Source organism: Carcharodon carcharias, chromosome 34 (assembly GCF_017639515.1).
Source record: "Carcharodon carcharias isolate sCarCar2 chromosome 34, sCarCar2.pri, whole genome shotgun sequence".
Classification (NCBI taxonomy): domain Eukaryota; kingdom Metazoa; phylum Chordata; class Chondrichthyes; order Lamniformes; family Lamnidae; genus Carcharodon; species Carcharodon carcharias.
The window spans coordinates 19575460-19647548 of NC_054500.1; the positions used below are offsets into that span (position 1 = coordinate 19575460).

Genomic DNA, 72089 nt, shown 5'->3' on the forward strand with positions numbered 1-72089 from the left:
CCCAACCTGTTCTCTCTCTCTCTCCCACCCTCCTCCCCGCCTTCTCTCTCTCTCTCCCACCCTCCTCCCTGCCTCCTCTCTCTCCTACTCTACTCCCCCACCTCCTCTCTCTCCCACCCTCCTCCCCGCCTCCTCTCTCTCCTACTCTACTCCCCCACCTCCTCTCTCTCTCTCCCACCCTCCTCCCCCCACCTGTTCTCTCTCTCTCTCTCTCTCTATCCCACCCTCCTCCCCCTGCCTTGTCTCTACTCCTGACAAAGATTAAAGATGCCATCAGTCCAGGAAACAAAGACACCTCAGAAAGTTTTGCACAGAAGTTGTTTGAAGCCACATACTCCTTGTTGGTCTGTGTCTGAGTTCTTGCCAGTGTTCAAACAGAGGGTCTGTTCATGCACTGCCAGGGACTCCAAACCGAATTCCAAAATCCAGATATCTGACAATCAGAAGTGAAGCTCTGATAAATACTGTCTGTAAGTTCAGCGAGAGCCCAGTGTCTGCGGACCACAGATCATAATCGGGGCCAGGCCAGAGTCACTGAGTGAAGAGAGAAATTTATATAGCGCCTTTCACAGCCTCACAACACGCCTACAGCCAATGAAGCTCTTTTCATTTAAGTGTAGTCCCTGTTGTAATGTCAGAAACACGGCAGCCAATTTGCGCACAGCAAGATCCCACAAACAGCAAGGTGATATTGACCAGGTCATCTGGGGTTTTTTTTGTGATGTTGAATGAGGGATAAATATTAGCCGGGACATTGGGGAGAACTACCCCGCCCCCCCCTTCCCTCCGTCTATCTTCAAAACAATGGCACAGGATCTATTGTATCCACCTGAGAGGGTGGATAGGGCCTTGGTTTATGGCCTCATCGAAAAGGCGGCATCGCCAACTGCGTAGCATTCGCTCGCCGACAGTGCGCCATTCCCTCAGTACTGGCTGGAGCGTCTGCCTCGATTTTACCTGTGATGTGGGATTCAAACCCAAGACCTTCGGGCTCAAAGCCAAGGCTGCCACTGAGCCAAGGCCCAGCGCCTTAGTTATTTTGCCAACCAAGTTCCCAACCAGCCTTTGAAGGGCTCTCATTGGGCAGAAACTAGCTCAGGGATGAGGTAACACCACTGATATACGAGTTGTCTGCCTCCGTTTTCCCACCTTGTAAACAAATCACTTCCTCCCCAGTTATTTCCGTTGACTCACCGCTGCTCCCGGTTAAACCCTTTAACCCTCTCCTGGGTGAGAGGACGACCCAGCTTTCAAACCACGTCACGCTCTCTGCGGGCCGAAACGAGGACAAAGTGATCAAGGTTAAGTTGGCGTGAGTAACGTTGAAATCCTGGGGTTGGCGAATTGAAGGCACAGCGCGTGTGTGCCGCCGTTTGGATGCCTGACGTTGGTAATAATCATACTTGGGAAGGTCAGAGCTCCTTGGGCGGAATTTTCCGCTCCCGCCAGGAATGGTGATGGCCGGTGGCACCGAATGTGGTGGGATGGGTAAGTTTGCAACGCTGCTGTCCCAGCTTTGATGGCAGGTTGAAGATGGGCCCAATTTCCCGCTGATCTAATGCCGGGAACCCCATTTCCATTTGCTTGCATCTCACGCGTGCCAGGTAGCCGGGGTTACGTTCTCATTAGCAGCCCGCTGGAGAACATTCCGGACTGTTCTGTTTCCCGACTGTGTAGAAGTGACCATGCGGGCCCGGCGAGCTTCTCCTCACCCCCCCCCCAACCCCTGCACCTTTCCTAGGCACTATTCTCACCCTTCCCCCCACATAAGCCTGGCTCCCTTGTCCAGCCTCCACTCATAGTGAGTGCCCTTGGCAAATGCCATGCCAAGGCTGGGCAAGGGAGGCAGGTGAAGGCTGTTGGGGGAGGGTGGGGGGGGGGTTGTGGTAGGGTGGGGTGGAGGCTGGAATGGGGAGCCAGGCTTATGTGAGGGGGAAGGGTGAGAATAGCGCCTAGGAAAGGTGCGGGGGTGGGGGGGAGGGTAAAATGTCTGGGGAAAGGGGGTTTGAGTGTGTCCGGGTAAGAGGGGGGGAGTGTCTTAGAGGGTAGGGTTGATGGTATCGACTGTGGGGTCCTGGGGGGAGAACTCAGGGTACTAGTGATCGGAGGGAACAGTCACAGTTATGGGGGAGTGGGACGTGGTTGGGTGGCAGGTCTGGGGTAAGAGTCTGTTAGGTGAAGGTCTTATCGGGCAGATCACAGAGGGAGACAAGACGGGTGATAATGGGAGGGGCAGGGTCAGGGTGGGCATGGGGACAGTGACGGGTGTCAGCTCTGAGGGAAGAGGTGGATCGCGATAGGGTCCAGGGTAATGGGGGGAGGTTCGAGGGTGACAGAGGGGAGAGGAATGGGGATATTGGGTGGGTCTACAGTCATGGGGGTGGGTGGGGGGTGGGGGGGTGGGGGGTGATGTTGGTGGCTGACAGCGGAAAGGTAGAAGATGGTGGAGTGAGTTTGAAAGGTGATGCGCACCACTTTTCCAAACTGACCTTGACCACACGGTCAGTCAGTCAGTGAGACCCCCCGAGGTGGTAGGTGGGTCTTATTTGTGGGTGGAGTTCAAGGTCAGCACACGTGGCCGACTAAACATCATCGTAATAATTAAGAGGCAACTTGAGGATGTCAAAGATGCTCAATGTGTTCTCCTCTTTCTGCTAAAGTCCAGATTGCAGCAGGTTAGGTGAGGTGATGGTGTACTGGTATTGTCACTGGGCTAGTAATCCAGCAACCCCAGGTAATGCTCTGGGGACTTGGGTTCAAATCCCACCACAGGCAGATGGTGGAATTTAAATTCAATAAAAATCTGGAATTAAAAGTCTGATGATGACCATGAAACTATTGCCGATTGTCATAAAAACCCATCTGGTTCACTTATGTCCTTTAGGGAAGGAAATCTACTGGCCTACACGTGACTCCAGACCCACAGCATTGTGGTTGACTCTTTAATGCCCCGTGAACTAGGGACAGGTAATAAGTACTGGCCAGCGACAGCCACATCCTCGTAACATTGGGATCCCAGCAAAGAGTGAAGCTTTGTGGGTGTGCCACTTGCCAGAGGCAGGGATGGATGGAGAGAGGGAGGGAGGCAGTCTGAATGCCCCCAAGGGGCACGGCTAATGGAGGGCAGCCAACTCGTGACTCCAAAGCTCCATTCTCCCATGGCGACGGTGACAAGGGATCATGCAGTTAGGCTTTCGATGCTGTCAAGGCAATGGTCTGTCTACAGCGTCCCAAGGGGAGTGGGGACAAGCGGAAAAGTGTCTGCCTGGGATTTCTTGCACACGGCTCTCATCATCCTGGTCAAAGGGCAAATAGGGGAAGCTGGATAAGCACAGGAGGCAGAAAGGAATAGAATTAGAATAACACAATTATGTGCGTGGGGTTAGATGATGAAAGCTGGGAGGAGGCTCTTGTGGAGCATAACACCAGCACAGACCAGATGGGCCGAATGACCTGTTCCCTGCCATTAATACTGTGTAATATCAAACCCATTCTTAAATATTGGCACAGTCTCTGCTTAATCACAGACAGAGGCCAGGTGAAGGGCTAACTTGTCTGCTGGCTTTGAGATGGAGTGAAGGACACACTCACTTAGCGTATCACTTCAATTCATTCACACATCCAGTGAGGCGTTGACGATGCGGGCTGCAGACAACCCTGCCTTGGTAACAGCTCCAAGGTGAGGAGATGGAGAACACATCTCAGGTTGGCACAGGGCCATGGGGAGCAAGAGACAGCCGGGGCTCTAGAAGGTCAAGGGGCTGGTGAATATAGAACACTCAGCGGTGAGATTGGCCCAACCGTGGGTGTATCGCCAGCGGTGCTCTTATCTAGAGATGAGCAGAAGGCAATGCCCGAGGTGCCCTCGTACGTCCCAGGATGTGGTTGCTCACATCTGCCAGTTTCTCCAGTATGAGCTGTGGCTGCAAGGACTCTGGAGGAGTAGTGCGGATCTCCTGGTCTACACTGAGTGAATGTGCAAGGGTGCCCTTTAATTATGGTGCCAGGACCTTTGACCCCCATGAGGTGACAGCGGGAACTTCCTGCCCACACCCCACCCCCCCACCGCCGCCGCCACCCAATGGGAATCATGCCAACTTTCCCACCCACCAATGGACTTAGTCTCCAGAATGGAAAATTCCACCCTTTATCTTTAACTTGCCAAGCTGCCTTGTAGAAAGGAAGGACCAGTTTGAACTGGTTCTGCTACGCATCATATAAGCCTCTAGTGCAGCTGTGAAATGTGGTACCCTGGAACACTTACACATAACAATTAGTGTCTAGCTAATTAGTTCTTAGCTCTTTACAGATATTTGTAGACAATACAACAATATATAATGGGGGCCTTAGAATTCCTAGACTGGGAGATGGAGAGTGTGTCAACCTTCAAAGTTGCTCTTCCGGGAATTCTGTCCCCTTCAGTATTCATCTTTAAATCTTAGGGATCAGATTACCTAAGCAAAACAACAAATGCTCCAAACAAAAGGATACAAAATGGTTTACCATGCTATTATCCTGTAGAAAATTCCGCAGGCAAATGCTCCACTCAGTCCAACTTGTTGGTTCTTATCCTAATTCCAGTGGGCCTGCTGTTCCCAAGTCCCTTTGTTTCCCACTCCTTCACTCACTAATAAATCCCAATCGGGAATTCAGGAGAACATTCTTTACCCAGAGAGTGGAGCTACCACAGGGAGGGGCTGGGGCAAATAGAATAGATGCATTTAAGGGGGAGCTGGATAGATACAGGAGGGAGAAAGGAACAGAATTAAAATAACACAATTATGTTGATGGGGTTAGGAGAAGAAAGCTGGAAGGATGATTGTGTGGAGCATAAACACCAGCATTGGGCCAAATGGCCTGTTCCCTACCATTAATATTGTGTAATATCAAACCCATTCTGAAATGTTGGCGCAGCCTCTGCTTAATCACAGACACCAGCAGTGAATTCCTCGATCTCTCAACCCTCCTGTAAAAGGGTCTCTCGCACTCTTTGTCCTAATTATCTTAGATTTAATCTAATAATCTTTCTCCTTATATTCTAGGCCCCTTGATTCCTTGGGAACTCTTTACTTCCATCTATTCTCCCCCATTCCTTCATAATTTTGAAGACCTCTATCAAACCATTAATCCTTCCGGTCCTAATGCAAAAGAGCTGCAATGTAGGGAGGAGATGGCGTAGTGGTGATGGTGTAGCAGTATTATTGCTGGACTGATAATCCAGGGACCCAGCGTAATGCTCAAGGGACCTGGGTGTGAATCCCCAGGCAGATGGTGAAATTTAAATTCAATGAAAATCTGGAATTTAAAAGTCTAATGACGACCATGAAACCATTGCCAATTGTTATAAAAACCCAACTGGTTCACTAATGTCCTTCAGAGAAGGAAATCTGCTGTCCTTACCCAGTCTGGCCTACAATCAACTCCAGACCCACAGCAATGACCCTTAAATGCCCTCTGAACTAAGGATGGGTAATAAATGCTAGCCTGGTCAGTGATGCCCACATCCCATGAATGAATACATATTAAAAAAGATGTACATAGTATAGGAACAGGATTAGGGCATTCAGTCCCTCGAGTCTGTCCTGCTATTCAATCAGATCATGTCTGATCTGTGACCCAACTCCATATACCCACCTTTGCCCCATATCTCAATAACTTTTGGCTAACAAATATCTATCAATCTCAGTTTTCAAATTTACAATTGATCTAGCATTTGTGGAGGAGAGTTCCAAACTTCTCCCACCCTGTGTGTGTAGAAGTGTTTCCTAATTTCACTCCTGACATGTCTGACTCTAATTTTTGGACTCTGGCCCCCTAGTCCCAGACTCGCCGACCAGCAGGAATACTTTCTCTCTGTCTGCCCAATCTGTCCCCCGTAATATCTTGAAAACTTCAATCAAATCACCCCTTAATCTTCTAAATTCCAGGGAATACAATCCTAGTTTGTGTAATCTCTGTTTATCATTTAATCCAGGTCTCATTCTGGTGGATCGAAACTGCCTTCCCTCCAAAGTGTGGTACCCAGGATTATCTTTGTAATTTTATTGCCCTGCACCAGTCAGGATCCTAGTGGATCTGTACACTTCTCTCTCTCCCTCTGTCTATTGCTTCATCATCCTACCTATGTTGCAGAGCCCAGAACCTTTTTTAAAATTTATTTTTTCATGGATGCAGCATCAATGGCTAGGCCAGCATTTGTTGTCCATCCCTAATTGCCCTTGAACTGAGTGGCCTGTTTCAGAGGGCAGTTAAGAGAGCTGTGGGTCTTGGGTCACAGTGGGTGGTTAGGATCTGGAACACACTGCCTGAGAGTGTGGTGGAGGCAGGTTCAATCGAAGCACTCAAAAGGGAATTAGGCTGTATCTGAAAAGTTAGCAGACGCAGGGTTATGGGGAAATCAGAAAGCCAGTACAGATACAATGGGCCAAATGGCCTCCTTCTGCATCACAACAGTTTTGTGACATGTCAGCCAGACCAGATAAGGATGGCAGATTTCCTTCCCTAAAGGGACACTAGTAAACAGATGGGTTTTTATGACAATCGATGATAGTTCCACAGTCACTATCACTGAGACTAGATTTGTATTCCAGACTTAGTAATTGAGTTTAAACTCCACCAGCTGCCATGGTGGGATTTGAACCTGTGTCCGCCAGAGCATTGGCCTGGGCCTTTGGATTACAAAGATCAAGTGATATTACCACCATCTCCCTATAACCACACAGAGTCCTCCCACTGAGGTCACATTCAAATTTTCGAAAGGTTCACCATTGCCTCTCAATTTTTATTACTACACCACTGAACACTGAAACTATTTTAACTAGAGAACACCGATTTAAGTTAATTGACAAAAAAATCTGGGGGTGGGGGGGGCTGCCGAGTGGAGATGGGGAAATAGCTTTGACGCAGCGAGTTGTTGTGATCTGGAATATGCTGCCTGAAAGGGAGGTGGAAGCTGATTCAATAGGAAATTTCCAAAGGGGAATTGGGTAAATACTTGAAGGGGGAAATTTTGCACGACTTGTTGGGGAAAGTGGGGGGGAGGGTGGGATTAATTGGATAGCTCCTTCAAAGAGCCAGCACAGGCATGATGGGCTGAATGGGCCTCTGCCTGTGCTGTAGGATTCTATGGAGTCTCCAGTTTTCTTTTTGAAGAGTTTCACCGGAGCCTGACTGGAGGAGGCAGGATTCAGGAAGAACCGGTGTCCCTAATGTTAAGCTGCAGTGACTGAGCTGCATTGCTTTTCATTTGACTGTGTGTGAATCAGCACAATCAGTCTCTGCTGCTACACACCAATATGTACAATTATATAAACAAAGTCATTAAATGCAATTAAATTCATGATTTTGACTATTTGTTTTCTTGTCCTCTGACCCTTGAGGTTTCTCTTTTTGTGTTTTCCACCAGTTCTCCTCTTTTTTCCCTAACTCTCTCTCTCTTGGCTTGTTTGGTTTTGCCTAGCCATGATAACAAACCGCCGCCCCCCCCACCCCCCAACTACTCTCCCACTCTGCCTCTTTATCCTCTCTCCTTCTCACATCCTAAGCCCCTTTCACAACAGGAGTGCAGTCTCAGACTTGCTGGCTAGGCAACTTGGATCAGACTAAACTGAAGACATGTGTCGATAAAAGGAACAGCCCCTCCTTCCTGCACAAGATCGACACACACACAGCCCTGCAGGCATTGAGGAAAGAGAGACACAGAGAGAGAGGAGAGCAAGAGGAGAGAGAGACAAAGGGGAGAGAGACAGGGAGAAAGGAGAGAGAGACAAAGAGGAGGGAGAGAGAGAGAGAGAGAAAGGAGAGAGACAGAGAGGAGAGAGAGGGGTGGGAGACAGAGACAGGGAAACAGAGCAGAGAGAGACAGACAGGAGAGAGAAAGGGAGAAAAAGGAAAGACAGCAGAGAAGATGGAGAGACAGAGAGAGGAGTAAGAGAAAGAGGAGAGACAGAAAGAGAGAGAGACACAGAGAGAGAAACAGAGAGAGAGGCAGGTGAGGAGGGAGACAGGAGATAGAGAGAGATGGAGTGAGAGACAGAGGAAAGAGAGACAGAGAGAGCGGTGAGAGAGACACAGAGAGAAAGGAGAGAGAGACACACACAGAGAAAGAGATAGAGAGACGCAGAGAGAGGTGACAGGCACAAAGGAGAGAGAGAGGGAGAAAGATACACAGAAGAGAGAAAAGAAACAGGGCAGGGAGACCAAGGCACAGAGAAAAACATAAGGATAGAAAATAAAGTGAGAGAGAGAAAAGCAGACAGAAAGAGACATAGAAGCAAAGGAGAAAAAACATCAGGAGAGAAAGAGATAAAAGAGAGAGAGGGGTTCACTCTCCATACAGTTGAGGTTTAAATCCCAACCTTCCTGTTCATAATGACATTCCTTGACGGGATGAATCGTTCTGTCAAGGGTAGCCTGATCCTTCTAATCATTTCTGTTCGAATGCCATCAGTTGCTTCACACCCCCAGTGCCTGGATTTCAAGCCTCCATTCAAACCCTCTGAGACCCTGTCGTTCTGCACAATGTACTCCACCTTCGGCTGCTGTGACGCTCGTATGGATTCTAAGATCGCTCGAAGATACCAGCACATTCTCGGCTTTTTCCATCCGTCAGGAGCCTCCATTTGTGCAAAGTATATTCAAGAACTTCTGTGTCAGGTGAGGGGGCTTGAGCTAATATGGTGGTGGGTGGGTTGGTAGGGGGGCGGGGGGGAGTTGTGTTTCAGGGTTTGGGATTAGAATCTCTGACTGGGGGGAATTGAGATTTGGAGGGGTTTGATTGTGAATTTCGGATTAAGTTTGTGATTTCTGATTGGCCTTTGCAAATTGTTGGTGTCTGACTGGAGTTTGAATTGGAATTCAGATTTGGGATGGCGATTGAAGACTGGGATTGGAATCAAGGATTTTGCTTTGAGAATGGGATTTTGGATTAGGATTTGGGGATTCTAATTGAGAATGCGGATCTCAGATTGGGATTGGGGGCTTCTGATTGGGAATTGGAATTTTGGATTTTGAATTGAGATTCAAATTAGGAATTTCTGATTGGGTTTTGAGATTTTGGATTAAAGATCACTGGCTGGGATTGGAGACTTCCAATAGGGAATGAATATTTTGGAATTTCTCATTGGGAAGTATGGATTGAGATTGGGAATTTCTGATTGTGTTTCGAGATTTTGGATTAAAGATCATTGACCTGGATTGGAGAATTCCAATTGGGAATGGAGATTTGGGAATTTCTCATTGAGAAGTTTAGATTGAGATTGGGAATTTCTGGCTGGCGGTTGGGGATTTTGGATTGGGGAATGGGAGTTTCTTTACCATGTGGATCAGTCCTTTCAGCCGTTGCTTTACTGACCTACAATGGGTTCTCCTCCCTGACCAACTGCGTAAAGTGCGATTGGCCCGGATTTGGTGATTCATCCACTTTGAGGTGTGGATTAAGGGGGAGATGGAAGGTCAGCTTCTCCCTGGAGTCAATTACCGCCAGGATTTATCAACGCAAAGCTTGGAGTTCATTGGGAGGTCAATTGTGGCAATCCCTCTTTAATCCTGATAATGAGAACCTTTCCTTTACCCCCGCACTCCCCCCACACACACTCAAATAGTTTCTGTTCAAGGGTCATTAGTCTGTGGAATTCTCTCCCCCAGAGACCAGTGGAGGGTGGGTCATTGAATATATTCACGGCTGAGGTAGACAGATTGTTGATCGACAAGGGAGTCAAGTGGGGGGCATACAGCAAAGTGGAGTTGAAGCCACAATCAGATCAGCCATGATCTTATTGAATGGTGGAGCAGGCCCGATGGGCCGAATGGCCTATTCAGAATCACAGAATGCAGAAGAGGCCCTTTGCCCATCGAGTCTGGACCGACATGTGAGAAACACCTGACCTACCTACCTAATCCCATTTACCAGCACTTGGCCCATAGCCTTGAATGTTATGACGGTGCCAAGTGCTCATCCAGGTACTTTTTAAAGGATGTGAGGCAACCCGCCTCCACCACCCTCCCAGGCAGCGCATTCCAGACCCTCACCACTCTCTGGGTAAAAAAGTTTTTCCTCACATCCCCCCTAAACCTCCTGCCCCTCACCTTGAATTTATGTCCCCTTGTGACTGACCCTTCAACTAAGGGGAACAGCTGCTCCCTATCCACCCTGTCCATGCCCCTCATAATCTTGTACACCTCGATCAGGTCGCCCCTCAGTCTTCTCTGCTCCAACGAAAACAACCCAAGTCTATCCAACCTCTCTTCATAACTTAAATGTTTCATCCCAGGCAACATCCTGGTGAATCTCCTCTGCACCCCCGTCCAGTGCAATCACATCCTTCCTATAATGTGGCGACCAGAACTGCACACAGTACTCCAGCTGTGGCCTCACCAAGGTTCTGTACAACTCCGACATGACCCCCCTACTTTTGTAATCTATGCCTCGATCGATAAAGGCAAGTGTCCCATTTGCCTTTTTCACCAACCCACTAACATGCCCCTCCACCTGCTCCTAATTCTTGCACTCTTGTGATATTTCTACCCATGCCCCAGTCTTGAAGGCGTGAACTCTTCCTGACGATAGGTGAACAGGTGACCCCTGCCAGTCCCCTACCCAATTGGTCAGTTTAAATATGTGAGTCGAAATGATGAGTCAAAGGGATATTTGGGATTGAAATACACCCGCATCACTCGTGCTATTTTGTCCTCACCCGATGTACATACACACTCCCACTCACTTGCATGTTTCACCCAGCAAATACGCTGATCACTGATCACAACTTTTATCCTTATCCTATCCTTAGGGTGTGGAGCCCAATTGTAACAATTGCCCTCTCCCCTCACAGAGACCAGCTGTTATGTTATCACATTAATATTTGTATAGAGCGAGGAGCTCATTTTTATGTGTATATTTATCCTGGGGTGCCACATTTCACTGTCATACTGCAGTCATGTGCCGAGTAACAATATGCCAGTCTACCAGCCGCATTGACAGCAGCAAGAATTACACTCAAAGCTCCAGCCTTTTGAATCTAACGTGTGACTATTTCGAACTCTGGGAACCAGAAAACATAACACCAGCAAACTCTGTAGGGGCCAGAGGTGTAAACTGGAACCTCAGGGTTTAGCTGGTCAGTTTCCTGTGCTTGAACCTCTCCCTCTGGCCCAGCTGATAGTCACCTGTCCTCATCTTCAAATTTTACTTTATAACGTTTCCATGAAGCAACTTTTGACATTGCAAAGGTGCTATACAAATGCAAGTTGTTTTTGCTGGCAGTTTAGAACAGCTCCACACTTAGTTGATGAGGAGACGCTGAGGTCCATTCCCTTGCCAACCCCTCCCCCTTTCATGTCCAGGCGCCCATCCCCAGTTGCTAAGCGCCATTCCATTCCCCATCCCAAGTCTCATTCTGCCATTCCCATGCTCAACCTATTCCCTCAGACCCACCCTCCATACCCACCCTCCATACCCACCCTCCATACCCACCCCCATACCCACCCTCCATACCCACCCCCATACCCACCCCCATACCCACCCCCATACCCACCCTCCATACCCACCCTCCATACCCACCCCATACCTACCCTCCATGCCCACCCTCCATGCCCACCCTCCATACCCACCCTCCATGCCCACCCTCCATGCCCACCCTCCATGCCCACCCTCCATACCCACCCTCCATACCCACCCTCCATGCCCACCCTCCATACCCACCCTCCATACCCACCCTCCATGCCCACCCTCCATGCCCACCCTCCATGCCCACCCTCCATACCCACCCCCATACCCACCCTCCATGTCCACCCCCATGCCCCCCCATGCCCACTCCCCATGCCCACCCTCCATGCTCACGCTCCATGTCCACCTCCATGTCCACCCCCATACCCTCCCTCCATGCCCACCCTCCGTGCCCACCCACAACCATTTTATTGCTCACCCCTCCACCTGTCATACCAACCCCACCCCCCTCACCCCTCCATAACTCCCATTCCCTTGCCCACACAAGCACCTGCTCTGCCATAGTCACAAGGTTCCAGGTTCAAGTCACACTCCAGGACATAAAGACATTGACACTCCCAGTGTGGTACTGAGGGAGTGCTAAACCATTGGAGGTGCTATCTTTTGGATGAGACATTAAACCGAGGCCTCACCTGCTTGCTCGGGGGGGGGGATGTAAAAGATCCCGTGACACCATTTTGAAGAAGAGCATTGGGGTTCTCCTTGGTGTCCTGGCCAATATTTATCCCTCAATCAACGTCACAAAAAAACAGACGATCTGGTCATTATTACGTTGCTGTTTGTGGGATCTTGCTGTGCGCAAATCGGCTGCTGCATTCCCCAAATTGCAACAGTCACTACACTTCAAAAGTGCTTCTTTGCCCTAAAGTTTCGAGATGTCCAGTGGCCGTGAAAGGTGTTATATAAATGCAAATCTTACTTTTTTGTGTGTGAGATTGGTAGATATGTGTTAACCGCAGGTATTAAGGGATATGGGGAAAAGGTGGGGATATGGAGATGGGTTGCAGATCAGCCCTGATCTCATTGAATGGCGGAACATGCTTGAGGGGCTGAATGGCCTCCTCCTGCTCCTATGCCCACTTCCCCCACTGCCCATCTCTCACCTCCGCACCCCCTCACCAGGGTTCCTTTGGCACTTTTGTGCTGGTTCAGGATATTTTCTATATCGTCACGGTACTTCAGCTATAACAAAGGGATTCCTGCAGACGCTGACTCACCCTTCTCTCCAGTTAACTCACTACCCCCCACCCAGGCTAGCGTTAAATGATGTAATTAGGTTTTGCCACATACTAGTGAGGGAAGCAAAGATGCATTTTTGAGGGATGGAGGTGGGTTTAATTTAATCATTAGCCTATGCTTTGAAAATGAATCATTTCAACCGGAAAAAAAATTAACTCTTCAGAGACTGTTTCAAGCCGATAAAAATGGAGCAAAAACAGGGAGAACAACAGAAATCAAGAAACAGGAGGCACCACAAACTTCCGTCATAATCAAAAACATTGCGCACAGAGTCACTGTTTATTCAGCAGGGTAAGGATTATTCACTGTGTAACTGTACAGAGTCACTGTTTATTCAGCAGAGTAAGGATCACTCACTATGCAACTGTACAGAGTCACTGTTTATTCAGCAGGGTAAGGATTACTCACTGTGTGACTGTACAGAGTCACTGTTTATTCAGGGTAAGGATCACTCACTATGTAACTGTACAGAATCACTGTTTATTCAGCAGGGTAAGGATTATTCACTGTGTAACTGTACAGAGTCACTGTTTATTCAGCAGGGTAAGGATTACTCACTATGTGACTGTACAGAGTCACTGTTTATTCAGGGTAAGGATCACTCACTGTGTAACTGTACAGAGTCACTGTTTATTCAGCAGGGTAAGGATTATTCACTGTGTAACTGTACAGAGTCACTGTTTATTCAGCAGGGTAAGGATTATTCACTGTGTAACTGTACAGAGTCACTGTTTATTCAGCAGGGTAAGGATCACTCACTGTGTAACTGTACAGAGTCACTGTTTATTCAGCAGGGTAAGGATTACTCACTGTGTGACTGTACAGAGTCACTGTTTATTCAGGGTAAGGATCACTCACTATGTAACTGTACAGAGTCACTGTTTATTCAGCAGGGTAAGGATTAGTCACTGTGTAACTGTACAGAGTCACTGTTTATTCAGCAGGGTAAGGATTACTCACTGTGTGACTGTACAGAGTCACTGTTTATTCAGGGTAAGGATCACTCACTGTGTAACTGTACAGAGTCACTGTTTATTCAGCAGGGTAAGGATTACTCACTGTGTGACTGTACAGAGTCACTGTTTATTCAGGGTAAGGATCACTCACTGTGTAACTGTACAGAGTCACTGTTTATTCAGCAGGGTAAGGATTAATCACTGTGTAACTGTACAGAGTCACTGTTTATTCAGCAGGGTAAGAATTATTCACTGTGTAACAGTACAGAGTCTCTGTTTATTCAGGGTAAGGATTATTCACTGTGTAACTGTACAGAGTCACTGTTTATTCAGCAGGGTAAGGATTATTCACTGTGTAACTGTACAGAGTCACTGTTTATTCAGCAGGGTAAGGATTAATCACTGTATAACTGTACAGAGTCACTGTTTATTCAGCAGGGTAAGGATTATTCACTGTGTAACTGTACAGAGTCACTGCTTATTCAGCAGGGTAAGGATCACACACTGTGTAACTGTACAGAGTCACTGTTTATTCAGCAAGGTCAGGATCACTCACTGTTTAACTGTACAGAGTCACTGTTTATTCAGCAGGGTAAGGATTATTCACTCTGTAACTGTACAGAGTCACTGTTTATTCAGCAGGGCAAGGATTATTCACTGTGTAACTGTACAGAGTCACTGTTTATTCAGCAGGGTAAGGATTATTCACTGTGTAACTGTACAGAGTCACTGCTTATTCAGCAGGGTAAGGATCACACACTGTGTAACTGTACAGAGTCACTGTTTATTCAGCAAGGTCAGGATCACTCACTGTTTAACTGTACAGAGTCACTGCTTATTCAGCAGGGTAAGAATCACTCACTGTGTAACTGTACAGAGTCACTGTTTATTCAGCAGGGTAAGAATCACTCACTGTGTAACTGTACAGAGTCACTGTTTATTCAGCAGAGTAAGGATTAGTCACTGTGTAACTGTACAGAGTCACTGTTTATTCAGCAGGGTAAGGATTATTCACTGTGTAACAGTACAGAGTCTCTGTTTATTCAGGGTAAGGATTATTCACTGTGTAACTGTACAGAGTCACTGTTTATTCAGCAGGGTAAGGATTATTCACTGTGTAACTGTACAGAGTCACTGTTTATTCAGCAGGGTAAGGATTAATCACTGTGTAACTGTACAAAGTCACTGTTTATTCAGCAGGGTATGGATTATTCACTGTGTAACTGTACAGAGTCACTGTTTATTCAGCAGGGTAAGAATCACTCACTGTGTAACTGTACAGAGTCACTGTTTATTCAGCAGGGTAAGAATCACTCACTGTGTAACTGTACAGAGTCACTGTTTATTCAGCAGGGTAAGGATTATTTACTCTGTAACTGTACAGAGTCACTGTTTATTCAGCAGGGTAAAGGTTATCACTGTATAACTGTGGATATATCCCAGATCTTGTTGAACCTCCAGCTCCCTGACACAGTAATCTGTACTGGAATACAATGTACGGCCAGCTCCAAGTTGCCTGATTCTGTGCATGAACTGGGACAGTCAGCAACAACAGGCTATTTGGCTATGGCAGGCGTTGAAGTTGAGCTCAAACCCATTCTCACCAGATACACGCAGAACTGGACTTTACTGGGAACTCCCAACTGATTCATTCACTAAGGAAAGAGCTGCTAAGACCATTTGTAGAATGTTTTCCTTATCCTCGGGGATATTGTGGTCACATTGTGGCCTGGTTCAGTGCTCTTCACAGCCCTGGCTGCATGCTGATTCCCAGAGAGTTAATGAGTGCTAATTCAGTCCCCTTTCCCCTGTTAGACAGTTGAAGTTCAGTGAGGAGCTTCTGAGTCAGAAGGTTGTGGATTCAAGTCCCACTCCTGCAATTTGAGCACATGATTGGGGCTGATGCTCCCAGTGCAGTACTGAGGGAGAGCTGCTCCTTTGGAGATGAGGCATTAAACTGCGATCCAGCCTGCCCTCATCTTGCGAGGGGTGGGGGGGGGGGTGGTTAAACATTTATAGCTGGAGCAAGGGAGTTTTCCCTAGTGCCCTTACCAATATTTTTCCCTTAACAAATTTAAACAAACACCAAATATCTGGTCGTTATCACAGTGCTGTGTGTGGGAGCTTGCTGTGCGCAAATTCACTGCTGCTTTTTCAACATTACAGCAGTGACTTCAAAATTACTTTCATTGCTTTTTTTTTTATTACCCGTTCATGGGATGTGGGTGTCACTGGCTGAGCCAGCGTTTATTGCCCATCCCCAATTGCCCTGGTTCAGAGGGCATTTTAAGAGTTAACCGCATTGCTGTGGGTCTGGAGTCACATGTAGGCCAGACCGGGTGACGATGGCAGATTTCCCTCCCTAAAGGGGCATGAGTGAACCAGGTGGGTGTTTATGACAGTCGGCAATGGTTTCACTGTCATCATCCATCTTTTAATTCTGGGTTTTTATTGGATTCGGAGTCTGTGAAACGCTTTAGGGCGTCCTGAGGTTGGGAAAGGCGCTATGTAAATGCATTTTTTCTTTCTTTGCTTAGAAATGCTCCCCGTTTGCGGCTCATTTGTACGACGCTGAAGATGCCAACACGCCGGTTCGGTTGTTGCCAGGGCTCTGCGCCGGTTACTGCACCGACTTCTGGAAGCGCTGCCGCTCGACTCTCAGCCTCCTGACCGGGGACCAGCGGACGATGGAACTGGAGTCGGACCGGGAGAAGTTCTGTGGCTACTTGGAGCTCCGGGACCTCGAATACTGCTACCCCAACGTCCTGTCAAGCAACCGTCTCAACGCCAACCTGGGGGCAGTGCGGGCTGACCCCCAGGGCTGCCTCCAGCTCTGCCTGAAGGAGGTGGCCAACCAGCTCCGCAACCCAGTGGCCATGTTGCACGCCAACGACGGGACTCACCGCTTCTTCATAGCCGAGCAGGTGGGCCTGGTCTGGGTCTACTTAGTCAACGGGTCGAAGGTCAGTCGGCCCTTCCTCAACCTGACTGAGGCCGTGCTGACCTCGCCCTGGCTTGGGGACGAGAGGGGCTTCCTGGGCATGGCCTTTCACCCCAACTTCAAGAGGAGCGGCAAAGTCTACGTTTATTATTCCATCTTCTCCAGGAAGGCGGAGAGAATCCGCATCAGCGAGTTCCACCTGCTGCCTAGCAACATGAATGCTCTGGACCACACATCAGAAAGGTCAGAGGGCCAGTGCCTCTTAAAGGGACAACACACGTGTAACAGGCCCACAATTTAAAGGACACAACCTCCTGCCTAATTTAATAATTAATCCCTCTTTCCAAATGTTTGATATTTTTTCCTTTAAATTAGTCCCCCACACACACTGACTCTTACTGAGGTACGGGTCCCACACACACTGATTCTCACTGGGGTACAGGTTCCACACACACCGACTCTAAATGGGGTACGGGTCCCACACACACTGACTCTCACTGGGGTACAGGTTCCACACACACACTGATTCTCACTGGGGTACAGGTTCCACACACACTGACTCTCAATGGGGTACGGGTCCCACACACACTGACTCTCAATGGGGTATGGGTCCCACACACACTGATTCTCACTGGGGTACAGGTTCCACACACACCGACTCTCTATGGGGTACGGGTCCCACACACACTGACTCTCACTTGGGTACGGGTCCCACACACACTGACACTCACTGGGGAATGGGTTCCACACACACTGACTCTCAATGGGGAATGGGTTCCACACACACTGGCTCTCAATGGGGTACGGGTCCCACACACACTGATTCTCACTGGGGAATGGGATCCACACACACACTGGCTCTCAATGGGGTACAGGTTCCACGGGGATACCTGCACACACACGGATACCCGGGACACCAGGGATACCTGTACCCACAGGGACACCTGTCCACTGAGATACCTGCACACACAGGGTTCCTGGCTCATATTTGCGCCTCCCTAGCCCTGCAACATTGAGACTAATTTAGCAGCCCCTTCAATCACAGCTTGTCCAAGGATGACCATTCAAAACTTTGATGTTCCCCGGACGGATTGGCTCAGAGTGTTAGTACATTCCCAGCTAATCTCCTCTGGGCTGAGTTCACAGGAATTTAATCGAATCTTTCCCTGGGCAGGGTGATTCTGGAGGTACTGGAACCTGCTTCAAATCACAATGGGGGACAGCTGTTGTTTGGAAGCGATGGATATCTCTACATCTTCACCGGAGATGGGGGTCGAGCTGGAGATCCATTCGGGAAGTTTGGAAACGCACAGAACAAGTAGGTTTCACACTGTGTGTGTGCGAGAGCGAGTGAGAGAGGCGATTGTGCGGAACAAAGAGAGTGTGTGTGTGTGTGTATCTGAGAGTATGTGTGAGAGACAGTGTGTGTAAGAGAGAGAGAGATAGAATGTGAGAGAGAGAGAGAGTGTGTGAGTGTGAGGAAAAGAGAGAGTGCATGTGTGAGCGAGAGTGTGTGAGAGAAAGAGTGGGTGAGAGTGTCTGTGAGAGAGAGTGTGTGAGAGAGAGTGTGTGAGTGTGAGGAAAAGAGTGAGTGTGTGTGTGTAAGAGAAAGTGAGAGAGAGAGTGTGTGTGAGAAAGAGTGGGTGAGAGAAAAAGTGTCTGTGAGAGAGGGTGTGAGAGAGAGAGAGTGTCTGTGAGAGAGGGTGTAGGAGAGAGGGCGTGTGTGTGAGTGTCTGTGAATGTGAGTGTGCATGTGTGAGTGTGTGTGTGTGCGTGTGAGAGGGAGCGTCTGTGTGTGTGAATGTGAGTATGCATGTGTGAGAGTGTGTGTATGTGTGTGTGTGTGTGTGTGTGTGTGTGAGAGAGAGGGAGGGAGTGTCTGTGTGTGCATGTGTTAGTATGCTGTGCTGCCCTTTAACTGTGGGAAGCTCACTCTCTATCGCTCAGTGCAGTTTGGTGACAGTCTGTGTTTCTTTCTTCACTTTTATTAATTCTGGTGGATTTGTCATATTTGCTATTAGTTTTTCCCGTGTTTTGGTGTGTGTGTGTGCTCTTTTAGAATGCAGGGAAGTTTCACCATGTGATGCACAATGTAGCATTCTGCTGCTAAAGGATCTCACCTGAGAATATAGGAACAGGAGGAGTCCATTCAGCCCCTCAAACCCATCCTGCCATTCAATGGCTGAATTCTAACTTAACTGATAACCGTAACTCGCTAGCCAAACAAAACTCTATCAATCTCAATTTTGACATTTTGAATTGACCTCCCAGCCTCAGCTGCTTTTTCTGGCGGGAGATCAGGCAGTGGGGAGGTCGGGGGGAGAGAGTTCCAGATTTCCAATGCCTCATGTGTGAAGGAATGTCTCCTGACATTACCCCCAAGGCTCTAGTTTTAAAGATTTATCTATGGATCACTGGGCAGTCACTCTCTCTGTCTCTCTTTGTCTCTCTCCCTCTCTGTGTCTGTCTCTCTCTTTCCGCTAAAGTGTTTAATCATCGGAGGATACAGAATTTTAAACGACAAACTTAACTCCAATTTTCTTCTGATTAAAATTCTACCTAGGATGCCACTGGGAGTGGTGATTGGGTGAGGGTATGTTGGCTCTACTGGTCATTGGGACTGGGGGTGGGGAGCTATTAAAGTTAGTGATGGAACCTGGCATTAATTCATTTAAAACAAAAACAAAAGTACCTGGAAAAACTCAGCAGGTCTGACAGCATCTGCGGAGAGGGATACAGTTAACGTTTCGAGTCTGAATGACCCTTCATCAGAACTAAGACTAAGACATATAGAAATGAGATGAAATATATGCTGGTAGAAGGTAGAAGCTACCAGCTTATATTTCATCTCATTTCTATATGTCTTAGTTCTGATGAAGAGTCATACGGACTCGAAACGTTAACTGTATCCCTCTCCGCAGATGCTGTCAGACCTGCTGAGTTTATCCAGGTATTTTTGTTTTTGTTCTAGATTTCCAGCATCCGCAGTATTTCGCTTTTATCTTTAGTGATTAATTAATTTAATCTGGCTGTTCCAAGAGTCAGTGGGGAATCTGGATTCTGTGGGGGAGGGGAGGGGATTGAGTTAAACCGCACCAGAGAAAGAGAGAGTTCCCCCTGGTACCCTGCTCAAAATTCACCCCTTACCCAACACCTTAGCCAGGTGATCCGGTCCCATATCTCACAGCTTGCCAGGGTAGCTTCTGCAAGGCTGGAGCGTCTAGAACATGGTGGGGCCAGAGGGCTGTCGGTGGGGGGGCACAGTCTCAGGATAAGGGGTCGGCCATTTTAGGACTGACATGGAGAGAAATTTCTTCCCTCGGAGGGTTGTGAGTCTTTGGAATTCTCTACCCCGGAGAAGCTGTGGATGCTCAGTCATTGGGTATCTCCAAGACCGAGATCAACAGATTTTTGGATTCTAAGGGAATCGAGGGATATGAGAATGTGGAGTTGATATAGAAGATAAGCCATGATCGTATTGAATAATGGAGCAGGCTTGAGGGGCCGAATGCTCCTACTCCTTATGTTTGCCTGTTTTTTTTTGGATATCTGTGGGATCTTGCTGTGCGTAAATTGGTTGCTACGTTTCCTATATTTAAACAGTGACTACAGTTCAACAAGTACTTCATTGGCTGTAAAATGCTTTGGGACATCCTGAGGTTGTGAAAGACGCTTTCTAAATGCAAGTTCTTCCTTTCATTATACTCGAATCTGATTGGCTGGTTTTCAGTGGGATGCGGTGTGCAGGATACGGGGGAGTATTCTGGAGGATCAGATGGGGGAGTCAGCGACGAGGCGGAGAGAAGCATTATGGGAGACTCGGCAGATCCGGGGGTAAAACTCAACTTGGTTGGAGAAGGGGTCGGGGGGGTAGGCCTCTGGAGCAAAGACACTCACTTGAGGAAATGAGGGGGAGGGCACGAGGGTGGAAGTGGGGGATGGAAGCTGAGGGAATGAGGGAGGGAGGACAAGGGGAGAATGAGGGAGGTGGGGTAAGGAGGGAATAAGGGCAGGAGAGCACTCAAGGGGGATGGGAGAGGACAATTGATAGTGTAACGTTAATTGTAATTAAGATTAAGGATAAACAGGTAGAGGATACTGATTAAGTATCTTGAGCACATATAAAGAGAGACTGCCCCAGAAATGATATTTTAATCTAGTTTGTTAAGTTTCCTTTAAAGTTAAGATTTTTGTAACAGTGCCTCTTTAAGGAGCTGTTAATCAGTTAATTTGTTAGTAACGTATAAGATTCTGAGGGGTCTTGACAGGGTGGATGTGAAGAGGGCGTTTCCTCTTGTGGGAGAATTTAGAACTAGGGGTCACTGTTTAAAAATAAGGGGTCGCCCATTTAAAACAGAGATGAGGTGAAATTTTTTCTCCGAGGGTCATGAGTCTTTGGAACTCTCTTCCTGAAAAGGTGGTGGAAGCAAAGTCTTTGAATATTTTTAAGGCCGAGGTGGATAGATTCTCGGTAAGCGAGAGGTTATCGGGGGTAGGAAGGTTTAAGGTTGCTATCAGGTCAGCCACAATCTTATTAAATGGCGGAGCGTGTTCGAGGGGCCGAATAGCCTCCTCCTGCTCCTTGTTCGTATGTTCGTAATTTCATGATTAGTCCATTGGTTTATTTTATTGGTAAAGTCAAAAATGTATGAAGAGACAGTTGCTCCTTTAAGGGCCTGTTAATTATTTAATTAGTTAATTTGTTCATTTGTTCAATTGTTCTACTCGAAAGAGTATAAAGAGGCACACCCCAGAAACGATATTTTGTTCTAATTTGTTAAGTTTAATTTTGTTCCTGATTTTATGTTAGTGCCCCTTTAAGGGGCTGTTAATTAAGTAATTAGTTTACTTGTTATTTAATTAGTATACTCAAACAAGTAAAAAGAGAGATGGCTGGGACATGGTGTTAGTAGGAAGGAGGCGGACATATGTAATGCTGCGTTCTGTAAATAAACCAGTTATCAAGGAATAGATTTGCGTTTCAGTTTCATACTTTTGGTTTGGGATCTTTTTATCAGGAATGAGGGAGGGAGGAGGAGGGAGAGAATGAGGAAGGAAGTGGGTTAGGAGAACATGGGTTGGGGGGGATGAGCACTTGAGGAGGGATGGGAGAGAATAAGGGGGAGGAAGGATGAGGGGGAATGAGGAGAGGAGAGCAATAGATGGGGGAATGAGGGAGGAGGAACACTTGGCGAGAGAATTGAAGCAGAGCTGTTCAGGGAGGAGGGGAAGGGGTATGGGACAGTGAGCGAGGTGCACTTTAACACCTCACAATTTCGGCCACGGCTTGAGTTGTTGCCCTCAGAACTCAAAATCTTTCTCCTTTGGTTTTAACCTTTGATGGAGAGAGAGAGCTGCTGATATTTCCAGCTCTAACCAAAACCATATGAGGGAGAGAGAGAGCAATATTACTTGTCTAAAATAGAAAACAAAATCTTTCCTGTGTGCTGAAAATGGTAAATTAAATCCAGTTAAAGAGTGAAAATAGCAGCAAAAGAGAATTTCAGGGGCTAGGAGAACATGTAGGCACTGTCAGCAGCTTATTAACCAAAGGAGGCATCCCACAAAGGAGATGCTGGTTCAAGAATCTTAGTTCACCTTTAGCCATCCTGATAGTTGCTTAATATAATTGTTACCTTGTGCCCCCCTACCACCCCCGCTCTCGAATCTCTGTAACCTCCGCCAGCCCTACAACTCTCTGGGATCTCAGTGCCCCTCCCCCCAATTCTGACCTGTTATCCACCCGCATGTCTTAAAGCCTACCAGACCAAGATCTGGGCCATCTAATATCTCATAAGAGTTTTGCCTGTGGACACCTTGGGATGTTTACTATGTCAAAGACGATTTCATTACCGAGAGTAGCTTTTCTTAAATTATGAATTTAAATTGAATTGAATTTGAACTCCACCAGCTGCTGCAGTGAGATTTGAACCCTTGTCCCCAGAGCGCTAGCCTCTGGGATCACTAGTCCAGTGACATTCCCATTATGCTACCCTTTTCCCCCTGCTGTTCCTGTAGGTAAGCTCTTAATAGGCAATAGAACATCTAAGCTTTCTCACTGTGATACAAACCCCCTGTAAAAGACACCGCTCAATTCCTAAACATTTTCCCTCTCCCTGTCGGTTTTCCCTGTGGTGGGGGATACAGAGTGTGAGAGACGCCAAGGAAGGAGGTGGAGAATGTGCTGATGGAAGGGGTCAGGCTGCAGGTTTCAAATGGAATTCCTTTCCGCTGGGTGTTTGTGAGGCACTTGGCAATCACAGAGCAGAGAATAAAGCGAAAAGAAAAATAAATCGCTCCAGACCTTGCTGAGTCAGAGTCTGAAATCTCTTGGGAATCTGGCTCTGGGTGCATGTGGAAAGGGTAAATCTGGCATCCCCTTTCATCGTCCATCACTCCTCAAGGGCCAACTGCAAATAGTCGCCATGGTAACAAGGCCTTTCCTGAGTAGGCCTCAGGCTTACAGCCTGGATATGGAATGCGTAACAAGACATCCCTCTTGATGTATATTACTCAATGCAATCCCTCGCTCACCTTCACAGATCCCGGGCACCCCAACTCTCCCCGGCCTTTTTTTTCCCCACTTCTGACCAGAATTTGGCACATTGGCAGAAACTCTGCCACGTTTAATTTCCTTTCCATTTGCCTTTTAATCCAAACTGTTAGGCATCACTGTCACTAGAAGCAGTGAGACCTCTGCTGTTATACCTCCGCAGCCACTCATGACTGGCACAAGTTATTGTTTGAGGGGCACCAGGGCCTCTCTCTGTCCCTCACAGTCCTGGACTCTTCCAGCTTCCTGTGCCAGAGACCTGGGCCAAGTGCCACTGGGAAATGGTGCCAAGGCTAACACTGAACTTACCCACTATTTATCCAGCTTGCCCAGTGTGAAAGAACTTATATCTTTCATTATTTACATTCTCATGTTTATTCCAAGCTTTTCTCAAAAATTCCGAGCACTCTCTCCATTTCTAATGAGTTTTACATCTGTCAAGTTTGTTAGATACATCCATAGAATAAAATATTGTTCACCCCTCCCATCAAACACTCCCAGGACAGGTACAGCACAGGGTTAGATACAGAGTAAAGCTTCCTCTACACTGTCCCCGTCAAACACTCCCAGGGCAGGTACAGCACAGGGTTAGATACAGAGTAAAGCTCCCTCTACACTGTCCCCATCAAACACTCCCAGGACAAGTACAGCAAGGGGTTAGATACAGAGTAAAGCTCACTCTACACTGTCCCCATCAATCACTCCCAGGACAAGTACAGCAAGGGGTTAGATACAGAGTAAAGCTCCCTCTACACTGTCCCCATCAAACACTCCCAGGACAGGTACAGCACGGGGTTAGATACAGAGTAAAACTCCCTCTACACTGTCCCCATCAAACACTCCCAGGACAGGTACAGCACGGGGTTAGATACAGAGTAAGGCTCCCTCTACACTGTCCCCATCAAACACTCCCAGGACAGGTACAGCACGGGGTTAGATACAGAGTAAAACTCCCTCTACACTGTCCCCATCAAACACTCCCAGGACAGGTACAGCACGGGGTTAGATACAGAGTAAAGCTCACTCTACACTGTCCCCATCAAACACTCCCAGGACAGGTACAGCACGGGGTGAGATACAGAGTAAAGCTCACTCTACACTGTCCCCATCAAACACTCCCAGGGCAGGTACAGCACGGGGTTAGATACAGAGTAAAGCTCCCTCTACACTGTCCCCATCAAACACTCCCAGGGCAGGTACAGCACTGACCAAGCGACAATGAAGGGTGCTGAAGCCAAATGCAGAGGCCAAGTCACCACCAATGTTGGGAATGGAATGTGGGATCCTCATGATCTCCATCTTCATGACAGCACCTTCCAAACCCACGACTTCTACCACGTGGAAGGACAAGGGCAGCAGACACCACCACCTGGAGGTTCCCATCCAAGTCACTCACCATCCTGACTTGGAAATATATCAGCTGTTCCTTCAATGTCGCTGGGTCAAAATCCTGGAACTCCCTCCCTAACAGCGCTGTAGGTGTACCTACACCACATGGACTGCAGCGGCTCAAGAAGGCAGCTCACCACCACCTTCTCAAGGGGCAACTAGGGATGGGCAATAAATGCTGGCCCAATCAGTGCCACCTAAATTTCCAAAATGAATGATAAGAGAAAGAACTCGCATTTATATAGCATCTTTCATGACCTCAGGATGTCTCAAAGAGCTTTACAGCCAATGAATTACTTTTTGAAGTGTAGCCACTGTTGTGTTGTAGGAAATACGGCAGCCAACTTGCACACAGCAAGATCCCATCAACAGCAATGTGAGAATGGTCAGATAATCTTTTTTACTGCTGTTAGCTCAGGGTAAATATTGGTCAGGACACCAGGGAGAACTCCCCTACCCTTTTTCAAAATAGCGAACGTGGAACCTTTTCTTTAGAGGGCAGTTGAGGTCCCAGTTATTCATCTGATCTAAAAGATGGCACCTCAGACAGTGTCGCATTCTTGCATGACTGTAGTGGGTGTGTCAGCCTAGAGTGGGATTTGAACCCATGATCCACTGACTCAGAGATGAGAGTGCAACCCACTGAGTCATGTTCAACGCATGCTCGTGAGTCATAATAGTATAGAGTCATTACAACACAGGAGGCCATTCGGCACCATTGAATCCATGCTGACTCTCGACAGAACAATCCGGTCAGTCCCATTCCCACTGCTCTATCCCCGTATCCCTGCAAGTTTATTTCCCTCCAGTGCACGTCCGATTTCCTTTTGAAATCATTCATCGTCTCCACTTCCACCGCCCCTCGTGGGCAGCGAGTTCCAGGTCATCACGACTCACTCTGTAAAAACAGTTCTTCCTCACATCTTGCCCAAAACCTTAAATCTATGTAACCCCCCACCCCCACCCCCACCCCAGTCCTTGTATCAACAACTCGTGGCAGCAGCTTCTCTTTGTCTACCTTATCCAAACCTCCCATCATCTTGTCCACCTCCATCGAATCTACCCTCAGTCTCCTTCGCTCCAAGGAGAACAACCCCAGCTTCTCCAACCTAACCCATTAATGAAAATCCCTCACCCCTGGGGCCATTCTGGTAAATCTCCTCCGCACCCTCTCAAGGACCCTCACATTCCTTCCCAAAGTGCGGTGGCCAGAATTGGACACAATGCCCCAAGCTGGGCCCTGACCCAGAGCTTGGGAAAGATGCAGTGTAACTTTCCTGATTTGTACTCAATTTTCTATTTATGAAGTCCAAGATCTCACATGCTCTCATTATGTCCGGCCACCTTCAAAGATCGATGCCCTGGCAGCCCCCTTGCCCGGTTCCTTCTGTCCTCACTGGTCTAATGTGTTTCTCCACCCCACCCCGCCACAGGTCATCCCTGCTGGGGAAGGTGCTGCGCATTGACGTCAACCACAACGACCACGGACCCCCCTATCGGATTCCAGCGGACAACCCGTTTGTGGGGGAGAGGGGCGCGCGCCCCGAGGTCTACGCCTATGGAGTGCGGAACATGTGGCGGTGCTCGGTGGACCGCGGTGACCCGGCGACCGGCGTCGGGAGGGGGCGCCTGTTCTGCGGCGATGTGGGCCAGAACAAGTTCGAGGAGGTGGACATCATCCAGAAAGGGGGCAACTACGGCTGGAGGGCCAAGGAGGGTTTCTCCTGCTATGACAAGAAGCTCTGCGCCAACTCGTCTCTGAGTGAGTCACACTTCCATTGGAGTTTGGTGTTTTCTTCCCCTCCCAAAGTGGATATTGACCCCACTCAGTCAACCGATGATCTGGAAGTCGAGGTGGGGGCTTGGGGAAAACTGATGGCCAATGAGTCGGTGGGGGGGGGGCCTCGGGCATCATTGGCAGCATGGTCAGCCAATGAGTTGAAGTGGAGGGCAGTGTTTGTGGAATAGTGACAGCACTGTCAGCCAATGAAATGAGCTGGAGGGTGGGACCTGTGGAACAGTGACAGCACTGTCAGCCAATGAAATGAGCTGGAGGGTGGGACCTGTGGAACAGTGACAGCACTGTCAGCCAATGAAATGAGCTGGAGGGTGGGACCTGTGGAACAGTGACAGCACTGTCAGCCAATGAAATGAGCTGGAGGGTGGGCCCTATAGAATAGTGACAGCACTGTCAGCCAATGAAATGAGCTGGAGGGTGGGACCTGTGGAACAGTGACAGCACTGTCAGCCAATGAAATGAGCTGGAGGGTGGGCCCTATAGAATAGTGACAGCACTGTCAGCCAATGAAATGAGCTGGAGGGTGGGCCCTATAGAATAGTGACAGCACTGTCAGCCAATGAAATGAGCTGGAGGGTGGGCCCTATAGAATAGTGACAGCACTGTCAGTCATACAGACTCGAAACGTTAACTCTGTTTCTCTCTCCACAGCTGCTGCCCGACCTGAGTTTTTCCAGCGTTTTCTGTTTTTGTTGCAAATTTCCAGCATCTGCAGTATTTTGCTTTTATCTGCCAGCCAATGAGTTTTGACAGAGGTGGGACTTGGGCAATATTGACAGCATGTTTGGCCAATGAGTCGAGGTGAAGGCGGGACTTGGGGAATTCTCATGTCATGGTCGTCCAATGAGTTGGAAGCTGGGGCAGGTCAAGAGACTCCCTGAGCCGATGATCCAAACTCCAGTGTCTGGTTCTGGATGATTATTCCCTCTGATTGGTGGGGGAATCACCCCATCATCTGTTGTGTGACTGCGTCAATACTGGTCTGGACTAATGATTCTGAGACATGAGTTCAAATCTCACCAGGGCAACTGAGGAAATTTAAATTTAATTAATAAGTTATTCTGGGATATGAAGCTAGTCTCAGTAACGGTCACCATGAAACTATCATCGATTGTCGTAAAAACCCATCTGGTTCACTAATGTCCATTAGGGGAAGGAAATCTGCCATCCTTACCCAGTCTGGCCTACATGTGACTCCAGGCCCACAGCAATGGGGTTGACTCTTAACCGCCCCCTGAAATGGCCGAGCAAGACACTCAGTTCAAGGGCAATTAGGAATGGGCAATAAATGCTGGCGTTACCAGCTGAGCTTTGGTGACATGCGCCAGTGTGCTTCGACACACACACACAAACACACCCACATCAACGCACACACCCTGACACACACACACACAAACACACCCACATCAACGCACACACCCTGACACACACACACACAAATACACCCACATCAACGCACACACACACACACACACACATCCACATCAACGCATACACACACACACACACAAACACACACACACAGAGACAGACAGGCACACACACACCCCGACACACACACACACAAACACACCCACATCAACGCACACACCCTGACACACACACACACAAACACACCCACATCAACGCACACACCCTGACACACACACACACAGACAGAGACAGACAGGCACACACACACACCCCGACACACACACACACACCCCCACACATGAACACGCCCTGACACACACACACACACGTACACACACACAGAGACATACCAACACACACACGCATGCACACCGACACACACACCAACACACGTACACACACACCAACACACGTACACACACAGAGACACACCAACACACACACACACACACACGCATGCACACCGACACACACACCAACACGCATGCACACCAACACACACACCAACACACATACACACACAGAGACACACCGACACACACACACACACACACACACGCACCCCAACACACACATCAACACACGTACACACACAGAGACACACCGACACACACACACACACAAGCACCCCGACACACACACCAACACACGTACACACACACACAGAGACACACCGACACACACACACACATACGCATGCACACCGACACACACACCAACACACATACACACACAGAGACACACCGACACACGTACACACACACAGAGACACACTGACACACACACTCAAACACAACCACATCAACGCACACACCCTGACACACATGCACACAGACGCACACACACCCAGACATACACACGCACAGACAGACACGCACACACACACATTGACACACGTACACACATCAACACAGACACACAAACACTCACACGCACACCAACAGCAACTGCATAGCAATCAGGAGAGGAACACAAGAATTCCCACCAGCCCTCACTGTATCCTTGACTGAGAACAACTGCTCAGACATAGACCAGAGGCTGAAGCTGGCAACACCCTTGTCTGGATGGTGTTTTTACCAACCGAGCCACTGCAGGGAGGACGAGAGGGAGAAGAGGAAGGTTAGCCATTCTCTTTCCGATGCTCAACGAGCTTGAGGTCAGCAGGGAATGTGTTGGCAAACAGCCTGCAGCGACGCTGTTCCTAAACAAATTCACTCCCCCACAAATATCCTGACTGGAAATTCTCTCCCAGCCCAGAGCTGCAGGCAGTACTCACATCTGTGGGTAATTTAGTGATTGGAAACATTTGCGGCTAACCTGCAAACAGGCAGTGGCCCACAGTGCTCACTATAAACACAGACACGCCCCACAAGCTGATTTACGACCATCTTGGGCCTTCCCAACAATCCTCAGGATATTTTCTCCCTCCTGCTCATACCTCCCACATCTGCTGCTTTTTCCAGTTTAAGCAATCCTTTGGCTTTAGTCGAATGTCCTGCCGTTAACTGGTTAGTATCACACCGCCTACACCTCTCTCGACGACCCCAGTTTGCATTCTGCTGTCAGACCCGCATTCCTTTTACACTGCCAGCTCGCTCACCTCACGGCCAATTCACTAATGAGCCAAGGTAACACCGACGTGAGCATTCAGCTCGATAGGAGGGTATTTAGGGGAAACTTTTCCTGTTCCTTTCACAGGACATGGGCATTGTTGGCAACACCAGCGTTTCTTGCCCATTCCTAATTGCCCTTGAACTGAGTGGCTTGCTAGTCCAGTTCAGAGGGTAGTTCAGAGTCAACCCCATGGCTGTGGGGTCTGGAGCTACATGTAGGCCAGACCAGGTAAGGACAGCAGATTCCCTTCCTCTAAAGGGGTATCAGTGAACCGATGGGGCTTTTATGATAACTGATGATAGTTGTCACTGTCGCCACTACCCAGACATTCAATTCCAGATTTTATTAATTGAATTTAAATTCCACCGGCTGCTGTGGTGGGATTTGAACCCATGGCCCTCCTCCCACCCCCACCCCCACTCCCACCGACGTTGGCCTGGATTACTAGTCCACTGTCATTACCACAACACCCTCTCCCCATAATTAATTAAATACAAATCAAACCTATAGAAACAGGCCATTCGGCCCCTCTGCTCCATGCTGATGTTTCTGCTCCCCATGAGCCTCCTCCCAGCCCTCTTCATCCCATCAGCCTATCCCTCTATTCCTTTCTCCTTCATGTTTATCCAGCCTCCCCTTAAACGCACCCACGCTATTTGCTTCAAACTCTCCATGTGGTAGCAAGTTCCACATTCCCACTAATTTTTCTCCTGAGTCCCCCATCGGATTTACCCGTGACTGTTAATACTTAAGGCCCCTGGTTCTGGTCTCTCTAACGTGTGGAAACACCCTCTCCGCTTCTACCCTATCGCACCCCTTCGTAAATTGAAAGGCCTCTATCAGGTCACCCCTCAGTCTTCTCTTTGCGAGAGAGGGGAGCCCCAGCCTGGTTCAGGCCTTCGAGTCAAGTGTAGCACTGGGGATACATGTAGATGGTCATGGACGGCAGCTTTTGCGCCCCCCCCCCCCCCCCCCGGTGAATTGGTTGGGTATTTAACAACGATCTTAGAGCTTTAATCATCTGTTTTGTAGTCTGGTGCCGACTCAGAATCGCTGGTACCAATTTCACAACTTGGCAGGCCGAGGTTCGAACCCACGGCCTCCGGAGTTGCTATGGCAGTACTGTTACCCGCTGCTGGACAGTTGAGCAGGTTGGACCATTGGAGGTTAGAAGAATGAGAGGTGATCTTATTGAAACGTATGAGATCCTGAGGGGGTTTGACAGGGTGGATACTGAGAGGCTGTTTCCCCTTGTGGGGGAATCTAGAACCAGGGGGCAAAGATTCAAATTATTTAAGTTGGTGACGAGGAGGAATTTCTTCTCTCAGAGTGTCGTTAGTCTGTGGAATTCTCTTCCCCAGAGAGCAGTGGAGGCTGGGTCATCGAATATATCCTAGGCTGAGTCAAAGGTTATAGGGGGTAAGGCAGGAAAGTGGAGTTAAGGCCACAATCAGATCAGCCATGATATTATTGAATGGTGGAACCAGGCTTGACGGGCCAAATGGCCTACTCCTGCTCCTAGTTCTTCAGTTCTTGTGACTGTCGGTATCCGGGACACATGCCCAGTCGGGTATGCAACAGGCTGCGAGATCGCCAGAGACTGCCCGCTGTGCTGCTAACACAACTCCCAGGCATTCTGCACTTCTGCAGGAACACCGCCAACAACAACCTCCAAGATCCAGGAGTCCAGAAACCATGGCAACAGACGTTAAAAGTCCTGTGTCTCGCTGGTACTCTGCTTTGTCTCTTCCCCGACGGCCATCTTGAAATTCAAATCGCAAGTTCAATATTGGGAATAAAAATACAGACAATGCTGGGAAATGCCCAGAGGGTCAGACAGCATCTATGAGGAGAGGGAGGGAGGGAGGGAGGTACAGAGAGAGAGAGAAAGAGACAGAGAGAGAAAAAATCAGCATGTGGGGTAGAATGAGAGTGTTGAGTTTAAATGAGGTTCAAGGGACATCTGAATGAATGTCTGGACAGAGATGGGATTGAAGGATTATAGTGGGCAGGAAGGCTTCATCGATGAAGTTCAAGCTTCTTGGGCCTGTAAGAACATAAGAAATAGGAGCAGGAGTAGGCCATTTGGCCCATCGAGCCTGCTCCGCCACTCAATGCAATCATGGCTGATCCTTGGCTTCAACTCCATTTTCCCGCCTGCTCCTCATATCCCTTCATTCCCCAAAAGATCAGAAATCTGTCTCTCTCAGCCTTAAATATATTCAACGATGGCACAACCACAACCCTCTGGGGTAGAGAATTCTAAAGATTCACAACTCTGAGTGAACAAATTTCTCCTCATCTCAGTCCTAAATGATTGGCCCCTTATTTAGATCCTAACGTCCTAGATTTCCCAGCCAAAGGAAAACAACCTCTCAGTGTCTACCCTGTCCAGCCCCTTCAGAATTGTGTATGTTTCAACGAGATCTCCTCTCATTCCTCTAAACTCCAGAGAACTCGCCAAGATTCTTTCGACAGCACCTTCCAAACCCGCAACCATCTAGAAGGACCAGCAGATAGATGGGAACACCACCACCTGGAAGTTCCCCTCCAAGCCACTCACCATCCTGACTCAGAAATATATCGGCCGTTCCTTCACTGTCGCTGGGTCAAAATCCTGGAACTCCCTCCCTAACAGCACTGTGGGTGTACCTACACCACATGGACTGCAGCGGCTCAAGAAGGCAGCTCACCACCACCTTCTCAAGGGGAAATTAGGGATGGGCAATAAATGCTGGCCCAGCCAGTGATGCCCACACCCCACAAATGCATATATAAAAAAGAATATAAACACAATTTACTCAGCCTCTCATCATAGGACAACCCCCTCATCCCAGGGACCAAACTAATGAACCTTCGCTGTACCACCTCCAGTGCAAGTACATCCTTCCTTAAATATGGAGGCACAAACAGGGCCCTTTGCTGAATGTTCTTCCTTATTTATGCCTTTGCCTGTGTTTCAGATGACATCTTGCCAATATTTGCATATCCCCACAGACTAGGCAGGTCTGTGACAGGCGGCTACATCTACAGAGGCTGCGAGATGCCCAATCTGAACGGACTCTACATCTTTGGCGATTTCATGAGCGGGTAGGTTCTTGCTCCGTCGCATGTTTCACCCGCAGGGCAACTCAACAACAGTGTTGTGATGTGCATGTACCTTTAAGGGTACGTATCTTAAACTGCTGTCCATCGCTGTCCACCACGAGACAGGGTGCGATGTATCATCCCATAGATTCTGCAGACGCAGCGGCATTCCGACAGGTCAGACATGTCGACATTGGCTCCCAGTTACCATTATCTGTACATAGTCAAATAAAGATCGCACGTTATTGTATTACCAATCCTTGCTGTATAATAACTGCGCTAGGCAGAAGAGCACAACAAACAGCAAGCACCTGCATTTATATAGCACCTTTAATGCAGTGAAATGTCCCAAGATACTTCACGGGGGCATTAGCAAACATAAGTACCACACTGAGCCACATTAGGGGATATTAGGTCAGATGACCAAAAGTTTGGTCATAGAGGTAGGAGTTTAAGGAGCGCTTTAGACAAAGAAATTTAGGGAGGGAATTCCACAGAGAGAAAAAATCTAAGGATACACCAACGGTAAAGACTAGATGTTACAAAGACGACAAAATGACAAAACTAAAGGCTCTATATCTGACTGCGCGTAACATTCATAATAAAGTAAATGAATTGGTAGCGCACATTGGAGTAAATAAACTGAAGGCACACCCACCAACGGTGGAGCCATTAAAATGAGATAGCGCAAGAGGCCAGAATTAGAGGAGCAGAGAGATCTTGGAGGGTTGTGGGGGCTGGAGGAGGTTACAGAGATGGGGAGGGATCGAGGCCATGGAGGGATTTGAAAACAAGGACAGGAATTTTAAAATCAAGACGCTGCTTGGCCAGGAGCCAATGTAGATCAGCGAGCACAAGGTGGGGGTGCTAGGGATACGGGACTTGATGCGAGTTAGCAGCAGGTGTTAGGATAAGCTGAAGTTTACGGAGGGTGGGGGATAGGAGGCTGGACAGGGGATTGTTGGAATAGTCGATTCAGGAGGTAATAAAGGCATGGGTGAAGGATTCAGCAGCGGATGAGCTGAGACAGAAGTGGAGTCGGGGTGGGGGGGGAGGGGGGTTGGGAGTGAGTGGTTGATGATGTTACCAAGCTGGAAGCCTGCGGCCTGGGTATCTGTGTTACAACACCCACTCTACAATCCCCTCACTGGATCAACACCTCCATTTTATTTCTGAGCAATCGGCATGTTTTAAATGAATAGAGTGTATTTTATCGAGTATATTTTTGCACTGAACAGAAGATATAAACATAACTTGCACTTATATAGCGCCTTTCACAAACTCAGGACGTTCCCAAAACACTTAAAAGGCCAATATAAGCACTTCTGAAACGGAGTCACTGTTGTAATGTGGGAAACACAGCAGCCAATTTGTTACACAGCGCGATCCCACAAACTGAAACTTGATAAAGACCAGATAATCTCTTGGTTGAGGGGTAAATATTGACCAGGACACTGGGGAGAACTCCCCTGTTCTTCTTTGAATAGCAGCCGTGACATCTTTTACATTCGCCCAAGAGGGCAGACAGAGCCTCAGTTCAATGGCTCATCTCAAGAGACAGCACCTCTGACAGTGCAGCACACCCTCAGTGCTGCACGGGGAGCGTCAGTCTGGATTTTGTGCTCAAGTCTCTGGAGTGGGACTTGAACCTCCAACCTGGTAATGCAGAGGCACGAGAGCTACCCACTGAACCACATCCCATTTAACAACATGGACCCTCTAAGCTTAGACATAAGGATGCAATACTGGGGGTCTGTTAGCAAGAGTCAGTACCATCCACAGAGGAGGAGATGAGAAATCTATTAAAGCAGCATGAGTACCCCACACCCACCCCCCCTGCCCAAAAGGGGGTCTTGTGGCATGGTGATAGGTCCCTATCTCTGGGCTCAAGTCCCACTTCAGGACTTGATGGCTGTGGAAGGGGTGTTCCTAATGTGGCCAAACAGGTTGATTATCAGCCTGTAAATCTTCCCAATACCCCTGATGGCAGGCGGTAAGAGCTGGAGAGATTCCTGGTCAGCTATACTGCAGAAGGCCACAGAAAACCACTGCGGCACTTTGCCAAGCGTAATCGTGGACCAATTCCCTGGAAGTCCATGGTCACCAACGCCCTATGAGGGCCTCGTACCTGGAGGAGTGCCGAGAAAGCGGGTGGTGTTGAGGGTGTTGTCTGGCCTGATTCTCTGCCCCTTTTCTGCGGCTATGTTTGTGCCCGGGTGTCCCTGAAGAGGGAGCGTGTGGTGCCCGCTGGTAGGCTTGAGGCCTTCGGTGAGTGGTGGGCACCAGCCCCCCAGAACAACATTTTAAATTTAATTCGGTGACGTTCCTTTTGAAAGGAAAACGTCCTTTTGTGACAGTGACCCCTGTAAGGTGCTATCACTTTACTGGAAGAAGGTTATAAAGAGAGGCTGCCAAGGGCGCCGGGTAGCTGGGAGGAGTGTAGGAGTGTCACAGTCTGCGAGGCACAAAACCCCATTCTCCTGTTGTCTTCCAGCCGCCTCATGGCTCTGAAGGAGGATGCGCAATCGGGCCAATGGAGCTACCACGAGATCTGCATGGGCCGCGGGCAAGTGTGCAACTTTCCCAGACTCATCAATAACTACTATCAGTACATCATCTCCTTCGCTGAGGACGAGGCAGGTAACCTTCCTTACTCTGCACCCCACCATCCGGGTGAATGCAAGGCCTGGCCCTTTCATTTCAGTCTTCTCTCCCCTCCCCTCCCCTCTCCCCTCTTCTCCCCTCTCCCCTCCCCTCCCCTCTCCCCTCTTCTCCCCTCTCCCCTCCCCCCTCCCCTCTTCTCCCCTCTCCCCTCCCCTCCCCTCTCCCCTCTTCTCCCCTCCCTCCTCTCCTCTCCCCTCTCCTCCCCTCCCCTCCCGTCTCCCCTCTTCTCCCCTCTCCCCTCCCCTCCCGTCTCCCCTCTTCTCCCCTCCCTTCCCCTCTCCCCTCTTCACCCCTCCCTCCTCTCCTCCCCTCTCCCCTCTTCTCCCCTCCCCTCCCCTCTCCCCTCTTCTCCCCTCCCTTCCCCCCTCCCCTCTTCTCCCCTCTCCCCTCCCCTCCCCTCTCCCCTCTTCTCCCCTCCCTCCTCTCCTCTCCCCTCTCCTCCCCTCCCCTCCCCTCTCCCCTCTTCTCCCCTCCCTCCTCTCCTCTCCCCTCTCCCCTCTTCTCCCCTCCCTTCCCCCCTCCCCTCTTCTCCCCTCTCCCCTCCCCTCCCCTCTCCCCTCCCCTCCCCTCTCCCCTCTTCTCCCCTCCCCTCCCCTCTCCCCTCTTCTCCCCTCCCTTCCCCCCTCCCCTCTTCTCCCCTCTCCCCTCCCCTCCCCTCTCCCCTCTTCTCCCCTCCCTCCTCTCCTCTCCCCTCTCCTCCCCTCCCCTCCCCTCTCCCCTCTTCTCCCCTCCCTCCTCTCCTCTCCCCTCTCCCCTCTTCTCCCCTCCCTTCCCCCCTCCCCTCTTCTCCCCTCTCCCCTCCCCTCCCCTCTCCCCTCCCCTCCCCTCTCCCCTCCCCTCCCCTCTCCCCTCTTCTCCCCTCCCTCCTCTCCTCTCCCCTCTCCTCCCCTCCTCTCCCCTCTCCCCTCTTCTCCCCTCCCCTCCCGTCTCCCCTCTTCTCCCCTCCCCTCCCCTCTCCCCTCTTCTCCCCTCCCCTCCTCCTCTCCCCTCTCCTCTCCCCCCTCCCCCCCTCTCCCCTCCCCCCCTCCTCTCTCCCCTCTCCTCTCCCCTCCTCTTCTTCCACCTCTCCCCTCCCCTCTCCTCTCCCCTCCCCTCCCTTCCCGTCTCCCCTCCCCTCCTCCTCTCCCCTCTCCTCCCCCTCCCCCCCTCTCCCCCTCCCCCCCTCTCTCCTCCCCCTCCCCCCCTCCCCTCCTCCCCCCTCTCTCCTCCCCCTCCCCCCCTCCCCTCTCCCCCCTCCGCTCCTCTTCTTCCACCTCTCCCCTCCCCTCTCTTCCCCTCCCCGCTCCCACCTCTCCCCTCCCCTCCCCGCTCCCACCTCTCCCCTCCCCTCCCCTCCCCCCACCTCTGCCCTCCCCTCTCCTCTCCCCTCCCCCTCTCCCCTCTCCTCTCCCCTCCCCCTCTCCCCTCTCTTCTCCTCTCCTCCCTGAGATGCTTATCTCAGACATGGTTCCAGAGGCCCACGCAACTCCCCACCCCGGTGCCCATTCTAGATGTGTCGGCAGACTGCTCAACTGTGGAGGCCATCACAGTTGCATTCAACTCCGTCCTTTATTGAGGTCCACACAAGCCCACTTCCGGGGCGGTTGGGGGTGGGGTGCGTGGGGAGGTGGGGTTGGTGATGGCCTTGTCATTGGTTAGTGATTAGGATTCAGGGTCCTGCCTTATTTCACCCCTCCCCCAGCCCAAGGCCACTGAGGTTAACAATCAGGGCTCATAACCAGGGAGCGTCACGAGGGGGCTGAACATGTGCTGGCACGAGGAAGATTACCACCGAATGTACAGCCACAGGAACAGGCCATTCGGTCCAACTGCTCCCTGCTGGCATCTAAACTCCACACGAGATTCCTCCCACCCCTCTTCATCTCACCCAATCAGCGTATCCTTCTGTTCCTTTCTCCTTTGGGTGCTTGTGTGTGGGAATGTAGGGGAGAACTTCGTACCTTTGAGCGGCAAGTGGTAACAAGCTGGAACTCACTGCCCACGAGGGCGGTGGGAAGCGGAGACGATGAATGATTCGAAAAGGAAATCTCCAGAGAGCTGGCATGGACTTGATGGGCCAAATGGCCTCCTGCTGTGCTGTAATGACTCGATCTAGCTTCCCTTTAAACGTGGCAATGCTAGTCAGCTTAACCCCTCGTGCAAAGACAGAACTTCAGCTGAAGTGATATTCCCAACACCTAATCTTGCAATTCAGAGCTGACTACGTCAGGTAGTGTCAGCCTCCTAGGAAGCAGCTCTCGCCTCGTCCTCCAGAAAGCAGAACACATCTAAGCTGACACCCACCCTGGTGTGGGACCGAGGGAGCGGTGTTTTTGCAGATGAGCTTCAATCAAGTTCCTCTCTGTCCTCTTGGACACGCTTCAAAAGATCCCACGATTTGGAGAGGAAGGGGGGTAGTTTTCCCTAGTGTCCTGGCCAATACTGTTGTATTGTCCTCCCTTCTGCCCCCGCTTCTATTCTTACGATCCCCTTAACATAGAAACAGGCTCCACGCTGCTCCCCAGAGGCCGGCTTGGCAACAGCATGAAGCAGCGGCACTCAGGGTTGGAGGGGGGGGGGGGCGGGGGTCGATGCGTGAGTAATATCAGGTGCAAATCTCAGCCCCCTCGCTCCAAACAAGACAATCAGGATTTTGTTCTTTTGAGAAAAGCAACAGTTAGGGGGAAATGCGTCAGGGAGATTAAAACCCAGTCCTGGGCAGCGCATGTTAGGAAGGATGTGAAGGCATTGGAGAGAGCGCGGTAAAGATTCACAAGAATGATTCCCTGGGATGAGGGACTGCACTTATGTGGATAGATTGGAGAAGCTGGGGCTGTTTTTCTTAGAGAAGAGAGGGTTGAGAGCAGATTTGACAGAGGTGTTCAAATTCATGAGGGATCCAGTCAGAACCTAGGGGGCATTTAGCTCAGTAATTTTGTTGTTTATTCTTACATGAGACGTGGTCATCGCTGGCTAGGCCAACATTCGTTGCCCATCCCTAATTGCCCTTGAACTGAGTGGCTTGCTCGGCCATTTCAGAGGGGCACTTAAGAGTCAACCACGTTGCTGTGTGGGTCTGGAGTCACATGTAGGCCAGACCGGGTAAGGGTGGCAGATTGCCGCCCCCCAAAGGGGCATTAGTGAACCAGATGGGGTTTTACAACAATGGATGATGGTTTCATGGTCACCGTGACTGAGACTAGCTTTCAATTCCAGATGTATTCGCTGAATTTAAATTCCACCAGCTGCTGCGGTGGGATTTGAACCCGTGTCCCCACCCCTCCCCCACCAGGGCATTAGCCTGGGGGCCTCTGGATGACCCACCTGCCCCATGAGCGCTGGTCTGCAGAGGCGCAGAAATCCAACGAGTCCAACGACGTCATTCAAGAGGGGATTGGTATTTATCTGAAGTGAAAAAATTTGCAGGGCTACCGGTGGAGGGGTGGGGGAGGAGGAGGTGGCAGGGCAGTGGGGACTAAGCAAGTTGCCCTTGCAGAGAGCTTGCATGGATGCAAGGGGCCGAATGGCCTCCTTTCTGCAATGATGTGGGCAGGTGGGGTGGCTGACAAGCATTCACACCATTTAATGGTTCACTATTTCAGTCAGGTGTCAATGTAAGGAGGAAGGTTGGCTCAGCTGCTCTCACTCCTTCCAGGTGAGCTCTACTTCATGTCCAGCGGGAACCCCAGTGCCTTCGTACCCGCCGGAACTGTCTACAAACTCATCGACCCGTCGCGGTGAGTATCGAACCATCGACGTTCTGACTAGCAATGATCCCAAGTGTTGGAGGGATCAGCAGAAAGCAGCCAGGCCAGTCAGCCCTGTCGAGATTTGCCGCCTAAAATTTCAGGTCCCACCTGCTCCCGCGAATCGCTGGGGGAAAATTCAACGGACCAGCAAAAGGCCCGTTGATTTTGGGTGGGAATTTCCAGTCCCGTGGTGGGCGGGACTGGAAAAATCCCACCCTCCTCTCCCTCCCTATGGCCGTCTCATCCAGACAGAGTCCAGACAGCGGCCAGGCTGTAGCTCACACGAAGGAATAATTTGGTGTATGAGTTTCGATGCCTGTGTGATGCCAGGTATGTAGGCTGTAATGCCCCAACGACATGGCGGATCACATCAACCAGCACATCCCTCCGGCAGAGTACTGACCGTACCCAACCCAACCTGTGCTTGCAAAGCTCAGAACGTAACGTTTAACGTTAGAGGTGATTCCGCGATTTGGACAGCACTTGCCGGATAATCCCGAGCGTGCTGAGAATTACACTAACAACCGATTTAAGATGATCAGTTGGGCTCACAGTATGTCTCACTTACACGTGCTACAAGCTGTGTGTATTTCATCTGCAGGGAACCTGTCTTCCACAAAACAGAAGGAACCCGTCTGGACATTGCACCTCTATTGTATTAAACAAGGGCTGTAATTTGGTGCCAATGCCGTGCATGGTGCAGCTCTAGTGTTTGACCCCGTTACATCATTGCTGGCGACAGAGTAAGCAGCTGCCATAAGTAAAGAAGAGGTAGCATGGCGATGCTTTTACTTGGCTTACTTAGGGAAACGAAAGTCAGTGTGCTGGAACGTTCCTCCTCTCTTCATCCCCTTTGTGGAGAAGCCTCTGCCTCCCTCGCTCCCTCCACCCCTCGCTCCCTCCACCCCTCGCTCTCTCCACCCCTCGCTCCCTCCACCCCTTCAAAACAAAATCTTAATCCGGGACCACTTGATGATTGAGGCCCAACTTGGGCAGCTTGAGTCCCCCCCTCCCAACCTCCCTGCCCCATTGGTCAAGGTGCCCGTCCATCAAACTGTGGCCTTAGCTATTTTGCCCCTTGCCAAAAATAAAGTTTCCCAGCGGGCTGGACGCCAGTGGAGTGGACATGATTGGGTTTCTGGGCACGTGCGGACCAGTCCGCACCGGCAGGCGGGTATCAGCGGCCATCTTGCACAGATCCTATCGCCTCGACGCAGAGGGCGATCCCAGAGAGAGCCGGGGTCTCCGTGGACGTGTTGGAAAGTCACGGATGTCGGAACGGCTCAGGGTGGAGGCTATTCGGCCTATCGAGTCCATGCCAGCTTCTCCGTGCAGCAATCCGGTCAGTCCCGTTCCCGCCCTCCATCCCCGTAGCCCCCCACCCCTCGCAAGTTTATTTCTCTCACCTGGGCCCGGCTGATTTTCTGGTGGCCGATCGCCTTCACTTCCCCGTCAGATTACGTCCACCACCTTTCACTCGTTAGGTTTCGGTGACTCTGACAAAGCTGCTGAGGAATTGTGGAAACAAACAAGACTGACAGATCACTGCAGGAACATGGCCCATCGCCTCATTCACGCACTTACACACTTACACCAACTGTTTTAACCGTCTGTTCCTGCTAATTTAGTTGCCAACATCTATTATCCTCCGAGTTACATTTAACCAAGCTTCTTACTCCCAACGTCAGCGTTTTTAACCTGTGACCACCCTCCTGCTTTTCTCTCTGTTGCAGGCGAGCTCCACCAGGGAAGTGTCGCTTTAAACCCAGGCCCGTCAAGGTGAAGGGGAAGTTGCTTCATTTTCGACCCAAAGAGAGTGAGTCTGTTCCTGCCTCCATATTTATCTCAAAGCTAGAATACATCAAACGTCTCGCTGACATTCACACTTCCTGTCAGCATCACAGTTACTTCCTGTCGTATTTTAGGCATATTTTTTACTATTGTTTGTTTACTGTCACACTTTACACTTTGTACTGTCACACATCACACGTCACGCTGTCACACGTCACGCTGTCACACGTCACGCTGTCACACGTCACGCTGTCAAACGTCACGCTGTCAAACGTCACACGTCATGCTGTCACACGTCACGCTGTCACACGTCACGTTACGCAGTCACACGTCACGCTGTCACACGTCACGCTGTCACACGTCACGCTGTCAAACGTCACGCTGTCACTCGTCACGCTGTCACTCGTCACGCTGTCACACGTCACGCTGTCACACGTCACGCTGTCAAACATCACGCTGTCAAACATCACGCTGTCACTCGTCACGCTGTCACACGTCACGCTGTCAAACGTCACGCTGTCACACGTCACGCTGTCACACGTCACGCTGTCAAACATCACGCTGTCACTCGTCACGCTGTCACTCGTCACGCTGTCACACGTCACGCTGTCAAACGTCACGCTGTCACACGTCACGCTGTCACACGTCAAACGTCACGCTGTCACACGTCAAACGTCACGCTGTCACACTGTCACACGTCACGCTGTCACACTGTCACACGTTACGCCGTCACGTCACGCTTTCACACGTCACACTGTACCGCGGTCACACATCACGCTGTCACACTGTCACACGTTACGCCGTCACGTCACGCTGTCACACGTCACACTGTCACGCGGTCACATGTCACGCGGTCACACTCTCGCGCTTCAGTTGTCACAATTTCTTGAAAGGAACAAAGTAAAATGACATCAGCTCAGGGTGGAAGAGATAGAGAATGTAAGACAGGAAATACTGAGCCAGGTCAATGCACAATGAAGAGACGGCAGAAACGTGGGTTATGGAGAAGGTTCCAGTGCCAACTGAAACCTGTGTGTTCTGCCAGCTGTGGGAATGGGTTTGGGGTGAAGGGTGAGGCTCCAGAGGAGGCGAGAGTGAAATCAGTGCAAACTAACCTGAATCCGCTCCATCTGTCTCCACAGGACTCATCTTGGAGTCTACAACCACGGCGGCTACGCCCAACACCACCAGGCCCAGGCCTAGGCCTAGGCCCACCAGGGCCCCAACGCAGAGGCCAAAGGTCGTCGTCACGTCCAAGGGGGCTGAGAAAGAAAAGACCTGGCACACCACTGCTGCCCCGCGGCCACCCACCTTGAGCTGGCACTGGGAGGTCCCGGGCACAGCGAAGGTGCCGCGCCCCTCCACCACCAAACCCCCGCCCAAGGGCCAGCGGCCGCAGACCACGCTGCCGAAGCCGCCGACGAAGGCGGGGAGAGGCCGGCCGAAGGAGGGCCGGCCGTCGGACAGCAAGCGGAAGGGCAACCGGGGCTCGGCGGCCGGTCGGCGCAAGAGTCCAGGGTCCAGGGCGAGCGACAGGAAGCGCCTGAGGCTGAGGGACGGAGCGGTGCGCCTGGCCGGCAAGAGGCGGCGCCCGGGGGAAGGGAGGGTGGAGGTCCACGTGGGCGGGGAGTGGGGCACGGTGTGCGACGACGGGTGGAACTCCAAGGCCGCGGCGGTGGTGTGCCGGCAGCTCGGGTACCGGGGCGAGGCCCGGGCCGCCAGGAAGGCGGAGTTCGGGGCCGGGGGGCACACACTGCGCATCCTGCTCGATGACCTGCGGTGCGAGGGTCAGGAGGGGAACCTGCTGCAGTGTCGACACGGGCCGGTCGGGGAACACAACTGCTCGCACGACGAGGACGCTGGGGTCAGCTGCGGCAAAGCGGGTCAATAAAGGTCATGTTGGGGAAAAAAAACCACATGCGAGCCCCCCCAGTTTTTAATCCTTTACCGCTCACTTTACCGCTACGTTAAGACTCCTCATCCCAATGTGTTGGCTCCCCCACCAGCTCCGCCTCGCGTTCTTGCTTCTCGAAGCGCTCCGGGTAACTCCCTTTGGAAACGCACCAGTCCCCGGTCGCCCTGCTCCGGCTCGTCCTCCAAACGAGTTGCCCTCCCGTGGCATTGCGCTCGTCCGAGTGCAAGGAGGTTAGAGGGTTGGCGGATGTGCCCCCCCCCCCCCCCCCACCCCGTTTCAAAGGTATAAATCTCGCCCTCATCGTAGGGTCTTACAGCACAGAATGAGGCCATTCCGCCCGTCGTGCTTGTGCCAGATCTTTTATACAGCTCTTGGTCCAAAGAGTTCTACTACACTGCTCTTTCCACATATGGTATATTATATTACAGGAGGGCTATATTACACTGAGTGCATATTAGAGGATCGGTATATTACACCAGGTGCATATTACAAGAGGGGTATATTACACCAAGTGCATATTACAGGAGGGGTATATTACACTAGGCGCATATTACAGGAGGGGTACATTACACCAGGTGCATATTAAAGGATCGGTATATTACACCAGGTGCATATTACAAGAGGGATATATTACACCGAGTGCATATTAGAGGATCGGTATATTACACCAGGTGCATATTACAAGAGGGGTATATTACACCAGGTGCATATTACAAGAGGGGTATATTACACCAGGTGCATATTACAAGAGGGATATATTACACCGAGTGCATATTAGAGGATCGGTATATTACACCAGGTGCATATTACAAGAGGGGTATATTACACCAGGTGCATATTACAAGAGGGGTATATTACACCAGGTGCATATTACAGGAGGGGTATATTACACCGAGTGCATATTAGAGGATCGGTATATTACACCAGGTGCATATTACAAGAGGGGTATATTACACCAAGTGCATATTAGAGGAGGGGTATATTACACCGAGTGCATATTAGAGGATCGGTATATTACACCAGGTGCATATTACAAGAGGGGTATATTACACCAAGTGCATATTAGAGGAGGGGTATATTAGACCGAGTGCATATTAGAGGATCGGTATATTACACCAGGTGCATATTACAAGAGGGGTATATTACACCAAGTGCATATTAGAGGAGGGGTATATTACACCGAGTGCATATTAGAGGATCGGTATATTACACCAGGTGCATATTACAAGAGGGGTATATTACACCAAGTGCATATTAGAGGAGGGGTATATTACACCGAGTGCATATTAGAGGATCGGTATATTACACCAGGTGCATATTACAAGAGGGGTATATTACACCAAGTGCATATTAGAGGAGGGGTATATTACACCGAGTGCATATTAGAGGATCGGTATATTACACCAGGTGCATATTACAAGAGGGGTATATTACACCAAGTGCATATTAGAGGAGGGGTATATTACACCGAGTGCATATTAGAGGATCGGTATATTACACCAGGTGCATATTACAAGAGGGGTATATTACACCAAGTGCATATTAGAGGAGGGGTATATTACACCGAGTGCATATTAGAGGATCGGTATATTACACCAGGTGCATATTACAAGAGGGGTATATTACACCAAGTGCATATTAGAGGAGGGGTATATTACACCGAGTGCATATTAGAGGATCGGTATATTACACCAGGTGCATATTACAAGAGGGGTATATTACACCAAGTGCATATTAGAGGAGGGGTATATTACACCGAGTGCATATTAGAGGATCGGTATATTACACCAGGTGCATATTACAGGAGGGGTATATTACACCAAGTGCATATTAGAGGAGGGGTATATTACACCGAGTGCATATTAGAGGATCGGTATATTACACCAGGTGCATATTACAAGAGGGGTATATTACACCAAGTACATATTAGAGGAGGGGTATATTACACCGAGTGCATATTAGAGGATCGGTATATTACACCAGGTGCATATTACAGGAGGGGTATATTACACCAAGTGCATATTAGAGGAGGGGTATATTACACCGAGTGCATATTACAGGAGGTATATATTACACCGAGTGCATATTACAGGAGGTGTATATTACACCCTGTATATTACAGAAGGGCTACATTACACTGTGTATATTATAGGAGGGGTATATTACACATGTTGCATATTACAGGAGGGGTATGTTACAGATGTTGCATATTACAGGAGGGGTATATTACACCGAGTGCATATTACAGGAGGGGTATATTACACCCTGTGTATATTACAGGAGGGGTATATTACACCAAGTGCATATTACAGGAGGGGTACATTACACCCTGTGTATATTACAGGAGAGATATATTACACTGTGTATATCACAGGAGGGGAATAATACACCAAATGCATATTACAGGAGGGGTATATTACACTAGGCGCATATTACAGGAGGGGTACATTACACCAGGTGCATATAACAAGAGGGGTATATTACACCAAGTGCATATTACAAGAGGGGTATATTACACCAAGTGCATATTACAGGAGGGGTATATTACATTGGGTATATTACACTGGGTATATTACAGGAGGGGTATATTATACCAGGTGCATATTAGAGGAGGGGTATATTACACCAAGTGCATATTACAGGAGGGGTACATTACACTTTGTGTATATTACAGGAGGGGTATATTACATCAGGTGCATATTATAAGAGGGGTATATTACACCAAGTGCATATTACTGGGGGGGGGGGGTACATTAAGCCCTGTGTATATTACACGAGGGGTATATTGCACCAAATGCATATTACAGGAGGGGTATATTACTCCCTGTGTATATTACAGGAGGGGTATTATTAAACTGTGTATAATACAGGAGGGGTATATTACACCGAGTGCATATTAGAGGAGGGGTATATTGCATCGGGTGCATATTACAAGAGGGGTATATTACACCCTGTGTATATTACAGGAGGGGTATATTGCACTTGTTGCCTATTACCGGAGTGGTATATTACACATGTCGCATATTACAGGAGGGGTATATTACACCAAGTGCATATTACAGGAGGGGTATATTACACTAGGCGCATATTACAGGAGGGGTACATTACACCAGGTGCATATTACAAGAGGGCTATATTACGCCAAGTGCATATTACAAGAGGGGTACATTACACCTAGTGCATATTACAGGAGGGGTATATTACACCAATGCATATTACATCAAGTGCATATTATAAGAGGGGTATATTACACTGTATATTACAGGAGGGGTATATTACACCACGTGCATATTACAGGAGGGGTATATTACACCATGTGCATATTACAGGAGGGGTATATTACATTTTATATATTACAAGAGGGGTATATTATATTTTATATATTACAAGAGGGGTACATTACACCTAGTGCATATTACAGGAGGGGTATATTACACCAATGCATATTACATCAGGTGCATATTATAAGAGGGGTATATTACACTGTATATTACAGGAGGGGTATATTACTGCCTGCATATATTACAGGAGGGGTATGTTATATTGTGTATATTAGAGGAGGGGTATATTACACTGGGTATATTACAGGAGGGGTATATTACACCAAATGCATATTACAGGAGGGGTATATTACACCAAATGCATATTACAGGAGGGGTATATTACACCAAATGCATATTACAGGAGGGGTATATTACACCAAATGCATATTACAGGAGGGGTATATTACACTATATATTACAGGAGGGGTATATTACTCCCTGCATATATTACAGGAGGGGTATATTATACTGTGTATATTACAGGAGGGGTATATTACACTGTGTATATTACAGGAGGGGTATATTACACCACGTGCATATTACAGGAGGGGTATATTACACCATGTGCATATTACAGGAGGGGTATATTACACCAAATGCATATTACAGGAGGGGTATATTACACCAAATGCATATTACAGGAGGGGTATATTACACTATATATTACAGGAGGGGTATATTACTCCCTGCATATATTACAGGAGGGGTATATTATACTGTGTATATTACAGGAGGGGTATATTACACTGCGTATATTACAGGAGGGGTATATTACACCACGTGCATATTACAGGAGGGGTATATTACACCATGTGCATATTACAGGAGGGGTATATTACAGGAGGGGTATATTATACTGTGTATATTACAGGAGGGGTATATTACACTGTATATTACAGGAGGGGTAAATTACACCACGTGCATATTACAGGAGGGGTATATTACACCATGTGCATATTACAGGAGGGGTATATTACATTTTATATATTACAAGAGGGGTATATTATATTTTATATATTACAAGAGGGGTATATTACACCAGGTGCATATTACAGGAGGGGTATATTACAGAAGGGGTATATTACTCCCTGCATATATTACAGGAGGGCTATATTACACTGTGTATATTACAGGAGGGGTATATTACACCGAGTGCATATTAGAGGAGGGGTATATTACACTGGGTGCATATTACAGGAGGGGTATATTACAAGCTGTGTATATTACAGGAGGGGTATATTACACTTTATATATTACAAAAGGGGTATATTACACCAGGTGCATATTACAGGAGGGGTATATTACACATGTTGCATATTACAAGAGGGGTATATTACACGAAGTGCATATAACAGGAGGGGTATATTACACTAGGCGCATATTACAGGAGGGGTACATTACACCAGGTGCATATTACAAGAGGGGTATATTACACCAAGTGCATATTACAAGAGGGATATATTACACCAAGTGCATATTACAAGAGGGGTATATTACACCGAGTGCATATTACAGGAGAGGTATATTACACCAAGTGCATATTACAGGAGGGGTACCTTACACCCTGTGTATATTACAGGAGGGGTACATTACACCCTATGTATATTACAGGAGGGGTATATTACATCAGCTGCATATTATAGGAGGGGTATATTACACCAAGTGCATATTACAGGAGGGGTACATTACACCCTGTGTATATTACAGGAGAGGTATATTACACTGTGTATATTACAGGATGGGTATATTGTACCAGGTGCATATTACAGGACGGGTATATTATACCAGGTGCATATTACAGGAGGGGTATATTACACCAAGTGCATATTACTGGGGGGGTACATTACGCCCTGTGTATATTACACGAGGGGTATATTGCACCAAATGCATATTACAGGAGGGGTATATTACACCACATGCATATTACAGGAGGGGTATATTACTCCCTGTGTATATTACAGGAAGGGTATTATTACACTGTGTATAATACAGGAGGGGTATATTACACCGAGTGCATATTAGAGGAGGGGTATATTACATCGGGTGTATATTACAAGAGGGGTATATTACACCCTGTGTATATTACAGGAGGGGTATATTACACATGTTGCCTATTACCGGAGTGGTATATTACACATGTTGCATATTACAGGAGGGGTATATTACACTAGGCGCATATTACAGGAGGGGTACATTACACCAGGTGCATATTACAAGAGGGCTATATTACACCAAGTGCATATTAAAAGAGGGGTACATTACACCTAGTGCATATTACAGGAGGGGAATATTACACCAATGCATATTACATCAGGTGCATATTATAAGAGGGGTATATTACACTGTATATTACAGGAGGGGTATATTACTCCCTGCATATATTACAGGAGGGGTATATTATACTGTGTATATTACAGGAGGGGTATATTCCACTGTGTATATTACAGGAGGGGTATATTACACCACGTGCATATTACAGGAGGGGTATATTACACCATGTGCATATTACAGGAGGGGTATATTACACCAAATGCATATTACAGGAGGGGTATATTACACCAAATGCATATTACAGGAGGGGTATATTACACTATATATTACAGGAGGGGTATATTACTCCCTGCATATATTACAGGAGGGGTATATTATACTGTGTATATTACAGGAGGGGTATATTACACTGCGTATATTACAGGAGGGGTATATTACACCACGTGCATATTACAGGAGGGGTATATTACACCATGTGCATATTACAGGAGGGGTATATTACATTTTATATATTACAAGAGGGGTATATTATATTTTATATATTACAAGAGGGGTATATTACACCAGGTGCATATTACAGGAGGGGTATATTACAGAAGGGGTATATTACTCCCTGCATATATTACAGGAGGGGTATATTACACTGTGTATATTACAGGAGGGGTATATTACACCGAGTGCATATTAGAGGAGGGGTATATTACACTGGGTGCATATTACAGGACGGGTATATTACAAGCTGTGTATATTACAGGAGGGGTATATTACACTTTATATATTACAAAAGGGGTATATTACACCAGGTGCATATTACAGGAGGGGTATATTACACATGTTGCATATTACAAGAGGGGTATATTACACGAAGTGCATATAACAGGAGGGGTATATTACACTAGGCGCATATTACAGGAGGGGTACATTACACCAGGTGCATATTACAAGAGGGGTATATTACACCAAGTGCATATTACAAGAGGGATATATTACACCAAGTGCATATTACAAGAGGGGTATATTACACCGAGTGCATATTACAGGAGAGGTATATTACACCAAGTGCATATTACAGGAGGGGTACCTTACACCCTGTGTATATTACAGGAGGGGTACATTACACCCTATGTATATTACAGGAGGGGTATATTACATCAGCTGCATATTATAGGAGGGGTATATTACACCAAGTGCATATTACAGGAGGGGTACATTACACCCTGTGTATATTACAGGAGAGGTATATTACACTGTGTATATTACAGGATGGGTATATTGTACCAGGTGCATATTACAGGACGGGTATATTATACCAGGTGCATATTACAGGAGGGGTATATTACACCAAGTGCATATTACTGGGGGGGTACATTACGCCCTGTGTATATTACACGAGGGGTATATTGCACCAAATGCATATTACAGGAGGGGTATATTACACCACATGCATATTACAGGAGGGGTATATTACTCCCTGTGTATATTACAGGAAGGGTATTATTACACTGTGTATAATACAGGAGGGGTATATTACACCGAGTGCATATTAGAGGAGGGGTATATTACATCGGGTGTATATTACAAGAGGGGTATATTACACCCTGTGTATATTACAGGAGGGGTATATTACACATGTTGCCTATTACCGGAGTGGTATATTACACATGTTGCATATTACAGGAGGGGTATATTACACTAGGCGCATATTACAGGAGGGGTACATTACACCAGGTGCATATTACAAGAGGGCTATATTACACCAAGTGCATATTAAAAGAGGGGTACATTACACCTAGTGCATATTACAGGAGGGGAATATTACACCAATGCATATTACATCAGGTGCATATTATAAGAGGGGTATATTACACTGTATATTACAGGAGGGGTATATTACTCCCTGCATATATTACAGGAGGGGTATATTATACTGTGTATATTACAGGAGGGGTATATTCCACTGTGTATATTACAGGAGGGGTATATTACACCACGTGCATATTACAGGAGGGGTATATTACACCATGTGCATATTACAGGAGGGGTATATTACACCAAATGCATATTACAGGAGGGGTATATTACACCAAATGCATATTACAGGAGGGGTATATTACACTATATATTACAGGAGGGGTATATTACTCCCTGCATATATTACAGGAGGGGTATATTATACTGTGTATATTACAGGAGGGGTATATTACACTGCGTATATTACAGGAGGGGTATATTACACCACGTGCATATTACAGGAGGGGTATATTACACCATGTGCATATTACAGGAGGGGTATATTACATTTTATATATTACAAGAGGGGTATATTATATTTTATATATTACAAGAGGGGTATATTACACCAGGTGCATATTACAGGAGGGGTATATTACAGAAGGGGTATATTACTCCCTGCATATATTACAGGAGGGCTATATTACACTGTGTATATTACAGGAGGGGTATATTACACCGAGTGCATATTAGAGGAGGGGTATATTACACTGGGTGCATATTACAGGACGGGTATATTACAAGCTGTGTATATTACAGGAGGGGTATATTACACTTTATATATTACAAAAGGGGTATATTACACCAGGTGCATATTACAGGAGGGGTATATTACACATGTTGCATATTACAAGAGGGGTATATTACACGAAGTGCATATAACAGGAGGGGTATATTACACTAGGCGCATATTACAGGAGGGGTACATTACACCAGGTGCATATTACAAGAGGGGTATATTACACCAAGTGCATATTACAAGAGGGATATATTACACCAAGTGCATATTACAAGAGGGGTATATTACACCGAGTGCATATTACAGGAGAGGTATATTACACCAAGTGCATATTACAGGAGGGGTACCTTACACCCTGTGTATATTACAGGAGGGGTACATTACACCCTATGTATATTACAGGAGGGGTATATTACATCAGCTGCATATTATAGGAGGGGTATATTACACCAAGTGCATATTACAGGAGGGGTACATTACACCCTGTGTATATTACAGGAGAGGTATATTACACTGTGTATATTACAGGATGGGTATATTGTACCAGGTGCATATTACAGGACGGGTATATTATACCAGGTGCATATTACAGGAGGGGTATATTACACCAAGTGCATATTACTGGGGGGGTACATTACGCCCTGTGTATATTACACGAGGGGTATATTGCACCAAATGCATATTACAGGAGGGGTATATTACACCACATGCATATTACAGGAGGGGTATATTACTCCCTGTGTATATTACAGGAAGGGTATTATTACACTGTGTATAATACAGGAGGGGTATATTACACCGAGTGCATATTAGAGGAGGGGTATATTACATCGGGTGTATATTACAAGAGGGGTATATTACACCCTGTGTATATTACAGGAGGGGTATATTACACATGTTGCCTATTACCGGAGTGGTATATTACACATGTTGCATATTACAGGAGGGGTATATTACACTAGGCGCATATTACAGGAGGGGTACATTACACCAGGTGCATATTACAAGAGGGCTATATTACACCAAGTGCATATTAAAAGAGGGGTACATTACACCTAGTGCATATTACAGGAGGGGAATATTACACCAATGCATATTACATCAGGTGCATATTATAAGAGGGGTATATTACACTGTATATTACAGGAGGGGTATATTACTCCCTGCATATATTACAGGAGGGGTATATTATACTGTGTATATTACAGGAGGGGTATATTCCACTGTGTATATTACAGGAGGGGTATATTACACCACGTGCATATTACAGGAGGGGTATATTACACCATGTGCATATTACAGGAGGGGTATATTACACCAAATGCATATTACAGGAGGGGTATATTACACCAAATGCATATTACAGGAGGGGTATATTACACTATATATTACAGGAGGGGTATATTACTCCCTGCATATATTACAGGAGGGGTATATTATACTGTGTATATTACAGGAGGGGTATATTACACTGCGTATATTACAGGAGGGGTATATTACACCACGTGCATATTACAGGAGGGGTATATTACACCATGTGCATATTACAGGAGGGGTATATTACATTTTATATATTACAAGAGGGGTATATTATATTTTATATATTACAAGAGGGGTATATTACACCAGGTGCATATTACAGGAGGGGTATATTACAGAAGGGGTATATTACTCCCTGCATATATTACAGGAGGGGTATATTACACTGTGTATATTACAGGAGGGGTATATTACACCGAGTGCATATTAGAGGAGGGGTATATTACACTGGGTGCATATTACAGGACGGGTATATTACAAGCTGTGTATATTACAGGAGGGGTATATTACACTTTATATATTACAAAAGGGGTATATTACACCAGGTGCATATTACAGGAGGGGTATATTACACATGTTGCATATTACAAGAGGGGTATATTACACGAAGTGCATATAACAGGAGGGGTATATTACACTAGGCGCATATTACAGGAGGGGTACATTACACCAGGTGCATATTACAAGAGGGGTATATTACACCAAGTGCATATTACAAGAGGGATATATTACACCAAGTGCATATTACAAGAGGGGTATATTACACCGAGTGCATATTACAGGAGAGGTATATTACACCAAGTGCATATTACAGGAGGGGTACCTTACACCCTGTGTATATTACAGGAGGGGTACATTACACCCTATGTATATTACAGGAGGGGTATATTACATCAGCTGCATATTATAGGAGGGGTATATTACACCAAGTGCATATTACAGGAGGGGTACATTACACCCTGTGTATATTACAGGAGAGGTATATTACACTGTGTATATTACAGGATGGGTATATTGTACCAGGTGCATATTACAGGACGGGTATATTATACCAGGTGCATATTACAGGAGGGGTATATTACACCAAGTGCATATTACTGGGGGGGTACATTACGCCCTGTGTATATTACACGAGGGGTATATTGCACCAAATGCATATTACAGGAGGGGTATATTACACCACATGCATATTACAGGAGGGGTATATTACTCCCTGTGTATATTACAGGAAGGGTATTATTACACTGTGTATAATACAGGAGGGGTATATTACACCGAGTGCATATTAGAGGAGGGGTATATTACATCGGGTGTATATTACAAGAGGGGTATATTACACCCTGTGTATATTACAGGAGGGGTATATTACACATGTTGCCTATTACCGGAGTGGTATATTACACATGTTGCATATTACAGGAGGGGTATATTACACTAGGCGCATATTACAGGAGGGGTACATTACACCAGGTGCATATTACAAGAGGGCTATATTACACCAAGTGCATATTAAAAGAGGGGTACATTACACCTAGTGCATATTACAGGAGGGGAATATTACACCAATGCATATTACATCAGGTGCATATTATAAGAGGGGTATATTACACTGTATATTACAGGAGGGGTATATTACTCCCTGCATATATTACAGGAGGGGTATATTATACTGTGTATATTACAGGAGGGGTATATTCCACTGTGTATATTACAGGAGGGGTATATTACACCACGTGCATATTACAGGAGGGGTATATTACACCATGTGCATATTACAGGAGGGGTATATTACACCAAATGCATATTACAGGAGGGGTATATTACACCAAATGCATATTACAGGAGGGGTATATTACACTATATATTACAGGAGGGGTATATTACTCCCTGCATATATTACAGGAGGGGTATATTATACTGTGTATATTACAGGAGGGGTATATTACACTGCGTATATTACAGGAGGGGTATATTACACCACGTGCATATTACAGGAGGGGTATATTACACCATGTGCATATTACAGGAGGGGTATATTACATTTTATATATTACAAGAGGGGTATATTATATTTTATATATTACAAGAGGGGTATATTACACCAGGTGCATATTACAGGAGGGGTATATTACAGAAGGGGTATATTACTCCCTGCATATATTACAGGAGGGGTATATTACACTGTGTATATTACAGGAGGGGTATATTACACCGAGTGCATATTAGAGGAGGGGTATATTACACTGGGTGCATATTACAGGACGGGTATATTACAAGCTGTGTATATTACAGGAGGGGTATATTACACTTTATATATTACAAAAGGGGTATATTACACCAGGTGCATATTACAGGAGGGGTATATTACACATGTTGCATATTACAAGAGGGGTATATTACACGAAGTGCATATAACAGGAGGGGTATATTACACTAGGCGCATATTACAGGAGGGGTACATTACACCAGGTGCATATTACAAGAGGGGTATATTACACCAAGTGCATATTACAAGAGGGATATATTACACCAAGTGCATATTACAAGAGGGGTATATTACACCGAGTGCATATTACAGGAGAGGTATATTACACCAAGTGCATATTACAGGAGGGGTACCTTACACCCTGTGTATATTACAGGAGGGGTACATTACACCCTATGTATATTACAGGAGGGGTATATTACATCAGCTGCATATTATAGGAGGGGTATATTACACCAAGTGCATATTACAGGAGGGGTACATTACACCCTGTGTATATTACAGGAGAGGTATATTACACTGTGTATATTACAGGATGGGTATATTGTACCAGGTGCATATTACAGGACGGGTATATTATACCAGGTGCATATTACAGGAGGGGTATATTACACCAAGTGCATATTACTGGGGGGGTACATTACGCCCTGTGTATATTACACGAGGGGTATATTGCACCAAATGCATATTACAGGAGGGGTATATTACACCACATGCATATTACAGGAGGGGTATATTACTCCCTGTGTATATTACAGGAAGGGTATTATTACACTGTGTATAATACAGGAGGGGTATATTACACCGAGTGCATATTAGAGGAGGGGTATATTACATCGGGTGTATATTACAAGAGGGGTATATTACACCCTGTGTATATTACAGGAGGGGTATATTACACATGTTGCCTATTACCGGAGTGGTATATTACACATGTTGCATATTACAGGAGGGGTATATTACACTAGGCGCATATTACAGGAGGGGTACATTACACCAGGTGCATATTACAAGAGGGCTATATTACACCAAGTGCATATTAAAAGAGGGGTACATTACACCTAGTGCATATTACAGGAGGGGAATATTACACCAATGCATATTACATCAGGTGCATATTATAAGAGGGGTATATTACACTGTATATTACAGGAGGGGTATATTACTCCCTGCATATATTACAGGAGGGGTATATTATACTGTGTATATTAGAGGAGGGGTATATTACACTGTGTATATTACAGGAGGGGTATATTACACTGGGTGCATATTACAGGAAAGGTATATTGCACCAGGTGCATATTACAGGAGGGGTATATTACACTGTGCATATTACAGGAGGGGTATATTACTCACTGCATATATTACAGGAGGGGTATATTATACTGTGTATATTACAGGAGGGGTATATTACACTGTGTATATTACAGGAGGGGTATATTACACTGTGTATATTACAGAAGGGGTATATTACACTGTGTATATTACAGAAGGGGTATATTACACTGTTTATATTACAGGAGGGGTATATTACACTGTGTATATTACAGGAGGGGTATATTACACCGAGTGCATATTAGAGGAGGGGTATATTACACCATGTATATTACAGGAGGGGTATATTACACCGAGTGCATATTAGAGGAGGGGTATATTACAAGCTGTGTATATTACAGCAGGGGTATATTACACTTTATATATTACAAAAGGGGTATATTACACCAGGTGAATATTACAGGAGGGGTATATTACACATGTTTCATATTACAGGAGGGGTATATTACACATGTTGCATATTACAGGAGGGGTATATTACACTAGATGCATATTACAGGAGGGGTATATTACACCAAATGCATATTACAGGAGGGCTATATTACTCCCTGTGCATATTACAGGAGGGGTATATTACACTGTGTATATTACAGGAGGGGTATATTATACCGAGTACATATTAGAGGAGGGGTATATTACATCGGGTGCAAATTACAAGAGGGGTATATTACACCCTGTATATTACAGGAAGGGTATATTACATATGTTGCATATTACCGGAGTGGTATGTTACACGTTGCATATTACAGGAGGGGTATATTACACCAAGTGCATATTACAGGAGGGGTATATTACACTAGGTGCATATTACAGGAGGGGTACATTACGCCACGTGCATATTACAAGAGGGGTACATTACACCTAGTGCATATTACAGGAGGGGTATATTACACCTAGTGCATATTACAGGAAGGGTATATTACACTGGGTGTATTACAGGAGGGGTATATTACACCAGGTGCATATTACAGCAGGGGTATATTACACCAAGTGCATATTACAGGAGGGGTACATTACACCAAGTGTATATTACAGGAGGGGTATATTACATCAGGTGCATTTTAAAGGAGGGGTATATTACACTAAGTGCATATTACAGGAGGGGTACATTACACCCTGTGTATATTACAGGAGGGGTATATTACACTGTGTATATTACAGGAGGGGTATATTACACCAGGTGCATATTATGGGAGGTGTATATTTCACCAAATGCATATTACAGGAGGGGTATATTACACCAAGTGCATATTACAGGAGGGGTATATTACTCCCTGTGTATATTACATGAGGGGTATATTACACTGTGTATATTACAGGAGGGGTATATTACACAGTGTATATTACAGGAGGGTTATATTACTCCTTGTGTATATTACAGGAGGGGTATATTACACCGAGTGCATATTAGAGGAGGGGTATATTACATCGGGTGCATATTACAAGAGGGGTACATTACAGCCTGTATATTACAGGAGGGGTATATTACACATGTTGCATATTACCGGAGTGGTATATTGCACATGTTGCATATTACAGGAGGGGTATATTACACCAATGCATATTACATCAGGGGCATATTATAAGAGGGGTATATTACACTGTATATTACAGGAGGGGTATATTACTCCCTGCATATATTACAGGAGGGGTATATTCTACGGTGTATATTAGAGGAGGGGTATATTACACTGGGTATATTACACTAGGGGTATATTACACCAAATGCATATTACAGGAGGGGTATATTACACTGTGTATATTACAGGAGGGGTATATTACTCCCTGCATATATTACAGGAGGGGTATATTATACTGTGTATATTACAGGAGGGGTATATTACACTGTGTATATTACAGGAGGGGTATATTACACCGAGTGCATATTAGAGGAGGTGTATATTACAAGCTGTGTATATTACAGGAGGGGTATATTACACTTTATATATTACAAAAGGGGTATATTACACCAGGTGCATATTACGGGAGGTGTATATTTCACCAAATGCATATTACAGGAGGGGTATATTACACCAAATGCATATTACAGAAGGGGTATATTACTCCCTGTGTATATTACATGAGGGGTATATTACACTGTGTATATTACAGGAGGGGTTTATTACACTGTGTATATTACAGGAGGGGTATATTACACTGTGTATATTACAGGAGGGGTATATTACACTGTGTATATTACAGGAGGGGTATATTACACCGAGTGCATATTAGAGGAGGGGTATATTACATCAGCTGCATATTACAGGAGGGGTATATTACATCAGCTGCATATTACAAGAGGGTTATATTACAACCTGTATATTACAGAAGGGGTATATTACACATGTTGCATATTACCGGAGTGGTATATTACACATGTTGCATATTACAGGAGGGGTATATTACACCAAGTGCATATTACAGGAGGGGTACATTACACCTTGTGTATATTACAGGAGGGGTATATTACACCAAATGCATATTACAGGAGGGGTATATTACTCCCTGTGTATATTACATGAGGGGTATATTACACTGTGTATATTACAGGAGGGGTATATTACACTGTGTAGATTACAGGAGGGGTATATTACACTGTTATATTACAGGAGGGGTATATTACACCGAGTGCATATTAGAGGAGGGGTATATTACATCAGGTGCATATTACAAGAGGGTTATATTACAACCTGTATATTACAGAAGGGGTATATTACACATGTTGCATATTACCGGAGTGGTATATTACACATGTTGCATATTACAGGAGGGGTATATTACACCAAGTGCATATTACAGGAGGGGTACATTACACCTTGTGTATATTACAGGAGGGGTATATTACACCAAATGCATATTACAGGAGGGGTATATTACTCCCTGTGTATAATACATGAGGGGTATATTACACTGTGTATATTACAGGAGGGGTATATTACACTGTGTATATTACAGGAGGGGTATATTACACTGTTATATTACAGGAGGGGTATATTACACCGAGTGCATATTAGAGGAGGGGTATATTACATCAGGTGCATATTACAAGAGGGTTATATTACAACCTGTATATTACAGAAGGGGTATATTACACATGTTGCATATTACCGGAGTGGTATATTACACATGTTGCATATTACAGGAGGGGTATATTACACCAAGTGCATATTACAGGAGGGGTACATTACACCTTGTGTATATTACGGGAGGGGTATATTACATCAGGTGCATATTATAAGAGGGGTATATTACACCAAGTGCATATTACAGGGGCGGTACATTACACCCTGTGTATATTACAGCAGAGGTATATTACACTGTGTATATTACAGGAGGGGTATATTACACCAAATGCACATTACAGGAGGGGTATATTACACTGTGTATATTACAAGAGGGGTATATTACACCAAGTGCATATTACAGGAGGGGTATATTACACTAGGTGCTTATTACAGGAGGGGTACATTACACCAGGTGCATATTACAAGAGGGTACATTACACCAAGTGCATATTACAAGAGGGGTACATTACACCAAGTGCATATTACAGGAAGGGTATATTACACTGGGTGTTTTACAGGAGGGGTATATTACACCAGGTGCATATTACAGCAGCGGTATATTATATCAAGTGCATATTACAGGAGGGGTACATTACACCAAGTGTATATTACAGGAGGGGTATATTACATCATGTGCATATTACAGGAGGGGTACATTACACCCTGTGTATATTACAGGAGGGGTATATTACACTGTGTATATTACAGGAGGGGTATATTACACCAGGTGCATATTATGGGAGGGGTATATTACACCAAATGCATATTGCAGGAGGGGTATATTACACCAAATGCATATTGCAGGAGGGTTATATTACTCCCTGTGTATATTACAGGAGGGGTATATTACACTGTGTATATTACAGGAGGGCTATATTACACTGAGTGCATATTAGAGGAAGGGTATATTACATCGGGTGCATATTACAAGAGGGGTACATTACAGCCTGTATATTACAGGAGGGGTATATTACACATGTTGCATATTACTGGAGTGGTATATTGCACATGTTGCATATTACAGGAGGGGTATATTACACCAAGGGCATATTACAGGAGGGGTACATTACACCTTGTGTATATTACAGGAGGGGTACATTACACCCTGAGTATATTACAGGAGAGGTATATTACACCAGGTGCATATTATGGGAGGGGTATATTACACCAAATGCATATTACAGGAGGGGTATATTACACCAAATGCATATTACAGGAGGGGTATATTACTCCCTGTGTATATTACATGAGGGGTATATTACACTGTGTATATTACAGGAGGGGTTTATTACACTGTGTATATTACAGGAGGGGTATATTACACTGTGTATATTACAGGAGGGGTATATTACACTGTGTATATTACAGGAGGGGTATATTACACCGAGTGCATATTAGAGGATGGGTATATTACATCAGCTGCATATTACAGGAGGGGTATATTACATCAGCTGCATATTACAAGAGGGTTATATTACAACCTGTATATTACAGAAGGGGTATATTACACATGTTGCATATTACCGGAGTGGTATATTACACATGTTGCATATTACAGGAGGGGTATATTACACCAAGTGCATATTACAGGAGGGGTACATTACACCTTGTGTATATTACAGGAGGGGTATATTACACCAAATGCATATTACAGGAGGGGTATATTACTCCCTGTGTATATTACATGAGGGGTATATTACACTGTGTATATTACAGGAGGGGTATATTACACTGTGTATATTACAGGAGGGGTATATTACACTGTTATATTACAGGAGGGGTATATTACACCGAGTGCATATTAGAGGAGGGGTATATTACATCAGGTGCATATTACAAGAGGGTTATATTACAACCTGTATATTACAGAAGGGGTATATTACACATGTTGCATATTACAGGAGTGGTATATTACACATGTTGCATATTACAGGAGGGGTATATTACACCAAGTGCATATTACAGGAGGGGTACATTACACCTTGTGTATATTACGGGAGGGGTATATTACATCAGGTGCATATTATAAGAGGGGTATATTACACCAAGTGCATATTACAGGGGCGGTACATTACACCCTGTGTATATTACAGCAGAGGTATATTACACTGTGTATATTACAGGAGGGGTATATTACACCAAATGCACATTACAGGAGGGGTATATTACACTGTGTATATTACAAGAGGGGTATATTACACCAAGTGCATATTACAGGAGGGGTATATTACACTAGGTGCTTATTACAGGAGGGGTACATTACACCAGGTGCATATTACAAGAGGGTACATTACACCAAGTGCATATTACAAGAGGGGTACATTACACCAAGTGCATATTACAGGAAGGGTATATTACACTGGGTGTTTTACAGGAGGGGTATATTACACCAGGTGCATATTACAGCAGCGGTATATTATATCAAGTGCATATTACAGGAGGGGTACATTACACCAAGTGTATATTACAGGAGGGGTATATTACATCATGTGCATATTACAGGAGGGGTACATTACACCCTGTGTATATTACAGGAGGGGTATATTACACTGTGTATATTACAGGAGGGGTATATTACACCAGGTGCATATTATGGGAGGGGTATATTACACCAAATGCATATTGCAGGAGGGGTATATTACACCAAATGCATATTACAGGAGGGTTATATTACTCCCTGTGTATATTACAGGAGGGGTATATTACACTGTGTATATTACAGGAGGGGTATATTACACTGAGTGCATATTAGAGGAAGGGTATATTACATCGGGTGCATATTACAAGAGGGGTACATTACAGCCTGTATATTACAGGAGGGGTATATTACACATGTTGCATATTACTGGAGTGGTATATTGCACATGTTGCATATTACAGGAGGGGTATATTACACCAAGGGCATATTACAGGAGGGGTACATTACACCTTGTGTATATTACAGGAGGGGTACATTACACCCTGAGTATATTACAGGAGAGGTATATTACACCAGGTGCATATTATGGGAGGGGTATAGTACACGAAATGCATATTACAGGAGGGGTATATTACACCAAATGCATATTACATGAGGGGTATATTACAACAAATGCACATTACAGGAGGGGTATATTATAACAAATTCACATTACAGGAGGGGTATATTACTCCCTGTGTATATTACAGGTGGGGGATTTTACACTGTGTATATTACAGGAGGGGCATATTACACCGAGTGCATATTAGAGGAGGGGTATATTACATTGGGTGCATTTTACAAGAGGGGTATATTACACGCTGTATATTACCAGAGTGGTATATTACACATGTTGCATATTACAGGAGGGGTATATTACACCAAGTGCATATGACAGGAGGGGTATATTACACTAGGCGCATATTACAGGAGGGGTACATTACACCAGGTGCATATTACAAGAGGGGTACATTACACCAGGTGCATATTACAAGAGGGGTACATTACACCAAGTGCATATTACAAGAGGGGTACATTACACCAAGTGCATATTACAGGAAGGGTATATTACACTGGGTGTATTACAAGAGGGGTATATTACACCAGGTGCATATTACAGGAGGGGTATATTACACCAAGTGCATATTACAGGAGGGGTACATTACACCTTGTGTATATTACAGGAGGGGTACATTACACCCTGTGTATATTACAGGAGAGGTATATTACACCAGGTGCATATTATGGGAGGGGTATATTACACCAAGTGCATATTACAGGAGTGGTACATTACACCAAGTGTATATTAAAGGAGGGGTATATTACATCAGGTGCATTTTACAGGAGGAGTATATTACACCAAGTGCATATTACAGGAGAGGTACATTACACCCTGTGTATATTACAGGAGGGGTATATTACACTGTGTACTTTACAGGAGGGGTATATTACACCAGGTGCATATTAGAGGAGGGGTATATTACACCAAATGCATATTAGAGGAGTATATTACTCCCTGTGTATATTAAAGGAGTGGAAAATTACACCGAGTGCATATTAGAGGAGGGGTATATTACATCAGGTGTATATTACAAGAGGGGTATATTACACCAAGTGCATATTACAGGAGTGGTACATTACACCAAGTGTATACTAAAGGAGGGGTATATTACATCAGGTGCATTTTACAGGAGGGGTATATTACACCAAGTGCATATTACAGGAGAGGTACATTACACCCTGTGTATATTACATGAGGGGTATATTACACTGTGTATTTTACAGGAGGGGTATATTACACCAGGTGCATATTAGAGGAGGGGTATATTACACCAAATGCATATTAGAGGAGTATATTACTCCCTGTGTATATTAAAGGAGTGGAAAATTACACCGAGTGCATATTAGAGGAGGGGTATATTACATCAGGTGTATATTACAAGAGGGGTATATTACACCAAGTGCATATTACAGGAGTGGTACATTACACCAAGTGTATACTAAAGGAGGGGTATATTACATCAGGTGCATTTTACAGGAGGGGTATATTACACCAAGTGCATATTACAGGAGAGGTACATTACACCCTGTGTATATTACATGAGGGGTATATTACACTGTGTATTTTACAGGAGGGGTATATTACACCAGGTGCATATTAGAAGAGGGGTATATTACACCAAATGCATATTAGAGGAGTATATTACTCCCTGTGTATATTAAAGGAGGGGAAAATTACACCGAGTGCATATTAGAGGAGGGGTGTATTACATCAGGTGTATATTACAAGAGGGGTATACTACACCCTGTATATTACAGGAGGGGTACATTACACATGTTGCATATTACAGGAGGGGTATATTACACCAGGTGCATATTACAAGAGGGGTATATTACACCAAGTGCATATTTCAGGAGGGGTACATTACACCTTGTGTATATTACAGGAGGGGTATATTACATCAGATGCATATTATGGGGGGGGATACATTACACCCTGTGTATATTACAGGAAAGGTATATTACACTGTGTATATTACAGGAGGGGTATATTACATCAGGTGCATATTACAGGAGGGGTACATTACACCCTGTGTATATTACAGGAGGGGTATATTACACTGTGTATATTACAGGAGGGGTATATTACACCAAATGCATATTGCAGGAGGGGTATATTACACCAAATGCATATTACAGGAGGGTTATATTACTCCCTGTGTATATTACAGGAGGGGTATATTACACTGTGTATATTACAGGAGGGGTATATTACACTGAGTGCATATTAGAGGAAGGGTATATTACATCGGGTGCATATTACAAGAAGGGTACATTACAGCCTGTATATTACAGGAGGGGTATATTACACATGTTGCATATTACTGGAGTGGTATATTGCACATGTTGCATATTACAGGAGGGGTATATTACACCAAGTGCATATTACAGGAGGGGTACATTACACCTTGTGTATATTACAGGAGGGGTACATTACACCCTGTGTATATTACAGGAGAGGTATATTACACCAGGTGCATATATGGGAGGGGTATATTACACCAAATGCATATTACAGGAGGGGTATATTACACCAAATGCATATTACATGAGGGGTATATTACAACAAATGCACATTACAGGAGGGGTATATTACAACAAATGCACATTACAGGAGGGGTATATTACAACAAATGCACATTACAGGAGGAGTATATTACTCCCTGTGTATATTACAGTTGGGGGATTTTACACTGTGTATATTACAGGAGGGGCATATTACACCGAGAGCATATTAGAGGAGGGGTATATTACATTGGGTGCATTTTACAAGAGGGGTATATTACACCCTGTACATTACCAGAGTGGTATATTACAAATGTTGAATATTACAGGAGGGATTTATTACTCCAAGTGCATATGACAGGAGGGGTATATTACACTAGGCGCATATTACAGGAGGGGTACATTACACCAGGTGCATATTACAAGAGGGGTACATTACACCAAGTGCATATTACAAGAGGGGTACATTACACCAAGTGCATATTACAGGAAGGGTATATTACACTGGGTGTATTACAAGAGGGGTATATTACACCAGGTGCATATTACAGGAGGGGTATATTACACCAAGTGCATATTACAGGAGGGGTACATTACACCTTGTGTATATTACAGGAGGGGTACATTACACCCTGTGTATATTACAGGAGAGGTATATTACACCAGGTGCATATTATGGGAGGGGTATATTACACCAAGTGCATATTACAGGAGAGGTACATTACACCCTGTGTATATTACAGGAGGGGTATATTACACTGTGTATTTTACAGGAGGGGTATATTACACCAGGTGGATATTAGAGGAGGGGTATATTACACCAAATGCATATTAGAGGAGTATATTACTCCCTGTGTATATTAAAGGAGGGGAAAATTACACCAAGTGCATATTAGAGGAGGGGTATATTACATCAGGTGTATATTACAAGAGGGTTACATTACACCAAGTGCATATTACAGGAGTGGTACATTACACCAAGTGTATATTAAAGGAGGTGTATATTACATCAGGTGCATTTTACAGGAGGGGTATATTACACCAAGTGCATATTACAGGAGAGGTACATTACACCCTGTGTATATTACAGGAGGGGTATATTACACTGTGTATTTTACAGGAGGGGTATATTACACCAGGTGCATATTAGAGGAGGGGTATATTACACCAAATGCATATTAGAGGAGTATATTACTCCCTGTGTATATTAAAGGAGGGGAAAATTACACCGAGTGCATATTAGAGGAGGGGTATATTACATCAGGTGTATATTACAAGAGGGGTATACTACACCCTGTATATTACAGGAGGGGTATATTACACATGTTGCATATTACCGGAGTGGTATATTACACATGTTGCATATTACAGGAGGGGTATATTACACCAGGTGCATAGTACAAGAGGGGTATATTACACCAAGTGCATATTTCAGGAGGGGTACATTACTCCTTGTGTATATTACAGGAGGGGTATATTACATCAGATGCATATTACGGGGGGGGGATACATTACACCCTGTGTATATTACAGGAAAGGTATATTACACTGTGTATATTACAGGAGGGGTATATTACATCAGGTGCATATTACAGGAGGGGTACATTACACCCTGTGTATATTACAGGAGGGGTATATTACACTGTGTATATTACAGGAGGGGTATATTACACCAAATGCATATTGCAGGAGGGGTATATTACACCGAATGCATATTACAGGAGGGTTATATTACTCCCTGTGTATATTACAGGAGGGGTATATTACACTGTGTATATTACAGGAGGGGTATATTACACTGAGTGCATATTAGAGGAAGGGTATATTACATCGGGTGCATATTACAAGAGGGGTACATTACAGCCTGTATATTACAGGAGGGGTATATTACACATGTTGCATATTACTGGAGTGGTATATTGCACATGTTGCATATTACAGGAGGGGTACATTACACCTTGTGTATATTACAGGAGGGGTACATTACACCCTGTGTATATTACAGGAGAGGTATATTACACCAGGTGCATATTATGGGAGGGGTATATTACACCAAATGCATATTACAGGAGGGGTATATTACACCAAATGCATATTACATGAGGGGTATATTACAACAAATGCACATTACAGGAGGGGTATATTACAACAAATGCACATTACAGGAGGGGTATATTACTCCCTGTGTATATTACAGGTGGGGGATTTTACACTGTGTATATTACAGGAGGGGCATATTACACCGAGTGCATATTAGAGGAGGGGTATATTACATTGGGTGCATTTTACAAGAGGGGTATATTACACCCTGTATATTACCAGAGTGGTATATTACACATGTTGCATATTATAGGAGGGGTATATTACACCAAGTGCATATGACAGGAGGGGTATATTACACTAGGCGCATATTACAGGAGGGGTACATTACACCAGGTGCATATTACAAGAGGGGTACATTACACCAAGTGCATATTACAAGAGGGGTACATTACACCAAGTGCATATTACAGGAAGGGTATATTACACTGGGTGTATTACAAGAGGGGTATATTACACCAAGTGCATATTACAGGAGTGGTATATTACACCAAGTGCATATTACAGGAGGGGTACATTACACCTTGTGTATATTACAGGAGGGGTACATTACACCCTGTGTATATTACAGGAGAGGTATATTACACCAGGTGCATATTATGGGAGGGGTATATTACACCAAGTGCATATTACATGAAGGGTATATTACACTGGGTGTATTACAAGAGGGGTATATTACACCAGGTGCATATTACAGGAGGGGTATATTACACCAAGTGCATATTACAGGAGGGGTACATTACACCTTGTGTATATTACAGGAGGGGTACATTACACCCTGTGTATATTACAGGAGAGGTATATTACACCAGGTGCATATTAGAGGAGGGGTATATTACACCAAATGCATATTAGAGGAGTATATTACTCCCTGTGTATATTAAAGGATGGGAAAATTACACCGAGTACATATTAGAGGAGGGGTATATTACATCAGGTGTATATTACAAGAGGGGTATATTATACCAAGTGCATATTACAGGAGTGGTAAATTACACCAAGTGTATATTAAAGGAGGGGTATATTACATCAGGTGCATTTTACAGGAGGGGTATATTACACCAAGTGCATATTACAGGAGAGGTACATTACACCCTGTGTATATTACAGGAGGGGTATATTACACTGTGTATTTTACAGGAGGGGTATATTACACCCGGTGCATATTAGAGGAGGGGTATATTACACCAAATGCATATTAGAGGAGTATATTACTCCCTGTGTATATTAAAGGAGGGGAAAATTACACCGAGTGCATATTAGAGGAGGGGTATATTACATCAGGTGTATATTACAAGAGGGGTATACTACACCCTGTATATTACAGGAGGGGTATATTACACATGTTGCATATTACCGGAGTGGTATATTACACATGTTGCATATTACAGGAGGGGTATATTACACCAAGTGCATATTACAGGAGGGGTACATTACACCTTGTGTATATTACAGGAGGGGTATATTACACCAAATGCATATTACATGAGGGGTATATTACAACAAATGCACATTACAGGAGGGGTATATTACAACAAATGCACATTACAGGAGGGGTATATTACTCCCTGTGTATATTACAGGTGGGGGATTTTACACTGTGTATATTACAGGAGGGGCATATTACACCGAGTGCATATTAGAGGAGGGGTATATTACATTGGGTGCATTTTACAAGAGGGGTATATTACACCCTGTATATTACCAGAGTGGTATATTACACATGTTGCATATTATAGGAGGGGTATATTACACCAAGTGCATATGACAGGAGGGGTATATTACACTAGGCGCATATTACAGGAGGGGTACATTACACCAGGTGCATATTACAAGAGGGGTACATTACACCAAGTGCATATTACAGGAGGGGTATATAACACTGTGTTTACAATACAGGAGGGATAGATTACAGGGCGGATATATCACCCTGAGTGCCTTTTACAGGAAGACTACGTTACACTGAATTGCAAATTACCGGAAAGGTGAGATTCTAGAGGCGTTTTCCTCGCTGCCCCATTGGAGCAGGTTCCCGGGCTGGTGACAGACAGCGGAAACCCCAGTTTGTGGGAAAGTTTGGTAGGCAGGACGGCGCGATCCTGGGCTCAGTCCCAGGGAACCCGGAGAGGGGATGGCGAGGTGTGGGCAGCCTTGGCTGCTGCCGCCGCTCCTGTCCCTCTTTTACCTGTGCTACCTGCTGCTGGGGGCGGCGATTGTGTCTCTGATTGAGCAGCCGCACGAACGCAGGCTGCGGGAGGAGATGCGCCTCCTGAAGTCCCGGTTGCTCAACAGCAGCTCCTGCCTGGCCGAGTCTGACTTGGAACGCTTCTTGGAGAGAGCGCTGGCCGCTGACCGGTACGGTGCCTCCGTCCTTAACAACACTTCCCACACGACCAACTGGGACTTCGCATCCGCTTTCTTTTTCACCAGCACCCTGATCACCACAGTGGGTGAGTGTAAACGTGTGAAGTTTCGAAATATTTCACAAGGAGAAGCTTTTCAATATTCGTAAAAAGTTCTTCAGCATCTGAAAAAAAAGTTGATCAAAACGCTTTTCAATCCTTCATAAAGTTTATTAAAAGCTGTTCAACACTTGAAAAGAAGTTTTTAAAGTTTTTCATTATTTGCTAAAGTTATCAAAAGTTATTCAACATTTTTTTAAAGTTTTCAAGTTTTACATCAGGTAAATTTATTAAAAGTAGTTCAACATTTGAATTTTCTTCAACTTCATCAAATAATGAAAAACTTTTTAAAAACTTTCAAATGCTGAACAACTTCTAATAAATTTACCTAATGTTAAAAAACTTTAATTTTTTTAAAATGTTGAATAACATTTGATTACTTTAAGAAATAACGATAAAATTTAAAAACTTTTAAGTTAACTTTTAAAGTTAAAAATTTCAAATTTCATATTGAAAAGCATTAATGTTGAACAAAGGTTTATTAAAATGCTTTTCAATATTTTATAACGTTTGTTAAAAGTTGTTCAACTTTTGAAAATTAAAAAGTTTTTCATTATTTGATGTTAAAAATTTTCAAAAGTTGAACAACTTTTAATAAACGTTATAAAATATTGAAAAGCGTTTTAATAAACCTTTGTTCAACATTAATGCTTTTCAATATGAAATTTGAAATTTTTAACTTTAAAAGTTAACTTAAAAGTTTTTAAAGTTTATCGTTATTTCTTTTAAACTTTTGGTAAACTTTTGAAAATTTTTAACGTTATCAAATAATGAAAAACTTTTTAATTTTCAAATTAAAGGGTGCATTTTACAGGAGGGGTATATTACACCAAGTGCATATTACAGGAGGGGTACATTACACCCTGTGTATATTACAGGAGGGGTATATTACACCAGGTGCATATTATGGGAGGGGTATATTACACCAAATGCATATTGCAGGAGGGGTATATTACACCAAATGCATATTACAGGAGGGTTATATTACTCCCTGTGTATATTACAGGAGGGGTATATTACACTGTGTATATTACAGGAGGGGTATATTACACTGAGTGCATATTAGAGGAGGGGTATATTACATCGGAAGCATATTACAAGAGGGGTACATTACAGCCTGTATATTACAGGAGGGGTATATTACACATGTTGCATATTACCGGAGTGGTATATTGCACATGTTGCATATTACAGGAGGGGTATATTACACCAAGTGCATATTACAGGAGGGGTACATTACACCTTGTGTATATTACAGGAGGGGTACATTACACCAAGTGCATATTATATGAGGGTTATATTACACCAAGTGCATATTACGGGGGGGTACATTACACCCTGTGTATATTACAGGAAGGTATATTACACTGTGTATATTACAGGAGGGGTATATTACACCAGGTGCATATTATGGGAGGGGTATATTACACCAAATGCATATTACAGGAGGGGTATATTACACCAAATGCATATTACATGAGGGGTATATTACACCAAATGCACATTACAGGAGGGGTATATTACTCCCTGTGTATATTACAGGTGGGGGATTTTACACTGTGTATATTACACGAGGCGCATATTACAGGAGGGGTACATTACACCTTGTGTATATTACAGGAGGGGTACATTACACCAAGTGCATATTATACGAGGGTTATATTACACCAAGTGCATATTGGGGGGGGGGGTACATTACACCCTGTGTATATTACAGGAGAGGTATCTTACACTGTGTATATTACAGGAGGGGTATATTACATTGGGTATATTACATTGGGTGTATTACAGGAGGGGTATATTATACCAGGTGCATATTAGAGGAGGGGTATATTACATCAGGTGTATATTACAAGAGGGGTATACTACACCCTGTATATTACAGGAGGGGTACATTACACTGTGTATATTATAGGATGGGTATGTTACGCATGTTGCATATTACAGGAGGGGTATGTTACAGATGTTGCATATTACAGGCGGGGTATATTACACCGAGTGCATATTACAGGAGGGGTATATTACACCCTGTGTATATTACAGGACGGGTATATTACACCAAGTGCATATTACAGGAGGGGTATATTACACCAAGTGCATATTACAGGAGGGGTACATTACACCCTGTGTATATTACAGGAGAGATATATTACACTGTGTATATTACAGGAGGGGAATAATACATCAAATGCATATTACAGGAGGGGTATATTACACATGTTGCATATTACAGGAGGGGTATATTACACCAAGTGCATATTACAGGAGGGGTATATTACACTAGGCGCATATTACAGGAGGGGTCTATTACACTAGGCGCATATTACAGGAGGGGTACATTACACCAGGTGCATATTACAAGAGGGGTATATTACGCCAAATGCATATTACAGGAGGGGTACATTACACCTAGTGCATATTACAGGAGGGGTATATTACACCAATGCATATTACATCAGGTGCATATTATAAGACGGGTATATTACACTGTATATTACAGGAGGGGTATATTACACACTGCATATATTACAGGAGGGGTATATTCTACTGTGTATATTAGAGGAGGGGTATATTACACTGGGTATATTACACAAGGGGTATATTACACCAAATGCATATTACAGGAGGGGTATATTACACCAAATGCATATTACAGGAGGGGTATATTACACTGTGTATATTACAGGAGAGGTATATTACTCCCCGCATATATTACAGGAGGGGAATATTATACTGTGTATATTACAGGAGGGGTATATTACACTGTGTATATTACAGGAGGGGTATATTACACCGAGTGCATATTAGAGTAGGGGTTAATTACACTGGGTGCATATTACAGGAGGGGTATATTACACCACGTGCATATTACAGGAGGGGTATATTATATTTTATATATTACAAGAGGGGTATATTACACCAGGTGCATATTACAGGAGGGGTATATTACACTGTGTATATTATAGGAGGGGTATATTACACCGAGTGCATATTAGAGGAGGGGTATATTACACTGGGTGCATATTACAGGAGGGGTATATTACACATGTTTCATATTACAGGAGGGGTATATTACACATGTTGCATATTACAGGAGGGGTATATTACACATGTTGCATATTACAAGAGGGGTATATTACACGAAGTGCATATTACAGGAGGGGTATATTACACTAGGCGCATATTACAGGAGGGGTATATTACACCGAGTGCATATTACAAGAGGGGTATATTACACCAAGTGCATATTACAAGAGGGGTATATTACACCAAGTGCATATTACAAGAGGGGTATATTACAC

General features: G+C 45.7%; 1 protein-coding gene across 1 annotated transcript; it reads left to right on the forward strand.

Annotated features, from left to right (window-relative positions):
• Positions 1–8388: 8388 nt before the first annotated feature.
• On the forward strand, positions 8389–42567 carry LOC121272571 (HHIP-like protein 1). Its single transcript, XM_041179220.1, has 9 exons — positions 8389–8655; positions 16236–16882; positions 17814–17957; positions 26015–26343; positions 32370–32496; positions 34988–35133; positions 38792–38873; positions 40619–40701; positions 41819–42567. The coding sequence occupies exons 1-9, from the start codon at positions 8389–8391 to the stop codon at positions 42565–42567; spliced, it is 2574 nt and encodes an 857-aa protein (XP_041035154.1).
• Positions 42568–72089: the final 29522 nt, after the last annotated feature.

Bases quoted from the DNA above. Each gene is read 5' to 3' on its own strand.
- LOC121272571 (XM_041179220.1), top strand. From the start codon at position 8,389: ATGAATCGTTCTGTCAAGGGTAGCCTGATCCTTCTAATCATTTCTGTT. The intron at 17,958-26,014 runs GTAGGTTTCACA...ACCCCGCCACAG, and splicing joins TTTGGAAACGCACAGAACAA to GTCATCCCTGCTGGGGAAGG. The intron at 40,702-41,818 runs GTGAGTCTGTTC...CTGTCTCCACAG, and splicing joins TCATTTTCGACCCAAAGAGA to GACTCATCTTGGAGTCTACA.